Source organism: Artemia sp. Qi Xiang Cuo, chromosome 3 (assembly GCF_049724085.1).
Source record: "Artemia sp. Qi Xiang Cuo chromosome 3, ASM4972408v1, whole genome shotgun sequence".
Taxonomy (NCBI): domain Eukaryota; kingdom Metazoa; phylum Arthropoda; class Branchiopoda; order Anostraca; family Artemiidae; genus Artemia; species Artemia sp. Qi Xiang Cuo.
This window is the reverse complement of record NC_142796.1, coordinates 33,852,833-33,924,921: the sequence shown is the minus strand read 5'-3', so window position 1 is coordinate 33,924,921 and position 72,089 is coordinate 33,852,833.

Here is a 72,089-nt window from a genome sequence, read left to right as displayed (position 1 = left end):
TAAATGTGACAAGGTAAACCACGACATAACACTACTGAAATATTCCAACTCTTACATTTCACCGAAAGAAATCCAAAATGAACTCTGAAAAATCAAGAGAATGTAACTGTGACTAGGTAAACCACAACAAAACACTACTGAAATATTCTAACTGTTGCATTTAAACGAAAGAAATCCAAAATGAACTTTGAAAAATCAAGAGAATGTAACTGTGACTAGGTAAACCACAACAAAACACTACTGAAATATTCCAACTCTTGTATTTCAACGAAAAAAGTTCAAAATGAACTTTGAAAAATCAAGAGAATGTAACTGTGACTAAGTAAACCACAACAAAATACTACTAAAATATTCCAACTCTTACATTTCAATCAAAAAAATTCCAAATCATCTTTGAAAAATCAAGAGAGTGTAACTGTGACAACGTAAACCACAACAAAATACTACAGGAATAATACAACTCTTGTATTTCAACGAAACAAATTCAAAATGAACTTTGAAAAATCAAGTGAATGTAACTATGACAGGGTAAACCCGTCAAAACTCTACTGAAATATTCCAACTCTTGCTTTTCAATGAAAGAAATCCAAAATAAACTTTGAAAAATCGAGAGAATGTAACTGTGACAAGGTAAACCACGGAAAAACACTACTGAAATATTCCAAATCTTACATTTCAAGGAAAGAAATTCAAAACGAACTTTGAAAAATCAATAGAATGTAACTGTGACAATTTAAACCACAACAATAAACTACTGAAATATTCCAACTCTTGCATTTCAATGAAAGAAATCCAAAATGAACTTTGAAAAATCAAGAGAATGTAACTATGATGGGGTAAACCACGACAAATAACTACTGAAATATTCCAACTCTTGCATTTTAATGAAAGAAATTCAAAATGAACTTTGAAAAATCAAGAGAATGTAACTGTGACAAGGTAAACCACGACAAAACACTACTGAAATATTCCAACTCTTACATTTCAACGAAAGAAATTCAAAAGGAACTTTGAAAATCAAGAGAATGTAACTGTGACAAGGTAAACCACAACAAAACACTATTGAAATATTCCAACTCTTGCATTTCAACGAAAGAAATTCAAAATGAACTTTGAAACATCAAGAGAATATAACTGTGAGAAGGTAAACCATAACAAAACACTACTGAAATATTCCAACTCTTGCATTTCAGTGAAAGGACTCCAAAAATGAACTTTGAAAAATCAAGAGAATGTAAATGTGACAAGGTAAACCACGACATAACACTACTGAAATATTCCAACTCTTACATTTCAATGAAAGAAATCCAAAATGAACTCTGAAAAATCAAGAGAATGTAACTGTGACTAGGTAAACCACAACAAAACACTACTGAAATATTCTAACTGTTGCATTTAAACGAAAGAGATCCAAAATGAACTTTGAAAAATCAAGAGAATGTAACTGTGACAAGGTAAACCATAACAAAATACTACTGAAATATTCCAACTCTTGCATTTCAATGAAAGAAATTCAAAATGAACTTTGAAAAATCAAGAGAATGTAACTGTGACAAGGTAAACCACGACAAAACACTACTGAAATATTCCAACTCTTACATTTCAACCAAAGAAATTCAAAATGATCTTTAAAAAATCAAGAGAATGTAACTGTAACAAGGTAAACCACAACAAAACACTACTGAAATATTCCAACTCTTGCATTTCAACGAAAAAAATTCAAAATGAACTTTGAAAAATCAAGAGAATGTATTTCAAGAGATTCAAGAGAAAGCATTTCAAAATCAAGATAAAGCATTTCAATAAAAGAAATTCAAAATGCACTTTGAAAAATAAAGAGAATATAACTGTGACAAAGTAAACCACGACAAAACACTAATGAAATATTTCAACTCTTACATTTCAACGAAAGAAATTCCAAATGAACTTTGAAAAATCAAGAGAATGTAATTGTGACAAGGTAAACCACAACAAAACACTACTGAAATATTCCAACTCTTACATTTCAATGAAAGAAATCCAAAATGAACTTTGAAAAATCAAGAGAATGTAACTATGACAGGGTAAACCATCACAAAACACTACTTAAATATTCCAACTCTTGAATTTCAATTAAAGAAATAAAAAATGAACTTTGAAAAATCAAGAGAATGTTACTGTGACAAGGTAAACCAAGACAAAACACAACTGAAATATTCCAACTCTTTAATTTCAATGAAAGAAATTCAAAATGAACTTTGAAAAATCAAGTGAATGTAACTATGACAGGGTAAACCACGACAAAACACTACTGAACTATTCCAACTCTTGCATTTCAACAAAAGAAATACAAAATAAGACTTTAAAAATCGAGAAAATGTAACTGTGACAAGATAAACCACGTAAAAACAATAATGAAATATTCCAATTCTTACATTTCAACGAAAGAAATTCAAAACGAACTTTGAAAAATCAATAGAATGTAACTGTGACAAGTTAAACCACAACAAAACACTATTGAAATATTCCAACTCTTGCATTTCAATGAAAGAAATCCAAAATGAATTTTGAAAAATCAAGAGGATATAGCTTTGACAAGGTAAACCACAACAAAACACTATTGAAATATTCCAACTCTTGCATTTCAACGAAAGAAATTCAAAATGAACTTTGAAACATCAAGAGAATATAACTTTGAGAAGGTAAACCACAACAAAACACAACTGAAATATTCCAACTCTTGCATTTCAGCGAAAGAAATCCAAAAATGAACTTTGAAAAATCAAGAGAATGTAACTGTGACAAGGTAAACCACGATAGAACACTACTGAACTATTCCAACTCTTGAATTTCATCAACGAAAGAAATACCAAATGAACTTTGAAAAATCAAAAGAGTATAACTGTGACAAGGTAAACCACGACAAAACACTACTGGAATAATCCAACTCGTTTTTTTCAACGAAAGAAATCCAAAATGATAATATAAAAATCAATAGACTGGAACTATGACAGGTTAAACAACTTCAATTTTCTACTGAAGTATTCCAACTCTTGCTTTTCAATAAAAGAAAATAAATATAAGCTTGGAAACATAGAGTAAATGTAACTTTGACGGGGTAATCCCCGGAAAAACACTACTGAATTATTCCAATTCTTACATTTCAACGAAAGAAATTCCGAATGAACTTTGAAAAATCAAGAGAATGTAACTGTGACAAGGTAAACCACAACAATAAACTACTGAAATATTCCAACTCTTGCATTTCAATGAAAGAAATCCAAAATGAACTTTAAAAAATCAAGAGGATGTAACTGTGACAAGGTAAACCACAACAAAACACTATTGAAATATTCCAACTCTTGCATTTCAACGAAAGAAATCCAAAATGAACTTTGAAACATCAAGAGAATATAACGTTGACAAGGTAAACCATAACAAAACACTACTGAAATATTCCAACTCTTACATTTCAACGAAAGAAATCCAAAATGAACTCTGAAAAATCAAGAGAATGTAACTGTGACTAGGTAAACCACAACAAAACACTACTGAAATATTCTAACTGTTGCATTTAAACGAAAGAGATCCAAAATGAACTTTGAAAAATCAAGAGAATGTAACTGTGACAAGGTAAACCATAACAAAACACTACTGAAATATTCCAACTCTTGCATTTCAACGAAAGAAATTCAAAATGAACTTTGAAGAATCAAGAGAATGTAACTGTGACAAGGTAAACCACAACAAAAAAATACTAAAATATTCCAACTCTTACATTTCAATAAAAGAAATTCAAAATAATCTTTGAAAAATCAAGAGAATGTAACTGTGACAAGGTAAACCACAACAAAACACTACTGAAATAATCCAACTCTTGCATTTCAACGAAAGAAATACAAAATGAAATTTGAAAAATCAAGTGAATGTAACTATGACAGGGTAAACCACGACAAAACACTACTGAAATATTCCAACTCTTGCTTTTCAACGAAAGAAATCCAAAATAAACTTTGAAAAATCAAGAGAATGTAACTGTGACAAGGTAAACCACGGAAAAACACTACTGAAATATTCCAACTCTTACATTTCAACGAAAGAAATTCAAAATGAACTTTGAAAAATCCATAGAATGTAACTGTGACAAGGTAAACCACAACAATACACTACTGAAATATTCCAACTCTTGCATTTCAATGAAAGAAATCCAAAATGAACTTTGAAAAATCAAGAGAATGTAACTATGACAGGGTAAGCCACAACAAAACATTACTGAAATATTCGAACTCTTGCATTTCAATGACAGAAATCCAAAAATGAACTTTGAAAAATCAAGAGAATGTAACTGTGACAAGGTAAACCACGACAAAACACTACTGAAATATTCCAACTCTTACATTTCAATGAAAGAAATCCAAAATGAACTTTGAAAAATCAAGAGAATGTAACTGTGACAAGGTAAACCACAACAAAACACTATTGAAATATTCCAACTCTTGCATTTCAACGAAAGAAATCCAAAATGAACTTTGAAACATCAAGAGAATATAACTGTGACAATGTAAACCATAACAAAACACTACTTAAATATTCCAACTCTTGCATTTCATCGAAAGGACTCCAAAAATGAACTTTGAAAAATCAAGAGAATGTAAATGTGACAAGGTAAACCACGACATAACACTACTGAAATATTCCAACTCTTACATTTCAAAGAAAGAAATCCAAAATGAACTCTGAAAAATCAAGAGAATGTAACTGTGACTAGGTAAACCACAACAAAACACTACTGAAATATTCTAACTGTTGCATTTAAGCGAAAGAGATCCAAAATGAACTTTGAAAAATTAAGAGAATGTAACTGTGACAAGGTAAACCATAACAAAACACTACTGAAATATTCCAACTCTTGCATTTCAACGAAAGAAATTCAAAATGAACTTTGAAAAATCAAGAGAATGTAACTGTGACAAGGTAAACCACGACAAAACACTACTGAAATATTCCAACTCTTACATTTCAACCAAAGAAATTCAAAATGATCTTTGAAAAATCAAGAGAATGTAACTGTAACAAGGTAAACCACAACAAAACACTACTGAAATATTCCAACTCTTGCATTTCAACGAAAAAAATTCAAAATGAACTTTGAAAAATCAAGAGAATGTATTTCAAGAGATTCAGTAGAAAGCATTTCAAAATCAAGATAAAGCATTTCAATAAAAGAAATTCAAAATGCACTTTGAAAAATCAAGAGAATGTAATTGTGACAACGTAAACCACAACAAAACACTACTGAAATATTCCAACTCTTGCATTTCAACGAAAGAAATCCAAAATGAACTTTGAAAAATCAAGAGAATGTAACTGTGACAGGGTAAACCACGACAAAACACTACTGAAATATTCCAACTCTTGAATTTCAACGAAATAAATCCAAAATTAAGTTTTAAAAATCAAGAGAATGTAACATTGACACAGTAAACTACGAAAAAACACTACTGAAATATTCCAACTCTTGCATTTCAACGAAAAAAAATCCAAAATGAACTTTAAAAAATCAAGAGAATGTAACTGTGACAAGGTAAACCACGACAAAACATTACTGAAATATTTCAACTCTTGCATTTCAACGAAAGTAATCCAAAATGAACTTTGAAAAATCAAGAGAATGTAACTGTGACAAGGTAAACCACGACAAAACACTACTGAAATATTCCAACTCTTGCATTTCAACGAAAGAAATCCAAAATGACCCTTAAAAAATCAAGAGAAAGTAACTGTGACTAGGTAAACCACATCAAAACAATACTGAAATATTCTAACTGTTGCATTTCAACGAAAGAGATCCAAAATGAACTTTGAAAAATCAAGAGAATGTAACTGTGACAAGGTAAACCATAACAAAACACTACTGAAATATTACAACTCTTGCATTTAAAAGAAACAAATTCAAAATGAGCTTTTAAAAATCAATAGAATCTAACTGTGACAAGGTAGACCACTACAAAGCACTACAGAAATATTCAAACTCTTGCATTTCAACCAAAGAAATTCAAAATGATCTTTGAAAAATCAAGAGAATGTAACTGTAACAAGGTAAACCACAACAAAACACTACTGAAATATTCCAACTCTTGCATTTCAACGAAAGAAATTCAAAATGAACTTTGAAGAATCAAGAGAATGTATTTCAAGAGATTCAGGAGAAAGCATTTCAAAATCAAGATAAAGCATTTCAATAAAATAAATTCAAAATGCACTTTGAAAAATCAAGAGAATATAACTGTGACAAGGTAAACCACGACAAAACACTACTGAAATATTTCAACTCTTACATTTCAACGAAAGAAATTCCAAATGAACTTTGAAAAATCAAGATAATATAACTGTGACAAGGCATACCACAACAAACACTACTGAAATATTCCATCTCTTGCATTTCAATGAAAGAAATCCAAAATGAACTTTGAAAAATCAAGAAAATGTAACTATGACAGGGTAAACCACGACAAAACACTACTGAAATATTCCAACTCTTGCATTTCAACAAAAGAAATCCAAAATGAAAATTGAAAAATCAAGAGAATGTAACTGTGACAAGGTAAACCACGACAAAACACTACTGAAATAATCCAACTCTTGTATTTCAACGAAAGAAATACAAAATGAACTTTGAAAAATCAAGTGAATGTAACTATGACAGGGTAAACCACGACAAAACACTACTGAAATATTCCAACTCTTGTTTTTCAATGAAAGAAATCCAAAATAAACTTTGAAAAATCAAGAGAATGTAACTTTGACGAGGTAAACCACGGAAAAACACTACTGAAATATTCCAACTATTACATTTCAAGGAAAGAAATTCAAAATGAACTTTGAAAAATCCATAGAATGTAACTGTGACAAGGTAAACCACAACAATAAACTACTGAAATATTCCAACTCTTGCATTTCAATGAAAGAAATCCAAAATGAACTTTGAAAAATCAAGAGAATGTAACTGTGACAAGGTAAACCACAACAAAACACTATTGAAATATTCCAACTCTAGCATTTCAACGAAAGAAATCCAAAATGAACTTTGAAACATCAAGAGAATATAACTGTGACAAGGTAAACCATAACAAAACACTACTGAAATATTCCAACTCTTGCATTTTAACGAAAGAAATACAAAATTAACTTTGAAAAATCAAGCGAATGTAACTGTGACAAGGTAAACCACGACAAAAAAATACTGAAATATTCCAACTCTTACATTTCAACCAAAGAAAATCAAAATGATCTTTGAAAAATCAAGAGAATGTAACTGTAACAAGGTAAACCACAACAAAACACTACTGAAATATTCCAACTCTTGCATTTCAACGAAAGAAATTCAAAATGAACTTTGAAAAATCAAGAGAATGTATTTCAAGAGATTCAAGAGAAAGCATTTCAAAATCAAGATAAAGCATTTCAATAAAAGAAATTCAAAATGCACTTTGAAAAATAAAGAGAATATAACTGTGACAAGGTAAACCACGACAAAACACTAATGAAATATTTCAACTCTCACATTTCAACGAAAGAAATACCAAATGAACTTTGAAAAATCAAAAGAATGTAACTGTGACAAGGTAAACCACAACAAAACACTACTGAAATATTCCAACTCTTGCATTTCAATGAAAGAAATCCAAAATGAACTTTGAAAAATCAAGAGAATGTAACTAAGACAGGGTAAACCACGACAAAACAGTACTGAAATATTCCAACTCTTGCATTTCAATGAAAGAAATCTAAAATGAACTTTGAAAAATCAAGAGAATGAAAGTGTCACAAGGTAAACCACGAAAAAACACTACTGAAATATTCCAACTCTTGCATTTAAATGAAAAAAAATCCAAAATGAACTTTAAAAAATCAAGAGAATGTAACTGTGACAAGGTAAACCACGACAAAACACTACTGAAATAATTCAACTCATGCATTTCAACGAAAGTGATCCAAGATGAACTTTGAAACATCAAGAGAATGTAACAGTAACAAGGTAAACCACGACAAAACACTACTGAAATATTCCAACTCTTGCATTTCAACGAAAGAAATCCAAAATGACCCTTGAAAAATCAAGAGAATGTAACTGTGACTAGGTAAACCATATCAAAACAATACTGAAATATTCTAACTGTTGCATTTCGACAAAAGAGATCCAAAATGACCTTTAAAAAATCAAGAGAATGTAACTGTGAGAAGGTAAACCATAACAAAATACTACTGACATATTCCAACTCTTGCATTTCAACAAAAGAAATTCAAAATGAACTTTTAAAAATCAAGAGAATGTAACTGTGACAATGTAAACCACGACAAAACACTACTGAAATATTCCAACTCTTACATTTCAACCAAAGAAATTCAAAATGATCTTTGAAAAATCAAGAGAATGTAACTGTAACAAGGTAAACCACAACAAAACACTACTGAAATATTCCAACTCTTGCATTTCAACGAAAGAAATTTAAAATGAACTTTGAAAAATCAAGAGAATGTATTTCAAGAGATTCAAGAGAAAGCATTTAAAATCAAGATAAAGCATTTCAATAAAAGAAATTCAAAATGCACTTTGAAAAATCAAGAGAATATAACTGTGACAAGGTAAACCACGACAAAACACTACTGAAATATTTCAACTCTTACATTTCAACGAAAGAAATTCCAAATGAACTTTGAAAAATCAAGAGAATGTAATTGTGACAAGGTAAACCACAACAAAACACTACTGAAATATTCCAACTCTTGCATTTCAATGAAAGAAATCCAAAATGAACTTTGAAAAATCAAGAGAATGTAACTATGACAGGGTAAACCGTGACAAAACATTACTGAAATATTCCACCTCTTGCATTTCATTGAAAGAAATACAAAATGAACTTTGAAAAATCAAGAGAATGTAACTGTGACAAGGTAAACCACGACAAAACACTACTGAAATATTCCCACTCTTGCATTTCAATGAAAAAAATTCCAAAATGAACTTTTAAAAATCGAGAGAATGTAACTTTGACAAGGTAAACCACGACAAAACATTACTGAAATATTTCAACTCATGCATTTCAACGAAAGAAATCCAAAATGAACTTTGAAAAATCAAGAGAATGTAACTGTGACAAGGTAAACCACGACAAAACACTACTGAAATATTCCAACTCTTGCATTTCAACGAAAGAAATCCAAAATGAACTTTAAAAAATCAAGAGAACGTAACTGTGACTAGGTAAACCACAGCAAAACACTACTGAAATATTCTAACTCTTGCATTTCAACGAAAGAGATCCAAAATGAACTTTGAAAAATCAAGAGAATGTAACTGTGACAAGGTAAACCATAACAAAACACTACTGAAATATTCCAACTCTTGCATTTCAACGAAAGAAATTCAAAAGGAACTTTGAAAAATCAAGAGACTGTAACTGTGACAAGGTAAACCACGACAAAACACTACTGAAATATTCTAACTCTTACATTTCAACCAAAGACATTCAAAATTATCATTGAAAAATCAAGAGAATGTAACTGTGACTAGGCAAACCACAACAAAACACTACTTAAATATTCCAACTGTTGCATTTCAACGAAAGAAATTCAAATGAACTTTGAAAAATCATGAGAATGTAACAATGACAGGGTAAACCACGACAAAACACTACTGAAATATTCCAACTCTTGCATTTCAATGAAAGAAATCCAAAATGAACTTTGACAAATCAAGAGAATGTAACTGTGACAAGGTAACGCACAAAAAAACACTACTGAAATATTCCAACTCTTGCATTTCAATGAAAGAAATTCAAAATGAACTTTGAAAAATCAAGAGAATGTAACTGTGACAAGGTAAACAACGACAAAACACTACTGAAATATTCCAACTCTTGCATTTCAATGAAAGAAATTCAAAATGAACTTTGAAAAATCAAGAGAATGTAACTGTGAAAAGGTAAACCACAACAAAACACTACTGAAATATTCCAACTCTTGCATTTGAATTAAAAAAATCCAAAATGAACTTTGAAAAATCAAGAGAATGTAACTGTGACAAGGTAAACCACGACAAAACACTACTGAAATATTCCAACTCTTAATTTCAACGAAAGAAATTAAAAATGAACTTTGAAAAATCAAGAGAATGTAACTGTGACAAGGTAAACCAAGACAAAACACTACTGAAATATTCCAACACGTTCATTTCAACGAAAGAAATCCAAAATTAACGTTGAAAAATAAAGAGAATGCAACTGTGTCAAGGTAAACCACGAGAAAGCACTACTGAAATATTCCAACTCTTGCATTTCAACAAAAGAAATTCCATTGAACTTTGAAAAATCAAGAGAATGTAACTATGACAAGGTAAACCCCAACAAAACACTAATGGTGGGAGGGGGAGCCAAAAAGTTGGGGAGATGGGGCCCTTTTGTGTCTCAAAATGCACAAATAAAAAATTATTAAAAATGGGGGGCAAAAAATGTGGGGGGGCCCTTTGGGGTCTTGGGGGCCCCTGGGGGCTTTTGGGGGCCCGGGGGAATTTTTGGGCCCGCGGGGCTTTTGGGGGCCCTTTGGAGTCGGGGGGCCATTTGGGGGCTCAGGGGGCCCTTTGGGGGCCTTTGGGGCCCTTTGGGGGCCCGACGGCCTTTGGGGTTGGGGTAGGGGGGCCCTCTGGGGTTGGGGTTGGTCTCGCGATTAAAGATAAAAAAATATGTTGTTTTTGTAAGGGGGAGTTTGTAGAGGGGGATAAGGGGACTAAAGGGAAAAGAGGCGGGGGGAAGGGGAAAGTCAGAGAACATAATCACTTTTGGCAGGAAATATCCTCGGGAGGTAGTAATTTTAGAGGGGTTGCGCATCAATCGTGTAATTTAAATGTTAGCCAACAGTTTTTTATCCCTGTTTTTATCCACAACTCAAATTATGACTTAAAATTTATTTTACCGGCACTGGCACGTATGCATAGGGAGGGAGGGGGAGTAGATAGTCCATGTGTAAACAGTTCATTTACCTATAACATTATTCCTAAATCGGCCGAAAAGTTGTTGCTTCTCGATCTGAAATGGCAGGCAGTGGATAATGGGCATACGTGTTGGAATAAAATCAGGTTTTTAGATTACTTTAGTTTTTTTCCCAAGGCATTGAGCCAATTGATTCAATTGCAGAAAAGTGACAATTTTGATAGCTTTCCCTTGCTTAAATAGCACTTTCCGACAGTGAAATGTATGATCTGTTGACCTGCAAAGGTGTATACGCATACGATTATTACTTTTATTGCGCTCGCTTAAGCGAGGTGAAACTACCTCCAATTGAAGCTTTTTACAATTCACTGACCAGCAGTGAATGCACAGCCGAGGAATATGAGTTTGCCAAGAAGGTGTGGTTTAAGGGGGATTGTAAAAATGGGTGGGATTGTTGTAGACTGTTCTCGACTAGTGACATTTTAAATCCGTTAGATATAATATTTAAGTATAGAAACCAAATCTATTCATATTTTGGGTTATATAGAGTATACTATTTCTACTAACCCTATTTGGGGTTGTATTTAATTTCAATATTTATTAGGGGCGAACTAGGACTAATCACAGACGTAGATGAACACCCTGTTTCATATCGTTCACTCAGAGGAGGGTCTGTTTTTCATTGTGACCGCATCTTGTCAACCGATCCGAGCGGACAAAGCAGCACCGGTGCAAAGTCAAATGCAGTGTTCTTGGACATGAACTCGTTATACCCCTCGGCAATGACTCACTACTCTTGGCCGTGTGGGAACTATCAATGGCTTGAGAATCCTTGTGAGTTCCCCGACATTACCACCGTCAAGGACAATAGGCCACAAGGATGGTTCTTTTAAATTGATGGTCACATTCTGCTGGCGCTTCACGATTCCGTCAAAGATATTGTCTTTCCCTGTATCAATTGACCCGTGAGCAGGGACTCTGAGCCGCTACAATCGCTCATTAGTTGAGGATATGGGGATGCACTGGACTCCCTCCAAACAGAAACTGATTGCTGATTTGGACCCTAAGGAGAATATAGTCGTTCACCATTTGCTTTTGCACTGGATGGTGAACAATGGTTTCAAAATCACCAAAATACACAGGGTCCTGCAGTTCAATCAGCGACCATATTTGAAAACGTTTATCGACACTTTTGTCGATAAACGCTCTAGGGAAAACTCAAAGGTGGAGAAGGAAAAGTACAAACTCATCCTAAATTCAGCGTTTGGTAAAATGTGTGAAAGCGTACGTAATAGATCTCGCTGCGACGTTGTGACTGACCCTCTAGAGTGTGCACAAATTATTGCCGATCCCGATTTTAGATCGGTCACGAGCATAAAGGCTGGCATGGTTCTTCTACCCAGGCAAAAGCGAAATGTGGTACTGAAAAAGAATATAGCAGGAGGCGTTTCAGTACTGGAAATTTCCAAAAAGCTCATGCTGTCGTTTTTTTACAATGTGTGCAAGGTGCAATGGCCACGGGAGGGGAAGGTTCAAGTTTACTATGGGGATACAGATTCTCTGCTGCTAAAGGTAAATGGGACTGAAGATTTATTGGGTGATTTAGAAAAGGGGGAACACATCAGCTCGCGGATGGATTTCACCAACTGGAATCCATCACTCTACCCCGAGTTGGTGAAACGTCAAGCCCCCAACCAACTATTAATGTTAAAATCAGAGACGGGGAGAGATTTGATATCCAGGGGGGTTCCCGGGCCCTAAAGTTTATTGCGTTGAAACTCATAGTGGGGATGAAAAGAAGGCGTGTAAAGGGGTGCCTACACATTTTGTAAAGAGCAATTTCAACATGAGCGTGTACAGAGACTGTGTAGAAAGAAGCCTAGTGCCGAGAGCACAAGTGCTTGCAATTCGCTGTCTACAGTATAGAAATTATACTGTGAGAATGGAAAAGAATGCAATGTCATGTATACCTGACAAAGTCTATGTGCTCAAGAATGGTGTGAGTGTCCTACCTCATGGCCACTACCGTATTTCAGACCAAGTTGAATGCATTGACTATCGCAATCAACTTGGCCTGAATAAACTAACCTAACCTGACTAACCCAACCACTAACCACCACCACCAACCCGTTCATAAATGAAATGCTCCAACTAACCACTCAACCCGTTCATAAATTAACTAATCTAACCGCAACTAACCCAACCCCAACCTAACCTGTAGCAGCAGCAGTGACCGGACAACTATTGTGTACATTTTTTTCACCCCCGCGGCTCCCGGGGGGTGGGGCAGGCCTTCCCGCGGCCGGCTCCCGGGGGGTGGGGGGGGGGGGGGCCCGCCCGCGGCCGGCCGGCCTTCGCCCCCCGTGGCACTGGGGGGAGGGGACCCCACCTTTAAATTCACTATAATGTTCAACTGTGCTATCCCGTGATTTTCAAGTGTTGTTTTCAAGTTTTGTTTTTTTCAAGTGCTCTTGTTGTTGTTGTTGTATAGAAAAGTGTTTGAAGACAATAAGTGCTGATGTTGTACAGAAAAGTGTTCATGATGGACAAAAAGTGTTTTTTTAAAGACAATAAGTGTTGCTCTTCATGGACAAAAAGTGTTTTTTATTTATGTTGTACATAAAGTGTCATTTTTATCATTGCAGTTCATGTTGAACAAATAGAGTTTTCATGCAGTGTCGAAATAAATGCTGCCATATAATTTTGTCAACTGTTCTTGTTGAACAAGTGTTATTCTTATCGTTGCAGTTCATGTTGAACAAATATTTGTTTTCATGCAGTGCCGAATGCTACCATGAAATATTGTTTTTTCGCTGTTAAAGTACTAGATAGATCTATGGGAAAATTATTGTTACTACTACTTATTCATTGGACACGTATTATTTACAGTTAGTTGTAGTCCAACTGTTGTCAACAGCAGCAGCAACATGTATCAATTTAAAACACCCTTCAGGTCGTTTCTGTGTGGTCCCTCAATGTCGGGGAAAACAACACTCTTAACTAAAATAATTAAAAATTGCGATAAAATTTTTTTTGAAAAGCCAAAAAAAATCTAATAGTTCTATAGTATTTTGCAAGAGTCCTACTATCAAATAAAAGATCTTGCCACAACCATAACAATACAATTCATGCGGGGGCTTGATGTTTACAAGAGCATTGAATCGAACTCTTGGCTCATTATTGATGATATAGCTGAATCCATTGAACAGTTCTCACAGGAAATGCTACAACTCTTCACTGTTCGCTCCCATCATGAAAACATTTCCATAACCCTAGTTCTACACAATCTTTTTCATCAGAGCAAATGTTTGCAATCCCTTTCTTTGAATTGCACCGTCTATATTATCTATCGAGTCGTTCGTGATTCTAGCTCGCTCATAACTCTCAATAAACAGATATACCCCGGCGCTCCAAAATTTCTGTTGTCAGCGTACACTCAGGCGACAATCAAGCTCTACGGGTACATTTTGCTAATTATTAATCAGAGTAGGCCTGAGAACATATTCGCATTCACCGAAATTGTCGACAGTGAATTTTGTAAATATTTCCTGGTGGACACTAGAAAAGGCGTATAGTCGCCATAATGACATTGGAATAACTATACGAATAACGGAATCTGTTTTCCGTTCCAAGCACTTCAAAACCAATGCTCAGGAAGTCATACTCAAACATGGTATTGACAAAGATTTATCAATCTAATATCTGAACTTTGTTCAAATTTAACTGAGGGCTATATTCAACTGCTAGAAGGTGTTAGACAACAGACAAAACAACATCTTTCCACTGTACGCGCCTTGTATTGTAAAAACAAGGGGAAAATTTATAAGACAAAACGGTTCCTTCAAGCGGGCGGTAGCTTTTTCACACTTTTACTGCCAATAATTGCAGGACTTGTAAACAGTTTTCTCTAGAGAGAGAGAATGGCTAAACCCTATAAATTTACACCATTTGAACTTGTCCTCTCGCCCGTCGAACATTTTGAAGACAATACAAGAAAATTCATAAACGATAAGAATATTGCCGATGGCAAAAAATTACTTTTACTCCAAAATGCATTGCGATGCGTGGACAAAAATACACCTTATCGTAATAAACCCACCGTCACTACCATCACTGATCCCTCTGAAATGAAAGCATCTCAAGAGTAAACAGCACTGCAATCAACTGAGATGAAATTGAATTCAATTGTATCAAAAATTGGAAACCTATTGCCAGTGACCTATCGAGAACAGAGTAAAAGACTATTATCATATCTCATGTTGGAAACTGCTGATGATCAAGTTCAAGTTGATAGCAATGGGAAACGAATTATAATTCAGGGAAAAAGTTATAATCTAGTTGATTTAATTTGTGATATGGTGACGAATCGTAAAGGACTTTTATCATTTGACAATAATCTATACACCTTTCTAAGTGCATCAAACTTTCCCATAGGCCTTATTGGCAATAAGCAACTTCCAAAGAAACTAAGAGAATATAGTCCTCCAACAACACCAACACCAACATCATTTAAAAAAAGAAGAAGAAGATTCAATATTTGAAAATACTAGCACCACTGATTTTACAACACCTGTGGCTGCTAGTCAAAAGCGAAGACGAATTGATTCACCCTCCAGTGTGCAAAGGGGAGTGGACATTATACTACGTGCTTGCGTTCAAAATGGATGAAGTTCTGAAAGGTGTCTATGAAAATATTGGTGAAGCGGGAAGTTTAACTTCTCCCAAAACGCTTTCTAAAGCTGTCTTCGGCACCACCACATTGAAAAAAGTAAAAGAGTATCTAGAGAATGAGCCGAGTTACACACTGCATCGGAATCACAGGCTTTGCAGCAAACAATATCGACAAACTAAAGCCTTTTTCCCTCTGCATATAATGCAAACGGATCTTTTAACTTTAGACGCAATTCACCAGTGTCACAATGCACCCTACAAATATAATCTGGTGGCAATCAGTGTCTTTAGTTGCTATGCCTATGCCATTCCATTGCGATCAAAGAGAGGTGTTGAAGTTGATCGAGCCATCGAAAGTATTATTGAACAGGATTCGTATAGAAAAATTCAATCAGATCGTGGCAGTGAATTTGTTAATCCCCATGTGCAAAAGGTTCTATTGAAATATAATACAACACTTTATCATAGTCACAGCCCGATAAAGGCTGCATTGCCTGAACGATTAATAAGAACGATTCGTCTATTAATTTCAAGATATTGTACCCTGAAAAATACACCGGCTTTTATTCATGATTTAGATAAAATCTTGCAGATATACAACCATCAACCTCATCGATCTCTGTCCAACTCAAGCCTTCGGGATGTTCACTGCAGTGAAAATACATTTGATGCTTTTCTAAAGCAATACTCCAATGGTGAAAATGAAAAAAATGTGAAGAAGAAATTCAATGTTGGTGATACTGTTCGAATTAATAGAACCACCAATATTTTTGAAAAGGGGAATTATTAATGGAGCACTGAACTTTTTAAAGTGTCCAAAATCCTGGACACCAAACCCACGACATATCGACTGCGAGACACCAAAGATGATGATATTCTCGGCGGTTTTTATGAATATGGACTACAAAAAATTAAAAACACAAGTGAAATTTATCAAATTGAAAAGATATTAAAGAGTCGTACTCGCAGTAGCAAGAGATAGTTTCTTATTGGCTGGCTGGGAAACAACTCAGATTTAGATTTTTCTGTCAGTGCTGAAGATATTAGGACTTCCCAATGATTTCTATGTGACTTTCATGTCCAATATTCCCAATCCTCTCTACAATGACTTGAATAGAACAAGTGATTTTTGGACGAAACTCTCCCCCACCATCAAATTCGACGACAATAGAAAGTATGAAGTTGCTCTTGTTGAATGTATTCTCAAAAATACTTATGACATCCTGAGAAAAGATCGTAAATATGATATAAAAATTAGACCCTATGATTGGCCGCCACCACCAGGTGATCAAGAACAAATTCAAAAAATCAATAGGATGGATTATCCGTATATTGAATTACCCTACGAGGAACTCACCTGTATGAAAGATTTATGTCGTTCTATAAATAAAAGAATTTCCGCTCGTAAAAAGGGAGCTTTTCATTTCAACTATTCAAAGGAGGAGGGTAGGATCTACATTAGTTCACCTATTGCCAGTGAAAAGGTTATTCTCAATGATAACCAAAAGGAGGATCTTGGCTTTAAGCTCAATATAATCAGTGGCAAATGTCCCGGAAACACTAATTTCCTTTTTGATTACCATCCACCTGCCTTTTCCGTGGAGACCTGTATATTTCTCTATGCTTCATTTGTGGAAACATCTAGGGTTGGTAATTCAAATATTCACCTCCCACGAGCTCTTGAACGAAAAACCAATCAAGAACATATTCACCACTACAATATAAAGCATCTTCAGTATATTCCCGTAAACACTTCCTATTTGGAACTCTGTCAGTTAACACTAAGAACCGAATTAGGCGATCCCGTAGCAATTTCAAAAGGTTTGGCTGTGATTACATGCCATTTTCGTCCCATCGTTCAAAAGCAAGATGTCTAATAAAAAAGTGGTATTCACTTGTCCTGATATTGACTGCTATGTTAATACTCTTGACCCAAGACAACATGGCAATGGAATGGACTATTACAAAGGTCGCTCGTCAATGTCTAGCTACGGTCTCGGCAGTTGGTTTGCTAAGCTCTATCGCTCTTTACTAGCGCTGACTGTAAAATATCTTGTACCGGCTGCGACATATTTTGCATCCTCTACACTTTACGATTGGAGCTCTGGCAAGGATTTTAAAAAAGTGCTTAGGAAAATCTTAGGTCCAGGGCGCGAACCCTGGGCGAGAGATTAAAACAAAATGGTAAAGGCTTAAAAAGGCCAAGAAACAATGCATCACTCATCAGTCTCCACTCAGGTCGGAGACGAAAGACATCATCCCTCTTGTCAAAGAAAAGAAAGAAAAAGCCGACACGTGCGTTAAACAGAAGAAGAAGTCCCAGAAAGAGAAGTGTTAGATCGAAACTAGATTTCTTGTCCTAAAATGTCCTACCTACCGCATAAGGATTCACAACCTTCAATCACAGCCTCATTGAATCTATTCAAATCTGGAAATTTTGATGTTAGTGTCAAGCGTGGATACTATGAACAATTTTATCCACAACAACCCCTCTCCGATAATATCCAATTTCAAATTTATTCCAATGAAGACTACTTTATGGACAAGTCTTCGACATTTATAGATTTGCAAATGAAAGTCCGGAAATCCGATAATACAATGCCAATTCGGGCTGATGGAATATCCTATGTAAAATTGTATATTACTTAATATATTTTGTCATATAAGTGTCTACATCAATGACACGCTGGTGAGCACAAGCAACAATCTCTCAAATTATACAATCTATATGCAATTCATGCTGATGACACCCAAGTCATGCAAGGGATTGAGAGGCACCTCCAATGGATATGAATATATTACTAATACTGAAAGCAAAGATGCACTTAAAATGCTACAACTAGTGAATTACATCTAGTTGAAAAAATATATCATGAAATATTTAATATACCCCAATGGCTGCCACCCAATGTTAAAGTGGATATAAAACTAACGCTTGCAACCTCCCATTTCATATTGAGAAAAGAACTTGCTGTCAATCCTGATGTAAGTCTCTCCCTCACCTCGGCAATACTTCATGTACGCAAACAACAGGTCATGAGTTCTGTTGCTTTGGTAGTGGAAAACTGAGAGCCAATGGCAACAATATTAAACTACTTGTTCCTCATACAATCACCAATCAACTTCATATTGCAATGGGCTCACGCACCTTCACCGAATCATCCTTTATCAATGGTGAAATTCCGTCAAAACTCGCTTTGGTATTTATGAAAAGCGGCAGTGTAATAGGATCATGGACTGAATGCCCACATAAATTCAGGATGCTTGTACTTTCGTATCTTGTGTGCAAATTAAACGGCATCCCACTCTACAATCTATCTTTTGATAAATCCTATAGAACATTGTATGAGTTGACCATGCAAACCCTAGATCATGATTCGCAACTATTTGAAAATAGTATAACCGAAGATATGTTTGCTAAAACACATGGTATCATTGTATTGGATTTGTCTGGTACACAGGATATGAGTATAGTACGTACGGGGAGTGTGCGTTTAGAGTGGACATGTGCCGACCCATTGGCTGAAAGTATTGCCCTAATCTCACTAAATCAATATGAAACCTATTGGGAAATCACTCCCGAAGTCAGTTTTCTACTATACTTGGCTCCATGAACACCAGTCAAATAATCAATGTATTTAATATGGACACCTACATGTCACAGTAAAAATACTATTGTCTGCCCTCGGACTATCTTTGAAAAATTCAAAGTGCCAACAATGCCTTGATTATTGTTAATAGCAGTCCATCGACTGTGTTGACGGGTCATTGGCTTTGCATCTTTCAAACAATGAAGACGATTGAATTTTTTGATCTTCTTGGTCTACCCTATACATTTTACACACCTCAAATCAGCAACTATATTGAGAGCAGTGGGAAAACTATTATTCAAAATCGGAAGAGGGTTCAGGATCTAACGACTAAAAGCTGCGGCTTCCATGCACTACTATATTTTGTGTTCCGATGTCGCGGCTATACTTACAAGCAGTTTCTCCACATTTATGTTGACAATCCACGTCTGAATGACTTTCTAGTGGAAAATATCCTCTCAGACCTATACGGTATTGATTTCAGTACCCTAAGAGTAAAGTGCTTAAAGAATGTTTGTGAATTTGTTTATTAATAAAATGCATATATATATATATATATATATACAACAATGTCTTTAAATCTTCACTTTTAGATTTCTTCATCGGTGTATAGGCAATTGTCGTGAACCACTAATGCTGGTAAACCATTTGGATTCACTGTATATTGATCTTGATTGACTGCAAAGTCAGGGTCACACTTTCTACAGTATAATGAAACTTCACTCTTGTCACATCTCTTTGTATAGTCAATGATACTATTTGCATTCATATTATGAAATTCACGAGTTTCAATCTGTCTATTTTAAGCAATATCACATACAGTGTTTTCAAGTGGTGAATCACATTCGGGAACCGCCAAATAAAAATCACTTGGTTTATAGTCATAGTAGGCAGTTTAATCACAACGATGGCGTAGAAACCAGATTGTTTTGTTACCCCAGCAGTTGAATCGTAGACCAGATTCCTCTTCCCAGAATAATTTAAATCCACGACGATACAAATCTCGTAGAAACAAACTAAAATCACGTTTGGGATTCTTTCCAATCATAGCGGGGTAAGTATTCTCCCACTGATCTCATTTATCATAGTGACAATTGGAGCACAGGTGCCCTCTAGGGTGAGAGTCACACACCTCTTCAAGACATGAATTACATCCTTTAATGTGTACTGCATAGCCTCTATGTAATTTACAAGGATTACATAATTTACACTTTTCACTATAGTCATCTATTATTGTACAATTCTCAAATTGAGTCCAACTGCCAAGAGTCTACATGCACAATGGACATATATTGAACATTTTTGGTTTCCGTAGTCAACTCTCTCACAGCTAAAACGAAACTGATCGTCCTCGCTCCATAAATTCAATGAGGGGAAATCGGGGAGAGGAGTAGCTCTGTAACGTTTTCTCTTTCGAATGAGGAGCCATCTACATTGAATCCATTGGCAATGTTTTCAAAAGTATATCCACAATATGATTCTGCTTTGTTCCAATTAATATATCAATAAATTGACTATAAGCACTTGAGTCACATTTTAAAAGTTTCATACAATAGTCCAATGGGGGAGAATCACTCCTCATTATATTGCCAAGTGTTCCCTGACAAGAGAATATCCTGCGTTGAAGAGATAACTCGAGAAAATCGTCATCCAAAATCAAATTTTTTTCCATAAACACTAGATTTGATCTAATTCTCTCTTTCTCAAATTTATTCATTTTTCAATCCTTTCACTCTGACTGTTGACTCTAGACTGACCCTGATTCGTTAGCCCCTAGCCTAACCTAACCAGAAAAGTAAGAAAAAATTTTCGATTTTAAAACAATTTTATTGGATAATTAAAACAGCATCAATAATATAGTGCATGTACAATTAATGATACTGTTTATTGTCTTCGAAATATTTCGCCAGTGCACTTAAAGCATATTGAAGTCTATTCACATACGCTATATCAACTTTAGTGGCAAAACATAATTGATCCTCCATTTTAAATTTGCTCAAGGATATCACATATCTTGCATATACTGCATCCCATTCCAGACAAAGACGTGATCCTTTCGTGATTTCCACCGCAATGTTTGGTGCTCTTGTATTATTATCATTAACTCCACTATCAACTTCTAATATGGTAAACATTCCACTCATCGCCATCAACACAAATATATATCCAAATGAGTAAAGTCAAACTGCTCTTCTTCTCACTCCTTTGAATTCTATTCAAAGACTGATAAAACTTTAGTAAAAAACCCTTTCCTTATATTCCCACCGCCGCTAATATATAACCAGCTCTCTGATTGGCCGAGAAAGGAGATGTAACCAACTCGCTGATTGGCTGAGAAGGAAACACGTGATCTAACTGTTTCCTGGAAACTCATAACATTCGCGTCGAGCATGTACATTCTCACTGATAAAAACCATAAAACAGACATAAATTGCTGTTGACATCCATAAATTTGAGAAATTTCCTTATTTTTCATTCTCACTGACAAAGAACCATAAAACATACATGAATTGCTGTTGACATCCATCAATGTGAGAAAGTTCCTGTTTTTCATTCTCACTGCCAAAAACCATAAAACAGACATAAATTTCTGTTGACATCCGGAAAAATGAGAAAATTGATGTTTTTTCATTCTCACTGACAAAAACCATAAAACAGACATAAATTTCTGCTGGAACCCATAAATGTGAGAAAGTTACTGTTTTTTCATTCTCAATGACAAAAACCATAAAACAGAAATAAAGTACTATTCACATCCATAAAAAACATAAAATAAATTGACCAACATACATAACCGTCCAAAAAAACACCCATAAAAGTGAGAAAATTCCTGTTTTTTCAAATGAGATAAATACTGTTTTTCCATTCTCACTGACAAAAACCATAAAAACATGCATAAATTATGTAAAAAGTTGTAGGTGGCAGCAGGGGTGAGGGGTGGGGCTGGTACCCCCCTTTCTACTGTATTGGAATAAATTAATTTAAAATTAGTTTCTTCAAAATTTATTGTTCCAACGTTGAAGCAAAGTTTCGCGTTCAAGAGAAATCTGACTTGTCTACCCGTGAAAAGATCTAATGTTGCTTAAGTTTATGCGTTCTCTGGAGCACTCGCACCTAGGTCCGGGTTTTTATAATGGGGGAGATAGGGAAAGATCATACTGCTAATTATATATACAGTGGCACACACACAGAACGGTTGGCATACCATGTACTGTAGAAATCAGGACAGTGCACATAATCTTAGCCCAATGTATTTGCAGGTTTTTTTTTTTTTTTTTTTTTTTTTTTTTTTTTTTCAGAGGCATACACTTTTTAAAAATGTCTAATTCACTGAATTATTTTTTTAAGGCTTTCAGGACTAGGCCTATTTACCAGGAATTTGTAAATCTCAACTACATAGTTAAAGTACCTGTTTTACAACATTTTTTCTTAAAGGTGAGTTTGAGCAAAATGTTGGGAAGATACGAGAATTCTGACCAGACTAGATTTGGACTTAGCAAAAAAGTGTTTTACTAAAACGTGTGGAATTATATTTAAAAAAGAAACATTTATTTTTCAAATAAAAGTAAGAAGTGATTTAGACCTTAAAATGAACAGAAATAATTCTCTATATGTGGGAACCGCCCCCCTCCTGATCCCCCACTCTTCATGCTTAAGGTTGATTATCTATCCGTATTCTAATAACAACTGCTCAAGTACAAGGGCCGTTGCATTGGAATAAAAAGTATTTTAAACAACTAAAAACTCTAGCGTATAAATCAAGAGGTTGAAGAGGGGACATCCCTCCTCATATGCAGAATAATTTCTGTTCGTAGAAGTTTTCTTACTTGTTTTTTTTTCAATTTAAATTCCGATCATTTGTCCAAGCACACCCAGGTTTATCCTATACATAGTGTAGCTATCGCCTTCATAACATCCCCCCTCTACTTGCTGATAAATCGCGTAAAACAATATTTGTAGTTGAATTTTACCCTGGGTTCCCACTGATGCGATTTCGAAAAAAAAAAGCTGTTTTGGCCTGAACCAACAAATTTCGTTCATATTTTTGCTGCATGTTTATGCGTCACAACGGTTTAACGGCTGTGTTGAAATATTTCTACCGAGCCGTTGAAAATCGCATCAGTTATTCTGAATTGAATGCTTTTTATAACAACAAATTGCAAGTAACTTAGAAACTTATCATGTTTATCAAAAGTTCTCCATTAATAATTAGGCAAAGAAAATGAGGGTCATGTCGTTTTAATCCAAAATTTTGTACTTCCCGGTAAATGAACATACAAGATAAGAATTACATTTTTAATTAGGTATAGCTAGTTTAGGCTAACGTTAGCCCTTGGAATATTGTTCTTGGCTTCTAGAACTTGGTTTAGCCTATTCCTATGCATTTACTGTTTAAATAATGTTTTTGTCCGCTTCAACGGCTGCAGTGAACCGTTTCTGTGTGAACATTTTTACGATTTTCTACCATCCAGCCGAGAGCCGTTTTGCGTTAAAAAATCGCATCAATGGGAACCAACGGCTAGCGTCCTAGATAGGTAGCGTAACAATTTGCCTGAGGATTATCAGAATTTCTCCGTCACTTAATTTCTTTTATGCAGTAACAAATGACTAAAGCGGTCGAATGCATTTGGAAAAAAAAAAAATAAATGGCAGAAGACCAGCAAGGATAAATTTGAAACTGAATCCAATTCGCGAATGAAAGAACATAGTTGCGAAAGGGGTTCTTCCTTTTTTTTGTAAATGGAGCAAATTTTCCCAAACTCGTAACTTTTCATGGGTAACCTTAAACTTACTAAATTTTGTACTTTTCTGATTACCATCAAAAATCAGTTCTTTTAAGGTATATGTTGTTATCAAAGCTTTTTTCTTAATTTTTGCTTACTGAAAGGACGATTCACACCTTACTCACAGATCGTTGCCACATAACTGATTAATATATACAAAATAAACATAATACCCATTACTTCCGTTTAAAAGTCGACAAAACAGGCTCCTGGTATCAAGTGCTTCCCTCCTCCAGGGAAATTCCCTGACCAAGATCAAGAAGCCCTCCCCCCCCCCACAAATCCACCTTTTGTGCCAGAAAGTATATGAATATAATATTGTATGTTGCAAAGAAAACATTTTTCCGGAATAAGAAGAGAGCTACTACTCTGCAGCACCTACATTCAGGCTTATTCGATGTGAAGGGAATTAGAGATTAATTTATACACCTCCCCTGGGCTATCCTCTATGAATACCTGAATTCTCACAGAAAATTAAAAAAATAGGTTTAAAAATGTATTTGGACCCCTTTCCCACCTGTGCAGTGAATTACTAATCCTCTTCCTTAATAGCTGATGTAAAATTATGCATCGCTGCATGTAGTGTTATATTAATGATAGGTACGAGGGTGGTAGCAAATTACTGTATCAATCTAAGGTAGCGGCCAGGTGGGGTATTACTGTGTCAATTAAAGGTACGGGGCAGATAGGAAACTACTGTGTCAATTAAAGGTACGGGGCAGATAGGAAGTTACTGTATCAATTAAAGATACGAGGGTGGTAGCAAATTACTGTGTCAATTAAAGGTACGGGGGAGATAGGAAACTACTGCGTCAATTAAAGGTACGGGGCAGATAGGAAATTACTGTATCAATTAAAGATACGAGGGTGTTAGCAAATTACTCTAGTAATATAAGGTAGCAGACAGGTGGGACATTACTGTAGTAATATAAGGTAGCGGCCAGTTGGGGCATTACTGTAGTAATATAAGGTAGCGGCCAGGTGTCTTTTATACATGTATCATAAAAAATCACCATGCCTAAAAAGTCATATCTTTGGTTTTTTTATGTTATTAATTATAATCAACATACCATGAAAATTCGTGAAGTTCACAGTACAATGAGTTTTTATTAAATTTCATGTTTCTGATTGAGTCATGGCTGTTCACATATCATGCATACATCGATGGTTTTTTTCATGGTATGGTTAAATGAGGTTGATGGTTACGAAATTCTAGGCATTATGATAGGCGTGTTTTTCTTATGTTTGGCCTTGAACACGGGTATAAAAACTCTGACGATGAGTTATTTTCTCAGTTCAAAATTGGCATTTGAAATAACACCATGCATTCTAACAAAAGGAATATTGATGAAAGCTACACGAAGGAAGTAAGTTATTCATTTATATTCTTAGTGGGTAAACAAGTTAATTCTAATATAATTTATCGGGTGGTTTATACAGTCCCCATTATAGTTAACGAATTGTTAAATATTTTTGAGCCTGGATCTTCAGAGGTCGGTAAAGAGCAATATAAAAAAAAGTATTTAAACACTGCATTTAAATGGCTTGCGAGCTTAGTACATGAGATAAATCATACCTATTTTTTATTCTGGCCCAAAGTTCCCCATCCCCCACTATGCCACCGCCCTAAACTCCCCTCCCAACATCCCCCTTGTGCTGAACAAAATCAGCACACGACAAGTTCCTTGAACAAAATCATTTTCACAAGGAGAAAAATCAGTGCATGAGTTTCGCAAAGAGAAAAAAATCAAGATGCAACAAGTTTCACGAACAGAAAAAACAGTCAGCACACAAAAAAAAATCCACGATCAAAAAAATATGCATGCAGTATATTCCATGAAAAAAATTAGTTTCAGGAGGAGAAAAAAAATCAATGTACATGTTTCACGAAGAGAAAAAATCAACCTGCAACAAGTTTCACGAATCAAAAAAGAGCAAGCAACAAGTTCCACGAACAAAAAAAAACAATCAGCACGTAACAACTTCCATTAATAAAATCAGTTTCACGAAGAGAAAAATCAATGTACAAGTTTTGAAAAGAGAACAAACAAAATCATACCTGCAACATGTTTCACGAACGAAAGATCATCACTCAACAAGTTCCACGAACATAAATCAGCGTGCAACAAGTTCCATGAACAAAACAAGTTTTCTCAATGAGGAAAATCATTGTAGAAGTTTCACGAAGAGAAAAATTAACATTTAACATGGATCACGAACAAAGAAATATGTATACAATAAGTTCCATGAACAAAATTAGTTTCACTAGGTAGAAAAAAAATCAATGTACTTGTTTCACGAAGAGAGAAAATAAACATGCAACAAGTTTCATGACTAAAAAAACAGCACGCAACAAGTGCCACGAATAAAATTAGTTTAATTGGGAGAAAAATCACTGTTTAAATTTCGCGAAGAGAAAAAAAATCAGCAAGCAACAAGTTTCACGAAGAAAAATCAGTACTCAACAAGTTCCACATGCATAAATCAGCACGGTCAAGCTCCATGAACAAAGTTGGCTTCAAGAGAAGAAGAAAAAAAATCAATATGCAAGTTTCACGAAGAGAAAAATCAAAATACAACAAGTTTCATGAACAGAAAACCATCATGCAACAAGTTCCTTGAAAAAAAATCAGTTTCACGAGAAGAAAAATCAGTGTACAAATTTTGTGAATAGAAAAAAAGCAACAGGCAACAAGTTTCACGAACAAAAAAAAAATCAGTACGCAACAAGCTCCTGAATCAGAAAAATATGGATGCAGTATGTTCCATTGACAAAATTAGTATTAGGAGGAGAAAAAAATCAATGTACTTGCTTCACGAAGAGAAAAAATCCACATGCAACAAGTTTCACGAATAAAAAACAGCATGCAACTAGTTCCACGAACTAAAAAAACAATCAGCACGCAAAAAGTTCCATTAAAAAAATCAGTTTCACGAGGTGAAAAAATCAATGTACAAGTTTCACGAAGAGAAAAAAAACAGGCTGCAACAAGTTTCACAAACCAAAAAATCATCCCTCAACAAGTTCCACGAACATAAATAAGCATGCAACAAGTTCCATGAACAAAACCAGTTTTCTCAATGAGAAAAATCCTTGTAGATGTTTCGCGAAGAGAAAAATCAACATGTAAAATGAATCAAGAGCATAGAATATGCATTCAATAAGTTCCATGAACAAAATTAGTTTCACTATGTGGAAAAAAATCAAGTTTCATGAACAAAAAACCATCATGCAATAACTTCCATGAACAACAATCAGCACGTAGCAAGTTCCTTGAACCAAATCAGTTTCACGAGGAGAAAAATCAGTGTACGAGTTTCGCTAAGAGAAAAAAAATCAACATACAACAAGTTTCACGAACAAAAAAAAACAGTCAGCATTTAATTCATGTTACATGTTGATTTTTCTCTTCGTGAAACATCTACAATGATTTTTCTCATTGAGAAAACTGGTTTTGTTCATGGATTTGTTGCATGCTGATTTATGTTCGTGGAACTTGTTGAATGATGATTGTTTTTGTGAAACTTGTTGCAGCATATTTTTTTTTCTCTTCGCAAAACTTGTACATTGATTTTTCACCTCGTGAAACTGATTTTGTTAATGGAACTTGTTGCGTGTTGATTTTTTTTTTAGTTCGTGGAACTTTTTGCATGCTGTTTTTTATTTGTGAAACTTGTTGCATGTTGATTTCTTCTCTTCGTGAAACATCTACATTGATTTTTTTTCAGTCAAGGCTTTATAAGATAATTAGAGTGGTTTTTGAGGCAACATCCGTTTTTTAGCCGACTGGTTTTTCTGATTTTTTTGAAGATTGCCTTAACTCGAGAGTAGTTTGTTATTAAAAAATTGGATGCTACAATCAGAATTGTTTGATTGACATTTACAAAAAGGGGTGAGGGATTTGCAAATTGGAGTGTAACTCGAGAGTAGTTTGTTATTAAAAAATTGTATGCTACAATCAGAATTGTTTGATTGACATTTGCAAAAAAAGGGGTAAGGGATTTGCGGATTGGAGTCTAACTCGAGAGTAATTTGTTATTAAAAAATTGGATGCTACAATCAGAATTGTTTGATTGACATTTGCAAAAAGGGGTAAGGGATTTGCGAATTGGAGTGTAACTCGAGAGTAGTTTGTTTTTGCAGTAAACTCTTAGTTTTTTGTAAGAAAATTATGGAAAATACAAATCTCTGGTGCAAATCTGAAACTTTAGTCTATTTTTGGATCGAAAAATAAACTATTTCTGTAAAATCTGAGCTAATAAGGGTTTTTGGCCGCAAACTCTAGTCTTTTGTAAGAAAATTATGGAAAATACAATTCATTGGCTCTTAGGTGAAAATTAAGTCCAGTTATGAATCGAAAAATAAACTATTTCTATAAAATCTGAGCAAATAAGGGGTTTTGCCGTAAACTCTATTTTTTTGTAAGAAAATTATGGAAAATACAATTGTCTGGTTCAAATCTGAAACTTTAGTCTATTTTTGGATCGAAAAATAAACTATTTTTGTAAAATCTGAGCTAATAAGGGTTTTTGGCCGTAAACTCTAGTTTTTTGTAAGAAAACTATGGAAAATGCAATTTTCTGGTTCAAATCTGAAATTTTAGTCTATTTTTGGATCGAAAAATAAAACTATTTCTATATAATCTGAGCTAAAAAAGGGTTTTTGGTTGTAAAATCTAGTTTTTTTTGTAAGAAAATTATGGAAAATACAATTCTCTGGTGCAAATCTGAAACTTTAGTCTATTTTTGGATCGAAAAATAAACTATTTCTGTAAAATCTGAGCTAATAAGGGTTTTTGGTCACAAACTCTAGTTTTTTGTAAGAAAATTATGGAAAATACAATTTGTTGGCTCATAGGTGAAAATTAAGTCCAGTTATGGATCGAAAAATAAACTATTTCTATAAAATCTGAGCTAATAAGGTTTTTTGCCATAAACTCTAATTTTTTGTAAGAAAATTATGGAAAATACAATTGTCTGGTTCAAAGCTGAAACTTTAGTCTATTTTTGGATCGAAAAATAAACTATTTCTGTAAAATCTGAGCTAATAAGGGTTTTTGGCCGTAAACTCTACTTTTTTGTAAGAAAATTACGGAAAATAGAATTGTCAGCTTCAAATCTGAAACTTAATTCTATTTTAGGATCGAAAAATAAACTAATTCTGTAAAACCTGAGCCAAGAAGGATTCATTGCAGCAAACGCTGGTTTTTTTGTAAAGGCATTAGAGAAAATACTATTTTATGGCTCAAATGTGAAACATTATTCTATTTTTAGATCGAAAAATAAAACTATTTCTTAAAAATCTAAGCTAAAAAAGGGTTTTTGACCGTAAACTCTAGTTTTTTTTGTAAGAAAATTATGGAAAATACAATTCGTTGGCTCTTAGGTGAAAATTAAGTCCAGTTATGGATCGAAAAATAAAATATTTCTATAAAATCTGAGCTAATAAGGGTTTTTTGCAGTAAACTCTATTTTTTTGCAAGAAAATTATGGAAAATACAATTCTCTGGTGCAAATCTGAAACTTTAGTCTATTTTTGGATCGAAAAATAAACTATTTCTGTAAAATCTGAGCTAATAAGGGTTTTTGGCCGCAAACACTAGTTTTTTGTAGGAAAATTATGTAAAATACAATTCGTTGGCTCATAGGTGAAAATTAAGTCCAGTTATGGATCGAAAAATAAACTATTTCTATAAAATCTGACCTAATAAGGGCTTTTTGCAGTAAACTCTAGTTTTTTGTAAGAAAATTATAGAAAATACAATTTTCTGGTTCAAATCTGAAACTTTAGTCTATTTTTGGATCGAAAAATAAAACTATTTCTATAAAATATAAGCTAATAAGGGTTTTTGACCGTAAACTCTAGTTTTTCGTAAGAAAATTATGGAAAATACAATTCGTTGGTTCATAGGTGAAACTTAAGTCCAGTTATGGATCGAAAAATAAACTATTTCTGTAGAATCTGAGCTAATAAGGGTTTTTGACCATAAACTCTAGTTTCCTGCATGAAAATTATGGAAAATACAATTCTCTAGTTCAAATGTGAAACTTAGGTCCATTCTCTGGTTCAAATGTGAAACTTAAGTCTAGTTTTGGATACTCATAATGATGAGGACTGATGGTTCTAATTCAATTTTTTTTTTTCATAAAAACAAACTATTTTTTTTAAACTTCGAAATTATTCAACTTTATTTATTTTTTTTTTTTTGTACGTATCTTAAAATGAAAAAATATGCTTACGGCTCTAACAAATGTACTCTGTGATTGGTCAGAGACACGATTTGGCTTTCCCACTGGTAATCTATGTCCGGATATCGACACTACCTAGTCTATTGCATGTATTAAATCAGTATTTTTACGCAGTGGAACGATAAACACATAAGTCATGTCTTAAAAAAAACTGAAGATGGAGCATTTTAATAAATTGTGTTCACATGTCAATGTTATTGTCGCTTTGAATACCGACAAGGAGAAGTATTTAAACTATGAAACAAGTAAAAATGGTAGCACTATTGGAAATGTATGCGTGCATTGTCATGACAGTAAGGAATTTAATTTCATTGGAGTACCAAAAAATTCAACTCTTATTATGGGGCATATGCAAGAGTGAGATATCCAGAGATGATAGCACTCAAAGAGAATGCCAACATAAAAATAATAGTTGATGAAGAGGGACATCTTCTTGCCAGTGCTTGTGGTAACATGCTACGTCTTGTTGCACCCCATCGTCAACTTTCGGCTATTAGCACTCAACGGAAGATCAAAAGAAGACATGCATACTCTTCTACTAATATCATAAACCATATCTTGTCTACGTGCAGAAACTGTTACCTTTGTAAAAATAATGTTGTAATAGACAGTGAAATTGCCGGCAAAATAAAAAGGGCATTGGCAGAAAATAGCACTAAGGAATATAAAGATGAATCGATGAAAAACGAAGTGCCAGCAAACGTCACTACCATTAATGAACCAAATAATAGCAAAGATGAAATGCATATTGAACATATGGATGACCCCCCATTAGAAATTTGTTCACATGTTAGTGTTATTGTAGCATTGAATGCTGACAAGGAGAAGTATTTGAACTATGAAACAAGTACAAGTGGTAGCACTATTGGAAACGTATGCGTGCATTGTCATGGCACTAAGGAATTAAATTCCTTTGGAGTACCAAAAAAATTCAATTATACAAATTGTGGATATGCGAAAATATCATATCCAGAAATGTTAGTGCTCAAAGAGAATGCCAACATAACAATTATAGTTGATGAAGAGGGGTATCTTCATGCTAGTGCTATAGGTAACATGCTACCTATTGATAGAACCTTTCGTCATCTTTTAGGTATTAGCATTCAAATGAAAGCAAAGGGGAAAAGAAGGGCTTACTCTTCTACTAATATTATAAACCATATCTTGTCTACGTGCCGAAACTGTTACCTTTGTAAACATAACGTTGTAATAGACAGTGAAATTGCCGGAAAAATAAAAAGGGCAATGGTAGAAAATATCACTAGGGAATATAAAGATGAATCGATGAAAAAAAAGTGTCAGCAAACGTTACTACCATTGATCAAACAGTTAATGAATCAAATAATACCAATGATGAAACGTATATTGAACATGTCGGTGACACACTAGTATATATTGTGTATGACTCAAAATGGAATAATGATTATTCTACCGATTACGAGTTAAGAGAAGACAATAGCTACAATATCAAGTGAGAACATGGTGAACTATTTTATGGAACAGATTCAAAATTTCCAAAGTTGATCATTGATATTAATAATGTACTATAATATATTTATTGTATTAATATTCTACATGACATTATTTCATTAAAAATATATTATGCATTACATTGTTATGTGTTCATTATTTTTAGAGTAAGCTAGCTTATCAAACGCTTAGAATGTTTATTAAAACATTGGAGATGTAAGAAAAGGAATTCGCATATATCTATTGTCAGACACATGGGATAGAGTGAATAAATTTTATTTATCAACATCTTTTGTCAGATACATGATATAAAATTGACAGAATCTAAGTGTCAGAGTGAATATTTTTTTCTTTTATCAACATCCTTTGTCAGATGCATCAAATAAAATTGACAAAATCTAAATTTCAAAATGAATAAATGCTTTAACAACATCCTTTATCGGATATGTTAGATAAAATTGACAAAATCTTAAGTATCAGAGTGACTAAATTCTATATCAGCATCCTTTTCTCGGATACATAGGATAAAATATCGGATAAAATTGACAAAATCTAAGTATCAGATTGATTAAATTCTATGTCAACATCCATTTCTCAGGTGCATGGGAATAACAACGACAAAATCTAGGTATCAGAATGAATAAATTCTTTATCAACATCCGTTGTTGGATATCTCATTATTTCATTATGAAGAAATTGTAAGTAAGTAAGTGAGTAAGTAGGTAAGTAAGTAACAAAATCTTTCTTGAATTCACCTCTTGGATACACAATACAGAAATTTAATTCAGGAAATTATGAAAAAAAAAATTAGACGGGGTTACGTGGCCGTAAACTAGAGTTTACGGCCAAAAACCCTTATTAGCTCAGATTTTACAGAAATAGTTTATTTTTTCGATCCAAAAATAGACTAAAGTTTCAGACTTGAACCAGACAATTGTATTTTCCATAATTTTCTTACAAAACACTAGAGTTTACTGCAAAAAACCCTTACTAGCTCAGATTTTATAGAAATAGTTTATTTTTCGATCCATAACTGGACTTAATTTTCACCTTTGAGCCAACGAATTGTGTTTTCCATAATTTTCTTACAAAAAACTAGAGTTTGCGGCCAAAAACCCTTATTAGCTCAGATTTTACAGAAATAGTATATTTTTCGATCCATAACTGGACTTAATTTTCACCTATCAGCCAACGAATTGTAATTTCCATAATTTTCTTACAAAAAAAACTAGAGTTTACGGTCAAAAACCCTCTTTTAGCTCAGAATTTATTGAAATAGTTTTATTTTTCAATCCAAAAATAGACTAAAGTTTCAGTTTTGAACCAGAAAATTGTATTTTCTATAATTTTCTTACAAAAAACTAGAGTTTACGGCTAAAAACCCTTATTAGCTCAGATTATACAGAAATAGTTTATTTTTCGATCCAAAAATAGACTAAAGTTTCAGATTTGAACCAGACAATTGTATTTTCCATAATTTTCTTAAAAAAACTAGAGTTTAGGGCAAAAAACCCTTATTAGCTCAGATTTTATAGAAATAGTTTATTTTTCGATCCATAACTGGACTTAATTTTCAGCTATGAGCCAACGAATTGTATTTTCCATAATTTTATTAAAAAAAACTAGAGTTTGCGACCAAAAACCCGTATCAGCTCAGATTTTACAGAAATAGTTTATTTGTCGATCCAAAAATAGACTAAAGTTTCAGATTTGTACCAGAGAATTACATTTTCCATAATTTTCTTACAAAAAAACTAGAGTTTATTACAAAAAACCCTTATTAGCTCAGATTCTATAGAAATAGTTTATTTTTCGATGCAAAAATAGACTAAAGTTTCAGATTTGAACCAGACAATTGTATTTTCCATAATTTTCTTACAAAAAACTAGAGTTTAAGGCAAAAAAACCCTTATTAGCTCAGATTTTATAGAAATAGTTTATTTTTCAATCCATAACTGGACTTAATTTTCACCTATGAGCCAACAAATTGTATTTTCCATAATTTTCTTACAAAAAACTAGAGTTTGCGGCCAAAAACCCTTATTAGCTCAGATTTTACAGAAATAGTTTATTTTTCGATCCATAACTGGACTTAATTTTCACCCATGAGCCAACGAATTGTATTTTCCATAATTTTCTTACAAAAAACTAGAGTTTGCGGCCAAAAACCCTTATTAGTTCAGATTTTACAGAAATAGTTTATTTTTCTATCCAAAAATAGACTAAAGTTTCAGATTTGCACCAGAGAATTGTACTTTCCATAATTTTCTTACAAAAAACTAGAGTTTACTGAAAAAGCCCTTATTAGCTCAGATTTTATAGAAATAGTTTATTTTTCGATCCATAACTGGACTTAATTTTCACCTATGAGCCAACGAATTGTATTTTCCATAATTTTCTTACAAAAAAAACTAGAGTTTACTGTCAAAAACCCTTTTTTAGCTCAGATTTTATAGAAATAGTTTTATTTTGCGATCCAAAAATAGACTAAAGTTTCAGATTTGAACCAAAAAATTGTATTTTCCTTAATTTTTTTAAAAAAAACTAGAGTGTACGGCAAAAAACCCCTATTAGATCAAATTTTACAGAAATAGTTTATTTTTCGATCCAAAAATAGACTAAAGTTTCAGATTTGAACCAGACAATTGTATTTTCCATAATTTTCTTACAAAAACTAGAGTTTACTGCCAAAAACCCTTATTAGCTCAGATTTTATAGAAATAGTTTATTTTTCGATCCATAACTGGACTTAATTTTCACCTATGAGCCAACAAATTGTATTTTCCATAATTTTCTTACAAAAAACTAGAGTTTGCGGCCAAAAACCCTTATTAGCTCAGATTTTACAGAAATAGTTATTTTTTTGATAAAAAAATTTACTAAAGTTTCAGATTTGCACCAGTGAATTGTATTTTCCATAATTTTCTTACAAAAAACTAGAGTTTACTGCAAGAAACCCTTATTAGCTCAGATTTTACAGAAATAGTTTATTTTTCGATCCAAAAATAGACTAAAGTTTCAGATTTGAACCAGACAATTGTATTTTCCATAATTTTCTTACAAAAAAATAGAGTTTATGGCAAAAAACCCTTATTAGCTCAGATTCTATAGAAATAGTTTATTTTTCGATCCATAACTGGACTTAATTTTCACCTATGAAGCAACGAATTGTATTTTCCATAAATTTCTTACAAAAAACTGGTGTTTGCCGCCGAAAACCCTTATTAGCTCAGATTTTACAGAAATAGTTTATTTTTCGATCCAAAAATAGACTAAAGTTTCAGATTTGCACGAGAGAATTGTATTTTCCATAATTTTCTTACAAAAAACTAAGAGTTTACTGCAAAAACAAACTACTCTCGAGTTACACTCCAATTCGCAATTCCCTTACCCCTTTTTGTGAATGTCAGTCAAACAATTCTGATTGTAGCATCCAATTTTTTAATAACAAACTACTTTCGAGTTAAACTCCAGTTCGCAAATCCCTTACCCCATTTTTGCAAATGTCAATCAAACAATTCTGATGGTAGCATCCAATTTTTTAATAACAAACTGCTCTCGAGTTACACTCCAATTCGCAAATCCCTTACCTCTATTTGCAAATGTCAATCAAACAATTATGATTGTAGCATCCAATTTTTTAATAACAAACTACTCTCGAGTTAAGGCAATCTTCAAAAAAAATAAGAAAAACCAGTCGCCTAAAAAACGGATGTTGCCTCAAAAACCACTCTAATTATCTTATAAAGCCTTGACTATAGTTTCAAAACATGCTTGGTCACTTTATACCTTGCCAGCTTTTTTTTGCAATGTCCACGTGTAGCTGTAGTGCCTCAGGCGTAGGTTTTCTTTTAGGCGTGAATGTACGCTTGAATGTAGGGTTCGTATCTATTACACTTTTGAGCATATTCTTGTAGGGTTCCTTGTAGGGTCAGTGTCAATAGATACGATACTACTGCCGTTGCATTGGAATAAAATGTATTTTAAACAACTAAAAACTCTAGCGTATAAATCAAGAGGTTGAAGATGGGACATCCCTTCTCATATGCAGAATAATTTCTGTTCGTAGAAGTTTTCTTACTTGTTTTTTTTTTCAATTTAAATTCCGATCAGTTGTCCAAGCACACCCAGGTCTATCCTATACATAGTGTAGCTATCGCCTTCATAACATCCCCCCTCTACTTGCTGCTAAATCGTGTAAAACAATATTTGTAGTTGAATTTTACCCTGGGTTCCCACTGATGTGATTTCGCAAAAAAAGCTGGTTTGGCCTGATACAACAAATTTCGTTCATATTTCTGCTGCATGTTTATGTGTCACAACGGTTTAACGGCTGTGTTGAAATATTTCTACTGAGCCGTTGAAAATCGCATCAGTTATTTTGAATTGAAAGCTTGTTATAACGACAAATTGCAAGTAACTTGGATACTTATCATGTTTATCAAAAGTTCTCCCTTAGTATTGGGCAAAGAAAATGAGGGTCATGTCGTTTTAATCCAAAATTTTTTACTTCCCGGTAAATGAACATACAAGATAAGAATTACATTTTTAATTAGGTATAGCTAGTCTAGGCTAACGTTAACCCTTTGAATATTGTTCTTGGCTTCTAGAACTTGGTTTAGCCTATTCCTATGCATTTACTGTTTAAATAATGTTTACGTCCGCTTCAACGGCTGCAGTGAACCGTCTCTGTGTGAACATTTTTACGATTTTCTACCATCCAGCCGAGAGCCGTTTTGCGTTAAAAAATCGCATCAATGGGAACCAACGGCTAGCATCCTAGATAGGTAGCGTAACAATTTGCCTGAGGATTATCAGAATTTCTCTGCCACTTAATTTCTTTCATGCAGTAACAAATGACTAAAGCGGTCGAATGGATTTGAAAAAAAAAATAAGGCAGAACACCAGCAAGGATAAATTTGAAACTGAATCCAATTCGCGAATGAAAGAACATAGTTGCGAAAGGGGTTCTTCCTTTTTTTTGTAAATGGAGCAAATTTTCCCAAACTCGTAACTTTTCATGGGTAACCTTAAACTTACTAAATTTTGTACTTTTCTGATTACCATCAAAAATCAGTTCTTTTAAGGTATATGTTGTTATCAAAGCTTTTTTCTTAATTTTTGGTTACTGAAAGGACGATTCACACCTTACTCACAGTTCGTTGCCACATAACTGATTAATATATACAAAATAAACATAATACCCATTACTTCCGTTTAAAAGTCGACAAAACAGGCTCCTGGTAGCAAGTGCTTCCCTCCTCCAGGGAAATTCCCTGACAAAGATCAAGAAGCCCTCCCCCCCCGACAAATCCAGCTTTTTTGCCAGAAAGTATATGAATGTAATATTGTATGTTGCAAAGAAAACATTTTTCTTGAATAAGAAGAGAGCTACTATTCTGCAGCACCTACATTCAGGCTTATTCGATGTGAAGGGAATTAGAGATTAATTTATACCCCTCGCCCGGGCTATCTTCTATGAATACCTGAATTATCACAGAAAATTAAAAAAATGGGTTTAAAAATGTATTTGGACTCCTTTCCCACCTGTGCAGTGAGTTACTAATCCTCTTCCTTAATAGCTGATGTAAAATTATGCATCGCTGCATGTAGTGTTATATTAATGATAGGTACGAGGGTGGTAGCAAATTACTTTATCAATCTAAGGTAGCGGCCAGGTGGGGTATTACTGTGTCAATTAAAGGTACGGGGCAGATAGGAAACTACTGTGTCAATTAAAGGTACGGGGCAGATAGGAAATTACTGTATCAATTAAAGGTATGAGGGTGTTAGCAAATTACTGTAGTAATATAAGGTAGCGGACAGGTGGGACATTACTGTAGCAATATAAGGTAGCGGCCAGTTGGGGCATTACTGTAGTAAAATAAGGTAGCGGCCAGGTGCCTGTTATATATGTATCATACAAAATCACCACGCCTAAAAAGTCATATCTTTGGTTTTTTTATTTTTATGTTGTAATTATAATCAGCATACCATGAAAATTCGTGCAGTTCACAGTTCAATGATTTTTTATTAAATTTCATGTTTCTGATTGAGTCATGGCTGTTCACATATCATGCATACATCGATGGTTTTTTTCATGGTATGGTTAAATGAGGTTGATGGTTACGAAATTCTAGGCATTATGTTAGGCGTGTTTTTTTTATGTTTGACCTTGAACACAGGTATAAAAACTCTGACGATGAGTTATTTTATCAGTTCAAAATTGGCATTTGAAATAATACCAAGCATTCTAACAAAAGGAATATTGATGAAAGCTACACGCAAGAAGTAAGTTATTCATTTATATTCTTAGTGGGTAAAGAAATTAATTCTAATATAATTTATCGGGTGGTTTATACAGTTCCTATTATAGTTAACGAATTTTTAAATTTTTTTGAGCCTGGATCTTCAGAGGTCAGTAAAGAGCAAAATCAAAACAAAAAAAAAGTATGTAAACACTGCATTTAAATGGCTTGCGAGCTTAGTACATGAGATAAATCATACCTATTTTTTATTCTGGCCCAAAGTTCCCCAGCCCCCACTATGCCACAGCCCTAAACCCCCCTCCCTACAACCCCCGTCCCTCAAAACCCCTCCTCCCTTCCTCCATCCCCCCCCCCTTTTTGACATTTTTTTAAACTTTTTTTTACAGGTGTTAGAATAACATGAAACATACTTAAAACATAAAGAAATCACATTTAATATTTTCCTAACTCAAAATGATAATCATATAGAAATGTTAGTTGTGACTTTTACTATTAGAAAAATAATGTTTTTAGTGACCATTTTTTTTCTTTTTTTTGTGACAGTTTTTTTTTACATGTCTAAAAATAATCACTCAACATTTTCCATCTACAAATTGTTTTCACGAGGAAAAAATGAAAAAATCAATGTACAAAATTCACGAAGGAAAAAAACAACATCCAATAAGTTTCACGAATAAAAAAAATTAACATGCAACAAGTTCCATGAACATAACCAGTTTCATTTGGATAAAAATAAATGCTTAAGTTTCAGAAAGATAAAAATCAACATGTAACAAGGTTCATGAAGAAAAACCAGCATGCAACAAATTACACATACAAAACAAAATTAGCGCGCAACAAGTTCCATGGAGAAAATCAGCTTCAGGAGGAGAAAAATCAATTTGCAAGTTTCACGATGAGAAAAGTCAACATGCAACAAGTTACACGAACAAAAAAAATATGAAACAATCCGTGATTAAAATCAGCACACGACAAGTTCCTTGAACAAAATTAGTTTCACGAGGAGAAAAATCAGTGCATGAGTTTTGCAAAGAGAACAAACAATCAACATGCAACAAGTTTCACGAACAAAAAAAACCAGTCAGCACACAAAAAAAAATCCACGATCAAAAATGTGCATGCAGTGTATTCCATGAACCTAATTAGTTTCAAGAGGAGAAAAAAAATCAATGTACATGTTTCACGAAGAGAAAAAATTAATCTGCAACAAGTTTCACGAATAAAAAAAACAGCAAGCAACAAGTTCCACGAACAAAAAAAACAATCAGCACACAATAACTTCCATTAATAAAATCAGTTTCACGAAGAGAAAAATCAATGTACAAGTTTTGAGAAGAAAATAAACAAAATCTCTTTGCAACACGTTTCACGAACAAAAGATCATCACTCAACAAGTTCCACGAACATAAATCAGCGTGCAACAAGTTCCATGAGCAAAACAAGTTTTCTCAATGAAGAAAATCATTGTAGAAGTTTCATGAAGAGAAAAATCAACATTTAACATGGATAACGAACAAAGAAATATGTATACAATAAGTTCCATGAACAAAATTAGTTTCAATAGGCAGAAAAAAAATCAATGTACTTGTTTCACGAAGAGAGAAAATAAACATGCAACAAGTTTCAGGAATAAAAAATCAGCACGCAATAAGTGCCACGAACAAAATCAGTTTAACGGGGAGAAAAATCACTGTTTAAATTTCGCGAAGAGAAAAAACATCAGCAAGCAACAAGTTTCACGAAGAAAAATCAGTACTCAACAAGTTCCACATGCATAAATCAGCACGGTCAAGCTCCATGAACAAAGTTGGCTTCAAGAGAAGAAGAAAAAAAATCAATCTGCAAGTTTCACGAAGAGAAAAATCAAAATACAACAAGTTTCATGAACAGAAAACTATCATGCAACAAGTTCCTTGGAAAAAATCAGTTTCACGAGGAGAAAAATCAGTGTACAAATTTTGCGAAGAGAAAAAAAGCAACAGGCAACAAATTTCACGAACAAAAAAAAATCAGTACGCAACAAGTTCCAGAATCAGAAAAATATGGATGCAGTATGTTCCATTGACAAAATTAGTTTTAGGAGGAGAAAAAATCAATGTACATGCTTCACGAAGACAAAAAATCCACATGCAACAAGTTTCACGAATAAAAAACAGCATGCAACAAGTTCCATGAACTACAAAGACAATCAGCACGCAACAAGTTCCATTAACAAAATCAGTTTCATGAGGTGAAAAAATCAATGTACAAGTTTCGCGAAGAGAAAAAAACAGGCTGCAGCAAGCTTCACAACTAAAAAAATCATCACTCAGCAAGTTCCACGAACATATGTCAGCACGCAAGAAGTTCTATGAACAAAACAAGTTTTCTCAATGAGAAAAATCATTGTAGATGTTTCACGAAGAGAAAAATCAACATTTACATGAATCACGGGTGTTATGAATAGTTTTGAGACTAATTAAGGATTATTGAACTATAAGTTTTGACGTCTCAAAGCTTTGTTTCCATGGCACAATCAGATCTGATTTAAGAGATACGAATTCATATAGGCTAGCAGGGGTTAGAAACATTTTTCTAAGCCCTGGCGATGACAACTTTTGGTGTTTGCAGGGATGGAAAAAGCTGGCCTCTTCTTCTCAGGCTATCTGGAGATCAGATTCCTTTGGGAGCATTTACCTTGGAGACTTACGAACTAATTACCCACTATTGGACTAGACGCAGACATACAAATGAAATAAACACAGATAAGAAAGACAATAGATTTATTGAACTTACATGCTTAGTTGTACAGCAACGGGTCACTTCAATGACAATAATGGTGACCAAAATATAATGATTTCGTACTAATCGTTTCAGATCTGACTTATCATTAAAAATTAAAAAACACATCTACCCCACTTCCAAACGCAGTTCTTTCGTCCTGCGCTGTAAGGACTAGCTTGCCATTGGCTCAAGTGGATCAAGGATGTGAGTCTTTCGTCCAAAAATTTCTTTTCAATATTCCTGAGGATTGGGGCATTCACACGGTTTTTGCCATTTAAACTTTCTTAGAAGTATTGTACGTAGCATATTTTTTTGCTACTAATTATCTTAGCGAAATTCGAACGACTAGCGTCGCTGTTTGACTGAAGCTAGAAATGCAATCTCTCTTTTTGCTGATTAAGAATTTAGACTCTTGGAAGCGGTATTTGAACTCAATTAGGGGACGTTTAATTTCTGCCCGAATCATCTTTAGAAGGAAAGAATCTTGTATTTTAAATATATCGCCTTTTACTCCTGGTACACATCACCCTTCCCATCAATTAATGACGTCCCGTCATTAGTAACTGCTTATTAGGAGTGCTTAAAATTTTTCAATTATATTTCTTATTTTGTTCTACATCCCTATCTAAATTCCATCTACCGGACTAAAATTATTTTTGGTTCTAGGTTAGCTAGTAGACTAAGGATTTTTTTTTATATCTAACAATGATAACTTTTACATGACCTACAAATTTGGGGCTATTCTACATTTACATCAGTTTTTTTTTATTTTGCTGTCTATATGACGTACTACATACTGTCTACACAACGTTAAGTAAATAACAAGATAATATTTAACCTAATCCTACTTTGGGTTTATATATTAATGATTTATAACATACAGCATTTGGTTCATTATATTCACTGATGACATTATAACATTTTCACTATTTAGATTTTTGACTTGTCAAAGTTATTGGGAAGAAACACACGTAGCTTCACATCTATTCATCACCTTTCGTGTCCTTAGTGTACTACACCCTTCTGTTGTAAATTATTGTCCTTCACTCTTTTTGTCTTGGCAAAAATTTTGAAGCATTTACGTTATGGTATCTTCATGGAACAGTTCGAGTCGAGTTGTCTTTACACGGTAAGTTTTCCCTAATAGTCAACTTGGAAATGACCATTAAATATCGTTCTAATAGTTAACTGGGAAATGATTCTTCCCACTACAGGTGTTGGTGTTTTTCTTCTCAGCATATCATTTTTAGGATTTTTGAGGCACATAGAGGATGTATTCTCGCGTAAAATTGTTCATTTGTGCCTTTTGAAACGGGTTGTCGTCATACCATAGTGACTCTCTTAATATATTGTCTTTAAATTCAACTTAAAATATCTTCAAATATCATTTGACTTCAAATATCGTTTATCTTGTACTGCTCGATGGGGTTCTCAGAATTAAACTTCAAATTGTCTCTAACTTCAGCTTCAAATATCTTCAAATGTCTTTAAGTATAATTTAACTTCAAATGTCGTTAAATATCGTTTTTCTTGTTATGATCGATGAGGTTATCAGAATTAAACTTCAAATTGTCTTTATGTCAGCTTCAAATATCTTCAAATTTAAATATTATTTAACTTCAAATGTCGTTAAATATCGTTTAGCTTCAAATATCATCACTATACTGTCAAATTGTTCTGGGGTCCATAGTGAGTATCAAAGGCGATATCTACGTATTTGTATCTTGTACTGACCGATGGGTTTCTTAGAGTTTATGTGATTATATAGTTCGTTAAAGCACTTGATACTGAGGTTCAAATATAGTGTTACCTGATACGTAATATGGTTCATGGTCGAAGAAAATACGATCGAAGGTAACTGTTGTTTTCATAGACGAAGTTGGGATGAAAGTTGCCTGGAGTCTATTGTGAGTACTCTTCGTTGGTTGAGATATGATGAAAATAGATGCTACTGGGTCGTATCTGTACTGGGCAGCTCATTGTAATACTCAATGACCAATGTGTCCATTTACCTTCCTATAACAAAAATAGCGAGGCAGAATTACACGTTCTTTAAAGTAAATACACATACAATAATTCACGCATTAATTGGGTTATAATTGTTCCCATTGGGAAGTTCAATACATAGATGTTTCTTATAAAATATTAATTGTTCAACTTTAAGTATGGTCTCTTATTATACTTTCTAATGTATACTACTACATACACTTTATTTTGACTTCTTTCAACACTTAGTTAATTAGATTTAAAATAATCATTTAAACAGAGTTTATGCTACATGGTTAATTTTTGAGGTCTAACTTTACGACTCATTTCATGCCTGCATTGTTCACGCAAGTCCGTGCTGTTTAAGAAACGCATGTTGTAGCGTCATAACCACACGGTTTTACGTAAACGATACTACAATGAGGGAACAAGACATAACAAGGACGAGTGGAGACCTCTATACCCACTCGTTTTCTGATGTCTTCCCTATTTCTTGGCTTAGACGTTCTCATGGGGCTCCAGGTTTAACGGCTGAAATGCAGAGGTGTTCTTCTTTGTTTCCCCGTGTTCTTTTCTTGGATTTTCCGTAATTACGAGTCAACATTGGTGCCTCTTATTCGCCTTTCGAATAAGGTAATTAGATGCATGATTCCAAGCTTGCTAAAATACTGCTGTTGAACAGCTGAAATGCTGAGGTTAGGACTTTCCACGATCATGTTCGGGTATAGGACCAATAATTTCTCTTGGAAAAGAAATCATGATAGCCCTGATCTGGTGTTTTTTTATTTTTATTAAGCTGCCCAAATATGAGGGTACAGCCTACTGAATAGCATAGTTTAAAACTCAAACTTCTTTTCAAAACACCCGACGCACTAAATTTGTTATGTTTGCTTCGGTTAATTAAAAACAAATTTGCTCTATCAAAATATAATGAAAGAAGGTTGGAATTTGTGCGGGTCTAGTGGGGGTTAAGAAATATAGATTTCAAGAGGAAATTTCTTTAGTATTCACTATATCAGAATGGGATAATTTAATGTACATGTTGCTCATATGAATTTCGCATAAACTAAAAAAGGGGGAAACAGGACAAAAATTGACAAAAAATAAACGTTTTTCACTAAATGAAGCACAGTCTTTTCAAGTTAAACATAAACCTTAGTCTAACTTAAATAAATTATCAGGTTCTAAATAGTTTATTGAGTTAATTAAATTTTAATTAATAGCTTATTGAGTAATTATACTTTAATAAATAATTAAAGTAAAAAATTGAGTACGAATTGATTATTAGAATAATTAAATAAGAATTTGACTGATATTTTAAGCAAGAAAAACGAACAAAACGGCAAGTAAAAAAAGGAAGATTAAACACTAAAAACCTAAAAATAGAGCAAAACACGATTCTGATCATGAATCATGAAGCTCTAGCTATGAATAGTGTCAGGTTATCGAATTTTTAAGTCAAGTTAGGCATATTTGATTTACTTTTGATTAATTTACTTCAAAGTTAATTTTTTTTCCAATCTTCACGTTGAAGGCAATATTAGTAGGGATTCTACATCTTAGAAAACTCTTATGCCCGTTGTAGAGAGGAGATACACAACAGAAATCGTGATAGTCCTGATCTGATTCCGTTGTCCTGATTTGATGCTGTCCACAATTAGACTCTTCTGTACTGGTGTTTTTTTTTTGTTTGGACCTGGGTCGATTTTTCATAGAAAATCCGAGGGAGACCTGAGTCAGTATAGGTAAGATATAACGTGACTGACTTGCGAAAATATGTCACAAAAATTAGAGCACAAGATATGTCATAGATAAACCAATGAAATTAAAGAACATTTTTGTCACAGAACTATAGAACGGTGATCTCTCTGTTATTGTATGCGTCATAGATATAAACTAATAAAATAAAATTTTTCGCCAAGAAGCTAAAGGCATTAATGTCTCTGTTTCTCTTTGGAAGTAATGTTTAACACAGAGCTGTAGGACAGCATACGTCATAGATATAATATAATGAAATTAAAAAGCTTTTCTCTCTTTTTTTTTGCCTCGGAGCTATAAAAAAGTAAACTCTCTGTTTCTCTTTCAAAGCATTCAGATCCAAAAACGAAAACTTAGCTCAAAGAAGTTCTTATTCAATCTTTAAGTATTGTTTTGACTGGCCCTGATTGGAATAAAAATACTAATTTCTTACACTTGAAGGACTGAAAAATATCCCTTCCTACGGTCGTCTAAAAAAAAATTACAAAAAACAATCATGGGACTAGGGTTCCTCTCCAGGCTTCCCACAAGACGTGGTCCACCGCCCAGTTGTCGTTCTTAGTCGGCCAAGATCTTCCTATCGTTGGTTATTTTCTGTGATCTTCAACGTTTTGACATCCATTGTATTTTTTTTTCATTAATATTGAATTGCTTAAATTTACTTGCACGCTATTAAATTTATTATTGTGTTACGTTTATTATATTTGAAATTTGTCTTTACATTAATTAGCGGTATTTCCATCTGTCAGGTTTTTTAACCGTTCTACCTGACTGTGTCGTTATTTTCTCCTCTGTTTCTTGTGGTTTTTTCTTTTTCGGTTTTTCTAGCGAAATAAGGTCGAACTTCTTGTTTTGTTTTTTAAAAAATTCTTGCCCTTTTAATTTCGTTTGTTTCCCGTGTGCGGCTGCTGAGGTCGGCCTTGATTTCCCTATTTCTTTAGCTACTATATGGTCTGATTCACCATCAGACTCTTCGGAACTAGTTTCCGACGAATCCGGATTCGAACTTTTAGAGGTGGCACTTTTTGAGGTGTCACCTGCCCTTTCTTCATAAATTTCTACTCCTCTGGAAGTAGAAGGTTTATTCCCTAAGTCCTCGCTTTGAGTCCTCAATTCGGGGGATTTGAAAGATTCTTGAGAGCTTTGGGAGGAATCAATAGTTTTATCAGGGTTCCTCCATTGTTTGAAGGTCATGTCTTCAGGGGGATGGGACATTTTTTGCACAAAGGTTTCCCTCAATGAAGTTCACTTTTTCGGTTTGACCTTGGACACAGTTATATCATGTGTTGATCTTGCTGGTCATCCTTGGGAGTTTTATTCTCGGGCAATGTACTTTGACTCTTTTTTATGGGGAAATTAATTAAATCCATAGCTTCTCGCAGGGTTTGTTTTAATTAAATCTTTGAGAGGAGTTTTCTTTACAGCACTGCCGGGGGTTTCTACAGCTCTGTTTAATTCTTCCTGCAATGACAGGGGCCTTTCTATCGGTGTTGCAGGGGAAACCATATCGTCTGGAAATCTTTTTGGGGGACATGGGGTCGAAATTCTATCGGGGAAAAATTGCGTTTTTGGAGATATTGTATAATCTAAATCTCCTGCACTCGCCGATGAATAACTTTTTGGACTTTTTGGCGTTCTTATTCTTGCTGGTGTTAGGTATTTTTTCTCTGGAATAACTAGATCTTCCATAGCTAAAAATTCTTCAAAGTTTTCCTGGTCGCTGTCATTCTCAAAATAGTCATGCTTGAAATTAAAGGGTTTTAGCTCTGCCAATCTTGATTAAGGGGGTTCATTTTCCGAATCTGACAAATCAGTGGACGAGGGATGTGATACCCATCTCTCTGGAAATTTGGCACTTTTTATTCAGCTAACATATACCTTGTAAGTTCTTCTACTATCAGGGTTTTCCATTTTAAAGATATATTCATTATCCTACTCTCTGACAATTCTCTACGGTCCGGAATATTTTTTGGAAAGTTTTTTTCCTTCTGTTTTCACCTCGTTTTTTAGGTAAACGAAGTCTCCTACTTTGAAATCTATATTCCCCTTAACTTTGGGCTGGTTTCTTAGTTCTTGGTTTATTTTACTTTTTTCCAACTCTTGCCTAACTATTTTATAAGTTTTCCACATCCTATTTATGAATTCTTATTTATAATCTTCTGAGTCGTTATAATACTGCCGAGATTCAATAATCTCATCATACGGGATTTTAAAATCTCGACCAAAAAGTAAATAAAATGGATTGTGTTTGGTTGCTTCGGAATAAGCAGTGTTGATTACGTTAGTTAAATAAGGTAAGAATTTATCCCAGTCGCTCCTATTGTCTTTAGTATAAATACTTACAACGTTCGAAAATATTTTATGCCTGTTTTCTATTTTGTCATTAGCTTGTGTATGGTACGGCACTGTCACCATTTTCTCTATATTAAGGAAAGTCATTAAATCTTTTGTTACTTTTGCAAAAAAATTGCTCCCGTTGTCACTCAAAATTTTATTAGGAATGCCAAATTGTAAAAATATTTTTGCTAATGCCTTACTTGTGGCACAAGCACCTTGATTTTTTAATGCTTTTGCGAAAGTAAATCTTGAAAAATTATCCACAACCGAAAGAATACAAGTATGGCCTCTGCTAGAAACAGGTAAGCCTCCACTTGTACCGTATAGGTCAAATGAGATAATATCGAAGGGGTACTTTGCTACCGGGACCCTTCCCATTGGAGGATTTGGATAAGCTGGGGGGTTTTTTCTCAAGCTACATGCTTCGCATGTACTTACAAATTCTTTAAGTTTTGTTAGTGCAGATTGTACGAAAAAGTATTGTTTTAATTTATAGAACGTTTTCATAACTCCTAAATGTCCACCTGTGTCCGAATGAAAATATTCAAATGCAGGCCCTATCAAGTTTTTTGGTAACACAGGTATTATCGAGGTTTGGTTTCTATTTGTCTCAGCAGTCACAATTCTACACAGTATTTCTTCATCAAGGTCGTAGTAAAAATTATCTATCTCTTTTCTAAGAGTTTTGAATTTATCCGGTAACGCTTTATCATTCACAAAATAATCAATTAATGCTACACACATTTCTTCCTTTTTTTGCTTTCTTTTTATAGTGTCCAGATATAAGCATCGGTAATCATTCTTATTTTCTTTTCCTGCGTCTTTGAATTTGTTTTTCTCGCGAAAATGTTTGCTTTTAGCATTAGTTGCGATGACTTAATATTATTAGTTATCATGTGGACTATTTTATGGGTATCTACTCAAAAAGTCGCAAGCTGCGTTTTTTTTCCCTTTAAATGTTCAAATTCATAATCTAGGTCTTGGATTCTCATAATCCATCTAGCTAGAATGCCCGTGGGGTTTTTAAATGTGCGCAGGTACTGCAAGCTTTTATGGTCTGATCGTAGTATAAATTTTGTACCAATTAAATAATGCCTAAATTTGTCCAATTGGTAGATAATAGATAACAATTCTAAGTTTGTGGCGGAATAACTGCTTTCGCCCTTTGATAAAGTTTTACTTGAATAGCATATAACTTTTTCTGTTTGTTTAGGCGTTCCCTGTAGAGGGCTAGGGTTTTCTACCGGGATTATTTGCGAAAGGATAGCGCCTATGCCCTTTGAGCTAGCATCAGTGGTAACGAAGAATTTTCCGTTTTCGAAATCAGGGAGTGATAAAACTGGTTCAGAAGTGAGCGCCTTTTTAAGTCGGTCTAGGGAAGTTTGAGCTTCCTGGGACCAGGTAACATTATGGGAGTGTTCTTTGGTTAATTCCGAGAGGGGTTTCGCAAATTGGGAATAATTGCGTACGAATTTTCCAAAGTAGCCAGTAAGGCCTAAAATTCCCCTTAATTCTTTCATAGTTTTGGGGGGCTTGAGGTTCTCAGCACATTTTATTTTATCAGGGCCTGGGGATATTTCTCCCTGGGTTATTACTACTCCCAAAAATTTAATCTTAGATTGAAATAAATTTACTTTCTCAGGCCGGCATTTTAAATTGCCTTGTCTGAACTTCTCGAACACCTTAGCTAATGTTGCTGAGTGTTGCTCAGTTTTTTCTCCCACGCATATAACATCATCAACAAAGTGAATTATATTCTTTAATCCTCTTAACAGGTGCAATAGGGGTCTACATAGCCGCTTGAACTTGTTTTAAGCCCAAATGGTACTCTCAAGTATTCATAAGAACCATATTCGGATGCTGAAAATGCAGTTTTATGGACATCCTTTTCGGCTATTTTCACTTGGTGGTAGCCTTGGGTAAGGTCCAAAGAAGTAAAGATTTTGTTTTTGCTTGAAATTGAGTCAAGAATTTCATCTATTCTTGGTAGAGGAAATTTATCGCTAACTACTTGTTTGTTGAGGGCCCTATAATCTACAACGAGTCTAAGATCTCCATTCTTCTTTGGTGCTAGGATTACTGGTTCGCTATATGGACTTATGCTTGGGCGTATAACTTTATTTTTTTCTAATTCGTGGATTTTATTTTTTAACCATTCTTTGTGTATATACGGCACACGGTATGGATGTTTTTCGACGGGATTACCAGTCATTAAAATTGAATATTCGTAAAATAGTATTAACCCGATGTCATCTTCAGATGCAGAAAATACATCCTTAAAATTCCATAATAACTCGCATAATTTTTTCTTAAGTTCCAGGTCCGTAATATGATCCATATTAAATTTGTTTAAAAATTGTGATTTTGTTAAAGGATATTCGTTATTTGAAGTTTTGATACCGTTAACTAGGTTTCTTTTAGAATTTTCCCATGTATTTAAATAATTTTCCGTTAAAACCTGGATTTGTACTAAACACGTCCCCTTTTTAATTGTAATTGTATCATTTTCATGGTTATTGGTTACCCAAATAAAACCTTCCCCTTTGTCATAAGATATAATCTGTTCCTCGCATAACAGATTTTCAGGTATTTCAGACGGTGTCGCAAACCATATTTCTGACTTGCTAATTACTGGCTCGATCATCTGTGATATTTGAATTTTTTGCATCGTTTTGGGAGGGACTTTTGTTTTCCTTATCGAAAATCCGTAGTATTTCTCTTTATTTTTATTATTTATCAGATTCATGCTGGTGCTATGCTGCGCCATTGCGGCATCTTGTGGCGTCACGTTGGGTTTTACTATGTTTTTCCACAATTCCACTATTTTCTTAATTTGGTTTGACCTGTACTGTTGCATATCTCCTATTTTTATTTTCGCAGATTCAATACTTTTATTATTTAAATTTACTTCATTTCTGCAATATCTCTCAGGATAATTGAACGAATTTCCAATTATGCCATGTCTTTGCGAGACATGGGGTTCAAAATACTTCGACATTATACCACTAGAAATTTTGTTTACTGTTATGTTGTCTTCGTAACCTCTGTTACGATTTCTTAAGGTAGAAATTTCTTCCCCTACCTTAGCTGGGTATACAAGCCTTTCGTTGGCTACGTCTAGTAGTATTCTATTAGACCTTAGAAAATTTGCCCCTATAATAGCTCCATATGAGAAATTATCACATATAATAAAATTTGTCATGAACGTTCGAGTGTCTCTTTTTAAGTTTATCCGAATTGACCCTTTTGCATTTAACTTATGACCTGTCACACTTGTTAAATTGGGATTATTAGGGTTCCTCTGTCGTTTAATGTGAAGAAGCAACATATTGAATACGCAAGATTTTATTATACTAATTGTTGCACTTGAGTCGATCAAAACCATAAAATAAACATTTTCTACACAAAAATCATTAAATATAGTTTACTTCTTATTAATATCATTACAGGAAGGCACTAGTATTGTTTTAGACCTGTTAAATATTTCTGGAAGCCTCTCGGTCCAAGTTATGTTTCTGAGGGGCCTAAAGCGTTGCCCTGAAGATTTATTTCATTTGCCGGTGCCTGTAATAGATATTCAGACGTATTGGGCTCCGTAAGCCTATTTAATTCACTCACATCTGTCTGCCTTTTCCGTGTATCATTATACTAACATAGATTTCTCGTGTCAGTGTTACTTTCTTATACTGATTGCCAATGCTGTATATGTTTAAAGTTTTCATTTCCCATCGGCAAATTTTCGGGATTTCTACATTTTAGTATAGCAGTATCTTGTCCTTGGTGAGTATTTGGGTTTTCAAACCGATAATTAATTTTCATGTTGGGGCAAGGGTTATACAAATTTGGTTGGTACGCATTATAAGGTACTGATTGGCGCAATTCCCCCTGGCTGTAGCCTATTGCACGACCGGTGCTAAAATTTGTTCTTCCGAACACATGGTTGCCGTAATTTTGCGTATTACCGACAGTATTTCTTGGTATGGGATTGGGGACATAGTGGCACTATCTCGCTATGTGGCCAACACGGTTGCAATTATGGCACCTTATTATTGTAGGGTTAATGGGCTGAAAACGTACTGTTTTTTGCCTAGTGGGTTCTGGCATTTTGTTTCTTTGTGCCACTGGGGAGTTATCCCTTGAAAATAAATTGGGGGATGCCTGATCGCCCTTGAAGATTAGGTTCGCGTTTGAGTCGCCTAGGCTGTTTATTTTTGCATTACTATGATTAGCAACCATTTTATCAACTTCGATTAGTCGCTCTACCTCCTGAACTGCAAGATCCAACGTCTGAATATTTTTGGATATTACTACTCTATATAGTTTTGGGGGTAGCCCTTGCAAAAAGGTATTTAGTATGACTGTTTAATACAGTTGCCCAGAACCACTTCCGTATTTGGCTTCTACAGAAATGCGTATATTATCCAGGTATTCTCGTTAATTCTGTGAAAAGTCAAAGTTTACTACTCCGTGTTTTAATTTATTTATAGAACTGGTTTCTATAAATCTCTCTTTGAATGCTTTTAACAAGTCATCAACCGTATTTATTGGCAAGTTGGCGTTATTGCCTATGGTATGTTCGACCTGTTTTAGAAAGGTTAAGGCCTGGCCTCTTAATCGTAGTAGGAGCATGTCTTTTAACGCTCCAACGTCTGCTTTTGTTAGTTGTACAAACTGGGTCAATTGGATATTAAATTCGTCAATATCTGACTGACCATTGTACTCTGGTTTAGATTTTGCAATCTCTATATTTTTTGCGACTAACTTTTGCACTATTAATAACTCACTGAGTTCTTCCATTTTTTTGCGTTTATATCAACTTAAAATTTTACTTAACCTATTTTGGGGGATACTACTATCTCCTATCATATATAAGGGTTTTCCTTTCGTAGCTTAGCAGCACTAGGCCTAAACACTTTTCTTATGTGTGTATCTTTCCCAACAAATAAATTCAAATTACAAAGTTTCATAGCCTAACTAGTTCGCAAGTTTTTTTCTAATTTCCAACTCGTGCTAGTTGTTATATATAGTTTTACTACTAATTACGGATTATTGAACTACAAGATTTGACGTCTCAGGGCTTTGTTTCCATGGCACAATCAGATCTGATTTAAGAGATACGTATTCATATAGGCTAGCAGGGGTTAGAAACATTCTTCTAAGCCGTGGCGATGACAACTTTTGGTATTTGCAGGGATGAAAAAAGGTGGCCTCTTCTTCTCGGGCTATCTGGAGATCAGATTCCTTTGGGAACATTTACCTTGGAGACTTACGAACTAATTACCCACTATTGGACTAGACGCAGACATACAAATGAAATAAACAGAGATAAGAAAGACAATAGATTTATTGAACTTACATGCTGAGTTGTACAGCAACGGGTCACTTCAATGACAATAATGGTGACCAAAATATAATGATTTCGTACTAATCGTTTCAGATCTGACTTATCATTAAAATTAAAAAACACATCTACCCCACTTCCAAACGCAGTTCTTTCGTCCTGCGCTGTAAGGACTAGCTTGCCATTGGCTCAAGTGGACCAAGGATGTAAGTCTTTCGTCCAATAATTTATTTTAAATATTCCTGATGATTCAGGCGTTCACACGGTTTTTGCCATTTAAACTTTCTTAGAAGTATTGTACGTAGCATATTTTTTTGCTACTAATTATCTTAGCGAAATTCGAACGACTAGCGTCGCTGTTTGACTGAAGCTAGAAATGCAATCTCTCTTTTTGCTGATTAAGAATTTAGACTCTTGGAAGCGGTATTTGAACTCAATTAGGGGACGTTTAATTTCTGCCCGAATCATCTTTAGAAGGAAAGCATCTTGTATTTTAAATATATCGCCTTTTACTCCTGGTACACGAGCATAGAATATGCATTCAATAAGTTCCATGAACAAAATTAGTTTCACTATGTGGAAAAAAAAACATACTCCATACATATTTTTCTGATTCTGGAACTTGTTGCGTGCTGACTTTTTTTTGTCGTGAAACTTATTGCACGTTGCTTTTTTCTCTTCGCGAAACTTGTAGACTGATTTTTCTCCTCGTGAAACTGATTTTGTTCAAGAACTTGTTGCTTGCTGATTGTTGTTCGTGGAACTTGTTGCATGATGGTTTTTTTTGTTCATGAAACTTGTTGCATGTTGATTTTTCTCTTTGTGAAACTTGCACATTGATATTTTTTCTTCTCTTGAGGCCAATTTTGTTCATGGAACTGGACCGTGTTGATTTATGTTTGTGGAACTTTTTCTTCGTGAAAAAGTTCCAGTTCCAGTGATTTTTCTTCGTGAAACTTGTTGCATGCTGATTTTGGAACTTGTTGCATGCTGATTTATGTTCGCGGAATTGGTTGAGTGATGATTTTTTTGTTTGTGAAACTTGCTACATCCTGTTTTTTTCTCTTTGCGAAACTTGTACATTGATTTTTCACCTCGTGAAACTGATTTTGTTAATGGAAATTGTTGCGTGCTGATTCTTTTTTTTAGTTCGTGGAACTTGTTGCATCGTTCTTTTTATTCGTGAAACTTGTTGCATGTTGATTTTTTCTTTTCGTGAAACATGTACATTGATTTTTTTTCTCCTCCTAAAACTAATTTTGTCTATGGAACATACTGCTTGCATATTTTTCTGATTCTGGAAGTAATTGCTTGCTGATTTTTTTGGTTCGTGAAACTTGTTGCATGTTGATTTTTCTTCTCTTTGCGAAACTTGTACACAGATTTTTCTCCTCGTGAAAATGATTTTGTTTTAGGAACTTGTTGCGTGCCGATTGTTGTTCATGGAAATTGTTGCATGATGATTTTCTCTTCGTGAAACTTGCACATTGATTTTTTTCTTCTCTTGAAGCCAATTTTGTTCTAGGAACTTGCCCGTGCTGGTTTATGTTTGTGGAACTTGTTGAGTGCTGATTTTTCTTAGTGGAACTTGTTGCATGCTGATTTTTTTCTCTTCGCGAAACTTAAACAATGGTTTTTCTCCCCGTTAAACTGATTTTTTTCGTGGAAATTGTTCCGTTCTGATTTCTTATTCCTGAAACTTGTTGCATGTTTATTTTTTCTCTTCGTGAAACAAGTACATTGATTTTTTTTCTACCCAGTGAAACTAATTTTGTTTATGGAACTTATTGCATTCATATTTCTTTGTTCGTGATCCATGTTAAAAGTTGATTTTTCTCTTTGTGAAACTTTTACAATGATTTTCCTCATTGAGGAAACTAGTTTTGTTCATGGAACTTGTTGCACGCTGATTTATGTTCTTGGAACTTGTTGAGTGATGATCTTTTGTTCGTGAAACGCATTGCAGTGTCATTTTGTTTATTCTCTTCTCGAAACTTGTACTTTGATTTTTCTCTTCGTGAAACTGATTCTGTTAATGGAAGTTGTTGCATGCTGTTTTTTTTTGTGGAACTTGTTGCTTGCTGTTTTTTTTTATTCGTGAAACTTGTTGCAGGTTGATTTTTTCTCTTCGTGAAACATGTACATTGATTTTTTTCTCCTCCTGAAACTAATTTTGTTCTTGGAACATACTGCATGCATATTTTTTTTTATCGTGGATTTTTTTTGTGTGCTGACTGTTTTTTTTGTTCATGAAACTTGTTGCATGTTGATTTTTTTTTCTCTTAGCGAAAATCGTACACTGATTTTTCTCCTCGTGAAACTGATTCTGTTCAAGGAACTAGCTGCGTGCTGATTTTTGTTCATGGAACTTGTTGCATGATGGTTTTTTGTTAATGAAACTTGATTTTTTTTTTCTTCCACATAGTGAAACTAATATTGTTCATGGAGCTTATTGAATATATATTCTATGCTCGTGATTCATGTTACATGTTGATTTTTCTCTTCGTGAAACAATTACAATGATTTTTCTCATTGAGAAAACTGGTTTTGCTCATGGAACTTATTGCAAGCTAATTTATGTTCATGGAACTTGTTTAGGAATGATTTTTGGGTTTATGAAACTTGTGAAACTTGATTTTTTTCCACATAGTGAAACTAATTTTGTTCATGGAGCTTATTGAATGCATTTTCTATGCTCGTGATTCATGTTACATGTTGATTTTTCTCTTCGTGAAACATCTACAATGATTTTTCTCGTTGAGAAAACTGATTTTGTGAATGGAACTTGTTGCGTGCTGATTGTTTTTTTAGTTCGTGGAACTTGTTGCATACTCTTTTTTATTCGTGAAACATGTTGCATGTTGATTTTTTCTCTTTGTGAAACATGTATATTGATTTTTTCTCCTCCTAAAACTAATTTTGTCCATGGAACATACTGCCTGCATATTTTTCTGATTCTGGAACTTGTTGCGTGCTGATTTTTTTTTTTAGTGAAACTTGTTGCCTGTTACTTTTTTTTTCTCTTCGCGAAATTTGTACACTGATTTTTCTCCTCGTGAAACTGATTTTTTTCAAGGAAATTGTTGCATGATGGTTTTCTGTTCATGAAATTTGTTGCATGTGGATTTTTCTCTTCGTGAAACTCACACATTTATTTTTTTTCTTCTTCTCTTGAAGCCAATTTTATTGATCGAACTTGGCCGTGCTGATTTATGCACGTGGAATTATTGAGTGCTGATTTTTCTTCGTGAAACTTGTTGCCTGCTGATTTTCTTCTCTTCACGAAACTTAAACAGTGATTTTTCTCCCCGTTAGACTAATTTTGTTCGTGGCACTTGTTGCGTGCTGATTTTTTATTCCTGAAGCTTGTTGCATGTTTATTTTTCTCTTCGGGAAACAAGTAAATTGATTTTCATTTTCTACCCAGTGAAACTAATTTTGTTCATGGAACTTATTGCATGCATATTTCTTTGTTCATGATCCATGTTAAATGTTGATTTTTCTTTTCGTGAAACTTCTACAATGATTTTCGTCATTGAGAAAACTTGTTTTGTTCATGGAATTTGTTGCACGCTGATTTATTTTTGTGGAACTTGTTCAGTGATGATCTTTTGTTCGTAAAACGTGTTGCAGTGTGATTTTGTTTTTTATCTTCTCGAAACTTTTACATTGATTTGTCTCTTCGTGAAACTGATTTTATTCATAGAAGTTGCTGCGTGCTGAGTATTTTTTTTTATTCGTGGAACTTGTTGCTTGCTGTTTTTTTAATTCGTGAAACTTGTTACAGGTTGATTTTTTCTCTTCGTGAAACATGTACATTGATTTGGTTTCTCCTCCTGAAACTAATTTTGTTCATGGAATATACTGCATGCATATTTTTTTATCGTGGATTTTTTTTGTGTGCTGACTGTTTTTTTTTGTTCGTGAAAATTGTTGCATGTTGATTTTTTTTTCTCTTTGTGAAGCTCGTACACTGATTTTTCTCCTCGTGAAACTGATTTTGTTCAAGGAACTTGTCGTGTTCTGATTTTGTGCATGGAACTTAATGCATATTTTTTTGTTCCTGTGAGTTGTTGCATGTTGACTTTTCTCATCGTGAAACTTGCAAATTGATTTTTCTCCTCCTGAAGCTGATTTTCTCCATGGAACTTGTTGAGCGCTAATTTTTTTTGTATGTGTAATTTGTTGCATGCTGGTTTTTCTTCATGAACCTTGTTACATGTTGATTTTTATCTTTCTGAAACTTAAGCGTTTATTTTTATCCAAATTAAACTGGTTATGTTCATCGAACTTGTTGCATGTTAATTTTTATTCGTAAAACTTATTGGATGTTTTTTTGGTCTTCGTGAATTTTGTACATTGATTTTTTTATTTTTCCTCGTGAAAACAATTTGTAGATGGAACATGTTGAGTGCTGATTTTTAGACATGTAAGAAAAAGTTGAAAAAAACTGTAAAAAAGAAATCGTCACTACAAACATTATGTTTCTACCTAACAGTAAAAGGCACGACTAACATTTCAATATTATTCTCATTTTGAGTTTGAAAAATATTAAATGTGATTTTTTTATGTTTTAAGCATGTTTCATGTCGATCTAACACCTGTAAAAAAAATTGAAAAAAAATGAAATAAAAATGGGGGTGGGGGGGGGGGGTTGGAGGGAGAGAGGGGTGGGGTGGAGGGGGTATGTAGGACTGTGGCATAGTGGGGAATGGGGAACTTTGGGCCAGAATAAAAAATAGGTATGATTTACCTCATGTACTAAGCTTGCAAGCCGTTTAAATGCAGTGTTTACATACTTTTTTTTGTTTTGATATTGCTATTTACCGACCTCTGATGATTCAGGTTTAAAAATATTTAACAATTCGTTAACTATAATGAGGTCTGTATAAACCACCCGATATATTTTATTAAAATTAATTTCTTTACCCACTAAGAATATAAATGAATAACTTACTTCTTGCGTGTAGCTTTCATCAATATTCCTTTTGTTAAAATGCTTGGTATTATTTCAAATGCCAATTTTGAACTGATAAAATAACTCATCGTCAGAGTTTTTATACCCGTGTTCAAGGCCAAACATAAAAAAACACGCCTATCATAATGCCTAGAATTTTGTAACCATCAACTTCATTTAACCATACCATGAAAACAACCATCAATGTATGCATGATATGTGAACAGTCATGACTCTATCAGAAACATGAAATTTGATACAAAATCGTTGTACTGTGAACTGCACGAATTTTCATGGTATGTTGATTATAATTACAACATAAAAAAAAACCAAAGATATGACTTTTTAGGCGTGGTGATTTTTTATGATACATGTATAAAAGGCACCTGGCCGCTACCTTATATTACTACAGTAATGCCCCACCTGGCCGCTACCTTATATTACTACAGTAATGTCCCACCTGTCCGCTGCCTTATATTACTACAGTAATTTCTTACCACCTTCGTACCTTTAATTGATACAGTAATTTCCTATCTGCCTCGTACCTCTAATTGACACAGTAATTTCCTATCTGACCCGTACCTTTAATTGACACAGTAATGCCCCACCTGGCTACCTTTGATTGATACAGTTATTTGCTACCACCCTCGTACCTATCATTAATATAACACTACTACTGCACACATTTAAATTATACATAAAGATAATCAACTTGGTTAAATACAGCTTTAAGATAAGTGTTTATATTTACCGTGTCTTTATTTCACTGCACCTGCTCTAAAGAACCTACTTTCTAAATAGCTTTACCCTATGAAAGCCGGTTGGAAGCGACTTCCCGACTGACAAAAAAAAACGATGGCCATACAGGCTGTCCAAGATCCTGGCGATGGCAAACATCAGACCGAGCAAAGCGCAAACGCTGGCACTATACCAAAACGGATGGAGGAGGCAGACGTCACGGGCACATCCAGGGCCCCCCATTATTTTTTCCTGGCACCCTCATTGCTTGTTTTTTCTGTTTTTTTACTCTTTTTTTTAAATAAATTTGTCAATTTTGTCCTCATTGTTACCCTTATCAAACTGAACCCCCAAGATTTTACTTATGGGGGCCCCTTGTCACATTAAGAACCCCCCACAAAGTTTTTCTATAGATCTGCCCCGGGTAGACATCACGCTTTACACCGAGCAGCGCCCCGCAGGAGATCTAAGTCAAGTAAGTCAAGTATTTATTTAAACCACTTGACTCTTTAGGAACAAATGCGCCACTCTGTGACATTACTGCCTCTGAAAATGGAAAGCTCAGTATATATTTTTCTGACAGTTTCAAATTGATGGGTTACCTCAGAATTTTCAATGGATGGCAACTTTGCCCTCTTGGGTCACGATTGCAATTAGGTACAACAAAATAGTAGAAAACACCACTTTACTGTGGCACAATGTCTTAGACTACTTAAAAAAACAAAACAATAGAACTAAAAAAAATTAACGTGCTGAGCGAGGTTTTGAGGACAGCGGCGTCATTTCATTCTGAAATAAAGGGGGCCTAAGCAACCTCTGTGGGCCCCCAAAAGTGGCCGGCTCACAGTTGTTTAAGAGCAACATTCCTTCACAGTGGTTAGCACAGGCCTCTCCCAAAATCAACTAATAATAGTAAGAAGAATTTAAAAGGCTTTAATGAATACAGAGAACTTAATTTGGAAAGTAATTCCCAGTTTTGTTGCAAAACTGGGAACTAACGAGATCTCATCTTCCCAGAAATACTAATCATAGTCTCGAAATCCAATGATTTGACACAATTTTTTTTCACCAAACACCAACATCAGATCACTGAGCCTTTCGTCAACCATTGTTGATCTTAAATAAGTTTTAATCAGGCTTAATGTAGAAGTAATCTCATTGTGATAGGCAAAGTAATGAAGATTTGTAAAATTTTCAAAACTTCAGAATATGCTAGTAGTAATCTAGGTGCTGATTTCAACCATACATTCAACCATACATTCACGCCTACAAGAATATAAAGTGTGGTTTCACGTGGACATTGCAAAAAGTGACCAATCCGTTTATACCTATAAAGTGGTCCAACATGTTTTGAGAGTATAGTTGAGATTGTATAAGACAACCAGACTGGTTTTTGAGGCAACATCCGTTTTTTAAAGCCAATAAGACAGAGCGGAGGTTATTCAATTTGCAATAACTTGATTGGTGATTGGATTTAAATAAAAGGACTGGTTTTTATTACGATTAATATTAGCAATAGAATTGAATTCACAGATAATAGTTTATTTGTGAGGATATTCGTAGAGAAAATGAGTGGTGCATTTACATTATTGGAGATTGATGGTGGAGCCGGCAGCAGCAATGATATACGAGTACCCAATATGGCAGTGGAAATAACCGGAGACTGTAGACTATGCCTCGAATGGGACGATATGTATGCTAGATACGTGATATCATTAAGAAAATTTAAAATGGAGGAGCAATTATGTTTTGCTGCAAAACTTAATATTGTGCATATAAATAGGCTTCGGGCAGCATTAGATGTTCTAGTGAAATATATTGATGAGAACAAAATTCATCAGTGAATATTATTGTTGTAATTATGCTCAATAAAATTGTTTCTAAATCGAAGGTATTTTCCTTTCTATAGTAGACTAGCGTATATTTTTTAGAGTAAAAAAAATTTTGGTTTGTCTAAAGTTGGTTCTGAGAGTATTAGGACTATAAAAACTGAATGTATTTGAGAAAGAGTGAATCATGGGGAATCTAGTGCTTATGGAAAAACGTTTGATTTTAGATGATAATTTTCTAGAGCTGTCTATTCAAAGGAAGATATTTTCTCAGGGAATGCTTGTCGATATAATGAAAACTGATTCTCCATCATTAGACTATTGTATGAAGCTTCTACGTCGTGGTCCAAATGCATTTACAGAATTTATTGATATATTAATCACAACACGGCAAAACGATATGGTGGATATGCTTTTAAACACTAGTTTAGAATTTTAGGACTTTTTTTTCATGAGAAAGATGGGGTTCCAGAATGATTTACTCCTCTCTCTCTCTCTCTCTCTCTCTCTCTCTCCATTTCAATTTGTTGTTGTTGCTAGCTCAGTTTCATTGTGGCAGTGAGAGTGTCAACACATGAAAAAAAATGTTCCATAAATGTCCACTATGTATGTACACACTGGGCAGCTGGTCATCATGTGAGAATTGCACAATGATTGATGAGTATGATGAAAAGTGTAGAATATGCAACCCGTATAAATTGCATAGAGGATATGCTATACAAATTAAAGGTTGTAATTCCTGTCTTGAAGAGTTGTGTGACTCTCTTCCTAGAGGGCACCTATGCTCCAATTGCCACTATGATAAAAGTAATCAATAGGAGAATACATATCCCGGTATGATTGGAAAGAATCCTAAGCGTGATTTTAGTTTATTGCTACGAGATTGGTATTGTCGTGGTTTTAGATTGTTCTGGGAGGAGGAGCTGGGTCAGCGATTCAACTGTTGGAACAACAAAAGAATTTGGTTTCTAAGTCATCGTTGTGAAGACAATGGATGTTATGATTATAGGCCTACTGATTTTTATTTGGCTGGGACGGAGTGTGATTCGACACTTGAGGACACTGTTTGTGAAATTGCTTCAAATAAACAAATTGAAACATGTGAATTTTACAGAATGAAAGAGAATAGTAACATTGACTATACAATTAGATATGACAAGAGTGAAGTTAAACTCTACTGTAGAATATGTGACCCTTACATTGCAACACATAAGGATCAGTATACTGTGAATTTAGATAATCTACCTGCATTAGTTGTTGTCCACAAATACCTATACCTAGTAGAAGATGAAATCTAAAGAGTAGAAAAGTCGTTTTTATCATGTATACACATTTTTTAATTTATTAATAAACAATTTCACATATATTTTTAGAAAATTTTATTCTTAAGGCACTAAAATCAATATTAAATACGCTTGTAAGTATAATTTCCACTAGAAAGTGCTTCAATCAAGGAAAATCAGCGTAAATGTCCAGAAACTGCTTGTAATTATAGTCTCAACATCTGAACATGAAGAAGAGTAGCGTATGAAAGCCGCATGTCTTAGTCGTTAAATCCTGTACTCTTCGTTGATTTTGAATAATAGTTTACCCACTGCTCTCAAGAAAGTTGCTGATATGTGGAGTGTAGAATTTATACGACAGGCCAAGATGATCAAAAAATTCAATATTCTTCGCTGTTTGAAAGATGTAGAGCCAATGGCCGGTCTTCAAAGTAGATGGACTGCTATTAACAATGATTAGGGTATTGTTAATACTTGGAATTTTTTTAATGAAGTCCGATGGTATGCAATAGGACTTGTATTGGGACATGTATTGATCCATACTAAATACCTTGTTTATTTGGTTTGTGTTCATGGTGCTAGGTCTAGTAGAACACTGCCGTCGGGTGTGATTTCCCAATAGGTTTCAAATTGACTCAATGATATTAGCGTGATACTCTCAGTCAAATCATCGGCAAATGTACACTCTAAACGTACAGTTCCTATTCGTACTATCCTCAAATCCTGGGGCCTTGAAAAGTCTTAAACAATTACACCCAGATTTTTTTAAAACATTGAATCGGCTATTCCATTTTCAAATAGTTGAGATTCATAATCTAGGGATTACAGGGTCAATTCATACATAGTTCTGTGGGATTTTTGTCAAATGATAGAGTGTACAGTGGAATCCCATTCAATTTGCACACAAGGCTAGATAGACTAAAAAAATTAAAATCGTGGGAGGATTCAGTCCAGGATCCAACGGCACTGCCACTCTTCACAAAGGTCAAAGCAAATTTTGATGGGATTTCTCTATTGATAAATGATGAATCGCTATAGGTACGAGATCCGGTGGCAATGTGACGTTGATTGGTGATCGTATGGGGAACAAGAAGTGTAATGTTGTTAACATTGCCTCTTAGCTTTTCCACTGTCAATGCAACAGAGCTCATAACCTGTTGTTTTCGGACGTGGAGAATTGCCGATGTGATAATGACATTTGCATTCGGTGCTGCAGGAAGTGTTTTTCTCAAAATTAAATTCGATGTGGCTCGTTGCAACTTTATGTCAATCTTGACATTGGGGGGTATCCATTGGGATATATTGAATATCTCATGATTTAATTTTCCAACCAGATGATACTCCTGGGTCACTGCAGTAGTCAACTAGCCGTCAGTATCAACACCTGATCGATATTCATAGCCTGATGATTGTCCTCTCAACTCTTTGTATGCCTTTGGTGTCATCATCATAAGTTGTACGTAGCTTGCATAGTTGGATAAATTATTGCTAGTGCTCACCAATGTTCCATTGATAGACACATTAATCTGTTTGAACAGATTGTGTAGAATACGGTTCTTGTAGGAGAGACCATCGGCAACAGTTGGAGTTGTATTATCTGACTTTTTCTTCACCACAACATTTAAATAAAAAAATGTTGATGACAAATCAACGAAATAGTCTTCATTGGAAAATATCTGAAAGTGTATATTTTCCGAGAGGGGTTGTTGGGGGTAAAATTTTTTATAGTAGCAATACTTGACACTGACATCACCATTTTCAGCATTGAATAGATTCAATGAGGAACTGATTGATGGATATGATTCCTTGTGGGGGAGATAAGTCATCTTAAGAGAATAAATCCTTCTTTGATCTAACAATCTTTTTCTGCTTCTTCTTCTGCTTATTGGTCTTCCTTGTTTTATTCCTCAAAGTCCTTGTTAATGTCCTTCGTTTCCCGCCTGGGTAAGCCTGATGAGTGAATGACGCGCACGCATCCTTTTCAATCCCTCCCCATTTTGCCCAGATTTTAATTGCTCCCCAACGGCTCTTGCTGAAGATCAAATATTTTCCTTAACACTCCCCTTGAAATTCTTGCCCGACCCCAGTCCTGTAGTGTTGAGGCAGCAAAATTTGATGCAGCAGGTACAAGCTATTTTCTGGCAAGGGGTAGTGCAGAACAAAACAGCCTAGCAAACCAGCTACCAACACCATAGCCAGACATTGTAGTACGCCCCTTGTAGTAGTCCAATCCATTGCCTATTTGACGTGGACTCAGAGCACCAACATAGCAATTGATATCGGGACAGACAAATAGAATTCTTCTATTGTTCATTTTAGGTGATTGTGTCGCTAATAATGGGTCGAAAATGACATGTAATCAGTGCTAAGCCTTTTGTTATTGCTAGAGGATCACCCAATTCAATTCTTAGTTTTAAGTGACAGAGTTCCAAATAAGAAGTGTTTTCAGGAACATACTGAAGATACTTTATATTATAGTGATGAACAAGTTCATGAGTTGTTTTTCGTTCAAGAACACGTAGGAGGGGGACATTTGAATTACCAACTCTCGATGTTTCCACAAAGGATGCATAGAGAAATATGCAAGAGTCCGAGGCGAAACCAGGTGGACAATAAGAAAAAATAACTTGATCCATCCCGTAAACGGTGCCAGCATTTTTCCCATTGATCTTATTATGCTTAAAGCCAAGAACATCTCTCAGATTATCATTGAGAATAATTATTTCAGTGTCAACAGGTGAGGTAATGTAAATCCTATCGTGTTCCAATGAATAATTAAAATGGAATATACCATTCCTACGATATGACATTTTTCTATTGATTGTACGAAACAAATCTATCATATCATCGTATTCAATATATTTCAATTTAACATATGGATATTCGCTAGATTTAAGTGCTTCAACCCATGCATAGTCGACAAAGAGTGACCAATCGAATGGTATAACTTTTATATCATACACACGATCCTTTCTCAGGATGTCATAGGTATTTTTGAGAATACAGTCGACAAGAGCCACTTCATACGCACCTTCAAATTTGATGGCGGGGGAGAGTTTTGTCCAAAAATCACTTATTTTATTAAAATTATTGTAGAAAGGATTAAAAATGTCTGGTAGGAATGTTAAATGCGAGCAAGTGAGCATTTTATATGTTTTCTTTAGTGACAACAAAATCGAAGTTAGTACTGGTTACCTGCTACTGAAAGGTAACTTTATTTCATCCCAATGGGCCTGTGTGGTGATAATCTTTTCAATATGATAGATTTAACTAATATTTTTAACTTTTTGTAGTTCATAGTCATAAAAGCCGCCGAGAATCTCCTCATGTTTGGTATCGCGCAAACGATAAGTTATGGGTTTAGTGTCTAGGATTTTTGCCACTTTAACAAATTCTGTGGACCACAAGTAATTCCCCTTTTCAAAAACATTAGTTGTTCTATTAATTCGAAAAGTATTACCAATATTGAATTTATTTTTCTTCTTGACAATCGTTTCATTGGAATATTGTTCAAGAAAGGTGTCAATTGTATCATGATCAGAATGATGAACTTCTGTTAGGGTTGAGTTGGACAATGATCGATGAGGTCGTTGATTATATATCAACATGATTTTTTCTAAATCATGAATAAAAGCCGGTGTATTTTTCAATGTACAATATCTTGAAATTAAGAGTCGAATAGTTCTATCATTCGTTCAGCCAATGCAGCCTTTATAGGACTATGACTAAGATAGAGCGGTGTACTATATTTCACTAGTACTTTTGCAACCTGAGGATTAACAAATTAACTACTACGATCCGTTTGATTTTTTTTATACGAATCTTGTTCGAGAATACTTTCTATTGCCTGAGCAACTTCAACGCCTCTCTTTGATCGCAATGTAATTGCATACGCATAACGACTATAAACACCGATTGCAAGTAGAATGTACTTGTACGGTGTATTGTGACGTCGTTGAACCTCATCTAGAGTCAGGAGATCTGCTTGCATTATATGCAATAGGAAAAAGGCTTTATTTTTTCAATAATTATTAGCACGAAATCTATGATTTCTATGCAGAGTGTAACTTGATTCATTCTGTAGATAGTCTTGTACACTTTTAGTGTGAACACCAGCGACCTTGGAAATAGTGGTGAGGGAACTTAAACTCTTAACTTCACCAATATTTTCATAAGCACCTTTCAGAACTTCAACCATTTTTAACTTAAACACGTAGTGTAACGTCCGCTACCCTTTTGTATACTAGTTGTGGTTGGTGATGGGGGTGATGGTGACATGATACGTTTTTGCTTTTTTCTAGCTATCAATGGTGTGCTCCTCATCACCACCAAGTTTCCACTAGGTGTGCTAGTATTTTCCAAGATTGATTTAAAATCTTCTTCTTCTTCTTCCTCTTTAATATTTAATAGTGTAGTTGTTGTTGTTGTTGATGGTGCATGTTCATTTAATTTTTTTAGAATTTTTCTATTGCTAATAAGGCTTTTGGGGAAGTTTAATGTATTTAGAAAGTTGTGTAGATAATCGTCAAATGATAATAGTACTTTACGATTTGTAACCATATCATAAATTAAATCAAGTAGATTATAGCTCTTGGCCTGAATTATAATCCCTTTCCCATTTCTATCAACTTTAATATTATCTTGACCACTTTCCATGAGATAAGTTAGGGGTCATATACTTTGTTCACGATATGAGTGGGGCATTAGATTTCCAATTTTCGATACAATTGAATTCAATTCCTCCTTCTTTAATTGTGTACCAGCAGCAGCAGCAGCAGCATAATCCTGAGTAGATGATTCTTTTTTGTGATCAATTCCACTGGCCTTTGCCCGATAGGGCTTATGTATATCCAGAAACGATCTGAATGGTGTTTAAAATTGATACATGTTCCCTTCAACAGTTCAACTAGACAATTAACTGTAGACTATAGCTGTCTAATGACTAAATAATTTTCCTATTACTACGCCGTTCAAGAATAATAATGAGAAGAAGAGGACGAATAAAGAATTATATTTTCTTTTATTATACACATAAAAAAGTAACAACACTTTACAAATACTACATTGAAAAAAGCAAATTAAACATGAAAAAATACACTTTTTAAATTTATTCATAATCAAAAATACAACATTTACATAAGCACTAGAAAAAAAAACACTTTAATAAATACACTTTTGTTTTATTTATTTATAAAAACATACAACATTTATTAGAATATGCACACACACTTAAGATAAAATCACTTTTATTTACAGCATTTGGTATGGGATCCCCCGGGGTGGGCCGCTAAGGTGGCTGGGAAGCGCCGCGGGGACCCGCTGTGGCGGGCCAGGAAGCGCCACGGGAAGTGCCGCGGGCCGGAAAGCTGGGCCCGCTGTGGCGGGCCGGGCAGGAGGAGGGGGGTGCATTAAATAGTGGAATTGCTCTGCATTGCACACACAAACACACACACACGCATTGAAAATTGTTTGTGATATAGAAAAAAAAGAATTTAAAAATACCCATTACCCAAAAAACCCTCCCACCCAATTTGTACTTATTTAATGAATTTAATTTAATTTTTCTAGACCAAGTTGTTTTCTGTACTCTTCACATTCAACTCGGTTTGATATTAAATAATGACCGTGTGGCAGTACCTTCACACCATCCTCAAGCACATAGACTTTGTCCGATATGGCCGACATGACCTTTTTCTCAACTCTAACTGTGTAGTTTTTAAATTGTAAAGAGCGAATAGCCATGACTTTCGCTCTTTGGACTAAACTACGTTCCACACAGTTTCTATACAAACTCATGTCGAAATTATTATTTAGAAAGTGTGTAGGTACCCCCTTGCAAACTTGTTTGATATCCTTGTTGTGCGTTTCAACACAGTATACCTTCGGCCCAGGAAACACACCATTGGATATTAGATCGCTATCCGTTTCAGATTTTAGCATTAACAATTGATTTGGGGCCTGGCGTTTCACTAGCTCTGGGTAGAGGGATTCTTCCCAATTAGTGTAGTCCATTCGTGAGCTAATGTACTCGCCATTTTCCAAATCATTCAACTGATTTTCAGTTTTGACTTTTAACAGGAATGAATATGTGTCCCCGTAATACACTTGAACTTGTCCCTCAATCGGCCACTGTACCTTGCATACATTATAATAAAATGACAACATGAGTTTCTTAGATATTTCAGTTATTGCACTCCCGCCTGCAATATTTTTATTTAAAACAATGTTTCTTTTCTTGCGGTGTAGGAGCACCATATCAGAGTCTACGATTGTGAATGATGTGAAGTTTGGATCCGCAATGATTCGAGCACAGTCTTCGGAATTGGTTACAATGTCACATCGACTTCTCTGACTTCGTACGCTTTCGCACATTTTACCGAAAGCTGAGTTCAAAAAGAGTTTATAGACTTCTTTTTCAACTTTCGTTTTCGCTTGTGAACGCTTACTGACAAAGGTGTCAATAAGCGTTTTCATGTAAGGATTTTGATCAAATTGGAGGGCTCAATGAATCTTTGTGACCTTGAAACTATGGGACACCATCCATTTCAATAGCACGTGATGAACAACAATATTCTGTTTCGGGTTGAGGTCAGCAATTAGTTTTTGTTTTGAAGGTACCCAGTGCATACTCCCATGATCTACTAAAGATAAATTATAGGGGCTCAGAGAATCCCTACCCATCGGTCTATTTATGCACGGAAAAACAAAGTCTTTTACCAAGTCTTGGATTTCCATGGGTATTTCACCATCAATTCCAAACAATCAGCCATGTGTCCTATTCTCCTTAACGCTGGCATTGTTGAAGAAATTTGGAGCATATGGAGTGTCGATCAATTTTTAATTACACTCAGGTAAACAGTAGGGAGACATTTACGATTGGTATTGAGAAGTCATATCCAAAAAAACTGCGTCTGACTTTACATCGGTGTGCTATCCGGGCGGATTAGTTTTCATGATACGATCCCCATGAAAAACATACCCACCCCTCATTGATCTCTCTACAAACAGATGCTGATCCACATCGGCGATCAGACCTATTTCTTCTTTTCTGAATTTAAGTATCAAGTACTTCACCAGATGAGGAGTGGAAAAATAATAACCTAAATCCAACCCAAATTCCTCATAGATTTTTATCCGTATTTTTTTCACACAATGTCCAGAAGAGTGAGTACGTCACTGGCCAAGTATAGTTTACAATAATCCCACCCATTTTTACATCCGCCCTTTGCCCAGACACTCACGGCAAATGAATAGTTACCAGCGGTGCACTAAATCTAAGCAAGGAAATTTAGATAAGCTTCAATTGGCCGTAATTATACCTCATCTAACGTTGAGGCAGAGTTAAAAAAGTGATATGGCTAAGTGCAGCTATACGCTAGTAAGTCATACATTTCATCATCGAGGAGGCACTGTTTGAGGAGGGGGAAGCTATCAAAATTGTCACATTTCTGCACCTGAATCAACTGACTTAAAGATTTGGGGAATAAGCTGAAAGAGTCTAAAAAACGGATTTTATTCAGGCACGTGTTACCCTTGTCAACTGTTTTCCACATGAATTTTAGCAGCAGTAGCTTCTCCGATGATTTGGGTATGATATTATATGAAAAAGAACCATCTATCCATGCGTCATCTACAACTCCTCCCTTGGCAATGCGGGCCATCGCCGGTGGAACAAACTTTAAGTCGTAATTGGAATTGTGTATAAAAACAGGTACGAAATATTCCTGTCTAACGTTTAAATTGCACGACTGATGTGCTACCCCCCTAAAGTTACTCCCTCCCCCCCCGATGTAATTTCCTACCACAAATGATCATGGTCGATCACCTTCCTCCTCCCCCCATTCCCAAGACCCTCATCAAATTCTCCCTTGCAAACCCAACGCATTTTACGATTTTTAACAGCGAATATGTCATCCGGTGATAGGAGCATAGGATAGTTTGTGTAACGAAGGCGCGAAATTGCAACATTCACTGTTTTTATAAGAGTGACCAATGCCGAGCGCATGCAGACTTCACCGTCACCCAACATCTCAACTACATCCAGCACTTGCATGGTATTATTGGAATCTCGTTGCGCTTGAGCGTAAGAGACCCCTATGGCTTCATGTATTTTAACACGATTTGAATTTGACGAATCGTACATGTCTGTGAGTTTCGCTTCGCAGTCTAAAACGATCTTATTGCTCTGTAGGTAGGTGTTTTGGAAATTTTTAAAACGTTAGATCGCTCTATCTTCGCTTACCGTCTCCACAGCCTGGTATCCATGACGTTTACAGTGTTTCATGTGATGCTTTAACTTTAAATCATAGCGAAATTTTGAGAGGCATGTTCGACAGTAATAACGTGCTTCATGATTCTTACCCTCCCCCAAAACCCTACTAATATCGGTAATTGGATTAAAATGTCCAATTGAATCACTCCCTGTGGGTGGAGTGTATAGAAGCCACACCCAATGTTCCACTGATTCAATTGAAGGAGCCCTCACTGGAAATAATACGCCCTTCTTATCGGAACGGTGACCCTCCTCAAATTCGGTACTGTAACACCATGACACCAATCTTTAAATGTGCATCAGCCCGCTCGAAAATATCTATTCCTTTTACTGTCACGGGAAATTGACCATTTAAACAATTAAAATCTACTATGGGGAACTTTGAACCCTTCCTACCATTAACTGCCATATTAGCATACTCTTTTCAAGTGGTATAGATTTGCAGTGGTCCTTAGATAGAGATTAAAAATGCACACTTAAAATAGTCTAGTCTTTTTTCGAAAAATATTCGTCGTACTCCTTTACACCACTTTATATCGGAATGGTACTTTCATTCAATTGCCTTCTTCCCATCTTCATCTCTTAAAATGAAATCCTTTTTAAATCTACAAATATTAACGTTTAAACTTTCAATAACTAAAACCACCGACCCACTACTCCCCTCGTTACAAATTTCCCAATTAGTTTGAAATGCTATTAACCCAATTTACAAAAACCTCCCCATAATTTGATAAATGCGTGCGAATTTCCAACATCTCTGTGTGCCAGTATTTTGAATACAGCTCGCTCGCATTTTCATTTACAAAAATATTTTTAGTGCTATTGATGCTTTTAAACTAACCCTCACCCCCACACCCCCATCTGTTGTTCATGAATGGCTCGAATTTTATTAGTATATAAATGTGTAATCTGTTATTATATGGGGATCCTGGGGACCTGGGGATCTGTTATTATATCCCCCGACACTAAAGAGTTAAAGGGGTCACCGAACTTGGCGCTGTAGACCTTTGTCTGGTGCAACGCAGAGTTGGAAAGAAAAAAATCTGGAAGAGGGGATACTTGTGTTGTTGCTGTATCGTTACTACTACTACTACTACTACTACTAGTTGTATCAGTAACCAGAATGGTGGGGGTGACATAGAATTGTCAATAACAACGCCCCTAGTCTGTTCAATTGCAATGGATGGAGATGGCAAGAAGTCCTTTAAGCCTGTTAGTATGTATTCCAGGGTGTTTGGGGATAGCTGATCAAGCCAGCTTGTGTTGTCCTGTGACGTAATTTCTTTATGAGGACCCGGTTCAGATGCACTACTACTACTAAGATCACCTAAATGCTCATACATAAATACACCTTTCCATTCCGGGTCCTCCATAATGCCAGTCACAAGTTAAGTCGTGTAGGCTAGCCATGTCCCTAAAACAGTCATTTACAAAACCCCTATACCACTCCATATTGTCTAAAACTAACTTAGGCTCATCTCTAAACTCCATTGGTGGTGCTAGAATTGGTTCAGGTCCACTAAATGTTGATGTTTCATGACCCAATGCAGATGGCGCTGCTAATTCATTAATCTGTAGAAAAAAGGGTTTATTTTCTATGTGAAATAACCGTTATTTTATAAAGTTAAAAAACCATGTTCATTTTTTCACCCCACCCTCAAAACTCAATTTCCCCCCTCCTTGCATTATTTAAACTAAATACTTGCCTCAACCCCTCCCCAGAAAGTTCAGAAAGACGCAATACCCTATTTATCCTGAAGCATTTCTAGTCAGATGTTTACCAGGATATTATATAAGTACCATTTTTCACCCCATCCTCAAAATTCAATTTCCCCTTCCTAGCATTATTTAAGTAAATACTTGTCTCCACCCCCCTATCCCAGAAAGTTCAGAAAGAAGCAAAAGAGTGATTTCTTTGACAATGAAAAAAAAATTACATTATATTCAGCTATCTCTGAGGGGAGCAGAAAAATTTAAAACAATGGTTGGGGGCGGGGGATTTATATTTTAATATCTCTGACACACACTCTTAGAGTGTTGAAAAAAAGGAGAGAAAAAAGACAAAAAAAAGTTGGAAAGAAAAAGGTAGATATTTCTGTAATTAGGTAAACGGTAGAGGTAAAATACCGACATTTCCAAATTCGGACTGCACTTATTTTCCTGAAGTCCCTGGCCAAGCATGAAGGATGGTGACCTCATTATCTTGAGTAGACGGGGCTGGTGCATTATGAGAAGCTATCCACTCCCTCTTGAATTTTCTGCCAGGTTGCATAGAGGTTTGCGCAGAGCTGACACTGGCGTGAGAGGCTCCTGGCATTAAAAGTTGTGTGGTCATTAGCTGGTCCAGAGCATTTGTAATGGAACCAGCATATCTGATGATGGAAGGCCTTGCAGCTTGCACCGATGTGGTATCATTCCATCTTGCTCTCTTTCCAGGGGGAGAATAATTGTAGGAATCCTCATCCTTAAAAAAAAAATTATATTGAAATAATGACCCCTCTTTTACAGATAAATTGTCCTCTAAAGTTGATTCTGATGTTTGTAACGCTATATCTAGTAGTGGTTTAGAAATATTTAAAAAAAGTTTCTAAAGTAGAATTTTGGAAAATTTTGAGTTTGGGGGGGGAGGGGGATTTCAAAAACATCTTCCCATAATATAAATTATCCCCTAAAGTCGATTCTGATATTTGTAACGCTATATCTATTAGCACTTTAGAAATATTTTAAAAAGGTTATAAAGTAAAATTTTGGAAAATTTTGAGTTTGGGGGGAAGGGGGGGTTTCAAAAAAATCTTCCCATAATATGAAATATCCCCTAAGGTCGA